At 36.6% G+C, this 67,804-nt stretch overlaps 3 protein-coding genes across 5 annotated transcripts in view; 2 read left to right on the top strand and 1 right to left on the bottom strand.

Annotated features, from left to right (window-relative positions):
- Positions 1 to 7,170: 7,170 nt before the first annotated feature.
- LOC142346086 (uncharacterized) lies at positions 7,171 to 31,741 on the top strand. The gene is made up of 2 exons (XM_075398591.1): positions 7,171 to 7,495; positions 31,139 to 31,741. Exons 1-2 carry the CDS (start codon positions 7,267 to 7,269, stop codon positions 31,660 to 31,662), a joined length of 753 nt encoding a protein of 250 aa, XP_075254706.1. The 5' UTR covers positions 7,171 to 7,266; the 3' UTR covers positions 31,663 to 31,741.
- A 14,590-nt stretch (positions 31,742 to 46,331) lies between these two features.
- Positions 46,332 to 48,633, bottom strand: LOC142346077 (uncharacterized). The gene is made up of 2 exons (XM_075398579.1): positions 46,965 to 48,633; positions 46,332 to 46,548 (listed from the first exon to the last, which is right to left on the bottom strand). Exons 1-2 carry the CDS (start codon positions 48,350 to 48,352, stop codon positions 46,377 to 46,379), a joined length of 1,560 nt encoding a protein of 519 aa, XP_075254694.1. The 5' UTR covers positions 48,353 to 48,633; the 3' UTR covers positions 46,332 to 46,376.
- A 6,978-nt stretch (positions 48,634 to 55,611) lies between these two features.
- LOC142346057 (uncharacterized) overlaps positions 55,612 to 67,804 on the top strand; it is an 18,432-nt gene continuing 6,239 nt past the window's right edge. For 2 of the 3 annotated variants that reach the window (XM_075398559.1, XM_075398553.1), the window contains exons 1-2: positions 55,612 to 55,975; positions 58,725 to 59,356. In XM_075398559.1, coding sequence (XP_075254674.1) covers positions 55,797 to 55,975; positions 58,725 to 59,356 — 811 coding nt within the window. In that variant the 5' untranslated portion in view covers positions 55,612 to 55,796. The remainder of the gene's footprint in view (positions 55,976 to 58,724; positions 59,357 to 67,804) is intronic. The other variant, XM_075398568.1, reaches the window with a different exon arrangement.

The following is a 67,804-nucleotide window of genomic DNA, read 5'->3' as shown; positions in this document are numbered from 1 at the left end:
CTTTGAAAGCTGGTCCAAAACCTCCATCTTCAATTCCGTGTTAGTGATGTTTGGCTGTAAAAAACTGAAGTCTAAACAAAAAATAGATGAATTGCTGAAAACGAATAATTGTCCCAATTCAGCGCTAGTGCGTGTTTTTTTATCAATGTTATATCTTTCAGTAAGTCTAGCTTTTATCAGTCTCTTTTTTTGAAAAACCTTCTGATACTTAGGTCAAATCAATTTCACGTGCCCGTGACTAGCCAGTCTACACTGAATTGTAGTTACTTGCTTTTTCTCCACTGATAATAAAACCGAAACAATTTTAGAAACAAAATAAGACATGATTTCAATATTTTGATACCCAGGTCAAATCAATTCCTCAGTTCTTTAATTTGCCCTTCAGTTTCATAATGAAATTGTTCTAAGACTGAATGTTAACTTCGTTCATTTCTGTTTCCCTTAGTTGTCCATATTTGCTGTTTCAGAAAGTGTTCGTTAATCATTTCAAAAGTTTATTCGTTTTTGTTAAATCAGTAACTACTGTAGAAGTCGCACCTTTATTTGTTCAGCTGATCTTAAAGTTGTTTACACTTTTATTCATCTTCCTTGTCAACTGATTTCATTTCGTTTCTTCTGAATTAATTCATTTTCATTCTGTTCATTTTAAATCAAAATTAAGTAATCACAAATTTTTTTCAATTCAGCTATGCAAAACTTAGGTCAATTCAAACTGAACAAACTCAATTGTCAGTAAATTGATAGTCAATCTACAGCTAATTTTTGTTATTTGATTTCGCTCCACCAATTCGCAATAAAATTAGAAATAAATTCAGATACAAAATAACACGTGATTTCGTGCCTCAAAATAAGTGAAATAAAATAAACAGCAAATCCAGAATTTCGCCGAGCGAAATCAAAATTCAATACATCTGCCATGCTGTTAATGAAATCGCACAGTTCGCACACAGAGAGTCACAGAAAACACCTTTCTATCAAAGTTTTCTGGGAGCAACCGAGCTCAGAGTCCCCAATAAGATGAGAGAAATGAAAATTCTAGCTCTTATGGCTCAACCTAGTCGTCAAAAACCTTGCACTTGTCACCCTCCTTGGAGTGAAAACAAACAAGTTAATCTACCAAAAGAGTGTTAATGAGAAGCAAATCAAAAACCCCGGTGATGAATCCGAGCGGGACCACCAAACTAGAAATGGTCAACTCAAATCTCAGTGGGAGATGAAATGTCAAAAAATGAAAGAGCTTTCTATTTTGTGATCGACATTTAATGATGTGTGACCAGATAAGTGTTTCACTCCTATATTTGAGTATAGGAACCGAGGGCAGACAAATAGTGACATAAAATATTCACTTTAGGAAATTTACGACCTCACAACCAGACGATTGTGGGGATTAACCGGATACTCTTTTATTCGTCCCGGAATATCACTTTCGACAGGATCATTTTTTTCACGAAATCAGAAAAAGAGCGAAACGAAAGAGAATTTCTATACAATTCCAAAATAATTGCGGATAAATGTAACTTCAAATGTGAAAACGATGTAATCAGAGATGATTTCATCATGAAAATGTCCGATATTCATAAATAATACAAGATGTTCAGAGATACAGTGGAGCCCAAATGAGCCAAAAGTACTGTAATAAACATGAAAATGGGTCAGATACACAGACAACGCACTGCGGCAAACAATTCGCTGAGCAAAAACGTGATACAATAATAGCAATATGGCTTTGTGAAAACAGCACAAAATCAACGCAGACGGAAGACGAATAACTGCGGAGAAAACAAACGCAAGAATAGTAGCGGCTTCAACAGATGCAGCAAATGTCTACAAAAACTGACTTCTACTCACAGACAGAATCACTCCGCATTTGATAAGAAATGCAAACATTGTAGTTTGTAGAATTTTTTCGCCATGGTTATTCGCAAACGTCCGGTTGAACTCAAAACAAATGCACCCAATAGAGAATTATAAAATATCAAAAATGAGAATCAAACAGAACAAACAAAAAGTAACATCAAAAATTACAATGAAAATTATACATTGCAATACTATTTCTCCGAGGATAATTATGTTGGTATTGCTTCCAATGAAAAGACAAACGTGATTACCTCTATCAATTTGATTTTGATCATCGGAAACTCTGAGTGCTCCCTTCTTTCAAATTGCGGCAGATCTTGTTCAATTTTTCTTTTGGTCATTTAGCAAAACAATTGCTCCGGGAGAAAGATCAAAGTATTAAAAAAGTTTCAAATGAAATATTTGATCGGCTCGGAATCTTGAAGACCGCAGTTAATTATAATGAATGGACCAATGAAGAAGCAAAGTTGATCGAAGTAGCAGAGGGCCATCGTGCCATTTTTGGAAGAGACCTTTTTCATAAGCTTGTAGTTTGCCTCAAACAACATTCATTATCAAAAAGTAATGTTAAGTGCGGTAAAAAATAATTTTCAATTTTAAAAAATAACAGAAAATTTTCCAGGTCTCATACATTGCATAAAAAATCACCTAGTCAAATCAAAAGTCCAAACAACTATAGATCAGATCAACAAAAAGAAGAAAAAAACCAATTCATCTCCAGCCTACTGTCAAAGTTGAGCTAGAAAAAGTATTAGCAGAAACACATATAGAAAAACGTTCAAGTTGTTTGGACCAAAATTTTTATACCATCAATCGTCTTCATTGCTAAAAAAGATTAACCGTTAAAATTGGATCTTGATTCGAAAATTCCTTAAACATCGATCCGCAAAAAGAAATATCAAATATCCAACATTGAATCGTTATTGCAGACAATCTCTCAGAGTGTTAGCACGAATGCCCCCAATGAGACGGCTTATTTTACATCGATAGATTTGCAGTACGCATACCGTCCTCTATTGCAACTCCAATATAGTTAGCAGAGATATGAAAGGCACATACCGCTTTAAAGCAGGCTTTTACGGATCAAAATATATACCTGTGTGAGTTTGAAAAAGCTTTTGATTTTTCCCAAAATAGAAGAGATAATACCTGCTTTCTGGAAGATATCTTTATAGTTAGCAAAGGAAGCTTTGATAACCATATTACATTAGTGGAGGCAATAAAATAACTTGTGGGGGCTATACACTCAAATGAATTAAAGGCTTTGAAGTCGCGAATGCCAACAATGCCGGAACAACCAAAACCCCTTCGCAAAGGAAACCACAGATGAGACGACTGAGAATGCACCGCAATCAGTTTCAAAACCACCAAAAAAGCCGAAACGTAAACGGAAGGACGTTTCAGGTAATCAATCAAAAAAACATCTATAAATAACATCACTTACACAGTCTAATGATGAATTAACTGAATCGATTCAAGCACGTTCCCAATTGTAACACCATCTAAATCATTATCAAAAACACCATCTCGGTATAAACGGAGATGAGTTATCAAACAAAATAGCGTTTAACAAAGCAGAAGGCGAATAAGATTTTTGTAGAAAGCATAAAAACAACTGCGACGCAAAAGCCCCCAACTGCAGATAACGAACTAGCCATTGGAGTTCTCTCCCAACAGCCCTATCTGGTTGCACGTTGTGTCTTGCCCCGTTATGAGGAAATTGAAATGCGCTTTCGCGAAGCGGAAAACGCATCAGATTTGGCAGCTTGCAATGAAAGTTTAAAAAAAGAATTTTGATTTTATTATTTAATACTAAACTAATAGATATGATAACCAGGAAGTTTCTGTGGCATTTTTCTGATATCATTCTTGTCAACAAACCTGAAAATTGGTTCTGTTAACCAGGGAGATTGTGATACTCAGGTCGAACCACTTCTCCATTTCATAAATTTGCCAACCATTTTCATTTTAAATCTGTACATAATGTGAATGTTGACATCCTTCACTTGCGCTTCCTTTAATTGTTCATATCTGGTGTTTCAAAAAGTTTTCTTAAAATCATTTCAAATGTTTCGTAAGCTTTGTTGAGTCGTTGTCTACCGGAGAAGTCGCACCCTAATTTGTTCACTTAATCTTAAATTTGTTTTTATTTTGTTCGCCTTCATAATGATTTGATTTCATTTCATTTTTTCTGATTTAATCCATTTTTATCCTGATAACTTTCAGTTCGAAATTAACAAAGAAAACAAATTATCAAATTCTTTTCAAATCCGCAAAACAAAACTTAGCTCATATCATGCTAAACAAATTCAAATGTCAGTAAATGACTAGTCAGTCTACACTGAATTGTAGTTACTTGCTTTCTCACCACTGATGATAAAATTGAAACAAATTTAGAAACAAAATAAGACATGAATTCAACATTTTGATACCCAGGTCAAAACAATTCTTCAGTTCATTAATTTGCCCTTCAGTTTCATTATGGAATTGTTCTAAGTTTGGATGTTAACTTCGTTCATCTGTGTTTTCCATAGTTGTCAATATTTGCTGTTTCAGAATGTTTTCTTAAAATCTTTTCATGTTTATCCATTTTTGTTAGGTCAATTACTACTGCGGAAGTCGCACCTTGATTTGTTCAGCTGATCTTAAAATTGTTTATACTTTTTTTCATCTTCCTTGTGAACTCATTTTAATCCATTTCTTCCGAACTAACCCATTTTCATTCCGTTCACTTTTTTTTCAAAAATAAGTAATCACAAATTCTCTTCAATTCAGCTGGGCAAAAGTTAGGTCAATCCAAACTAAAAAGGCTTAAATGTAAGTTAATTAATGGCCAATCTACAGCTAATTGTAGTTACTTGATTTCGCTCCACCAATTCGCAGTAAAAAGAAATTAAATTCAGATACAAAATAAGACGTGATTCCGCGCGCCAAAATCAATCGACTAAAAATAACAGCAAATCCAGAATTTCGTCAGGCGAATTTAGATTTGAAAACATCTGCCTTGATGGTAATGACAAACCTCCACTTTAAAAATTTTAACAGATGAGTCAAGAAATTAGCAGTTGATCTACATAATTTGGAGTTTTAAATAGTTATTTGCATTTGCATCACTGACGTCGTTTCTATAAAACCACAGATTGACGTTGTCTGTTTTTCGCGATTGATGAAAGAATTTTTGAAATCAGTTATTTTTATTCTATTCAATACGTAACTTTCCAGCTCATGTTCTCTTGTGCCAATTAGCGACAATCTTGTGCTTACCGTTTTCTTCAATTGATTTAAAGAAGTGGTTGGTAGTTCGGTCCGCAATTTATAACACATTTTTGTTGCATGCGTACTCACCTGACCAAAACATTCTCTAAAAGTAGAGTTGATGAAACATATAGGCAAAACGTCTTCTCAAACGCAATGTGTACCCAAAATGGTGATCATCGTGTCATTAAAGTGATCAAAAGGGCCGAATTACTACGCCTTTAAGTTTTCTATAATTTTGCCAAGCTTTCTTCATAGATTAAACTGTATTCTGTGTCACATAGCTTTTAAACTAGGTTGAGTTTTGAGAAGAATTGAGCGGATAGATTTGCAATAAATGAATTAAATACTCAACAAAATTTATATGTCCGAGTCTCACCGAACGCTTTCAGCACATTTTTATTGCATTTTATTAAAGAATCGTCCCAAATATGCTGATTGATTTGTTGCTGATTGTTCTCAGAAGAAATTGTTTCAACGCTTGTCAAGGCGTTCCCCGGTTCACCAATCAAACATTTTTCGTCGACTTCGTACATTTCGTCATACATGATTTGTATATCTTGGTAAACATACAACGATCAAACAAAAATTAGAACCTGATTTCAAAAGACTCCGTTTGTTATGCTCTACAATACTGGTTCAAAAAAAAACAATCAAAGATGCCAAATGGGTTGACACAAAAAAACTTTTTGTGCTCATACTAGATCATATATGAATTGTATGAATTTTTAGTTATCATACAGGGGTCACGCAAAAAACAGAAAAGGACTCAATGGAAAAAATCAATTAGAGAGTTTCAGGAGAAAAAAATAAAGCCATAATTGGCACTTCCAATGTTGAAAAAGCAAATTAAAAAATAAAATTTTATGGTTATGTGGATTTTTAGTAGTCATACAAGAATCGTATAGACTTGACAAAATTAATTAACATAGCCAGTTTTGTCTTCTTCGAACTCTTGTTTACACAAAAAAAACATAAACAATCACAATTTAAGCTGATCAACATCATCAGTGAAAATCTACATTATGTTTGTTGTAGTTAGAGTAGCTTAATGGAACAGAATTGTCCGCTGAAAAGATCATCCTGCTATTTACCAGTTTTGGTCGACTTGAGGATTTACACAGGTTGCACAACTTTAAGATAAAGAGAAAAGTTTCGTAGTGCAAAACAATTTTTCAAAGATGCTTCTTCGGTATCCTTCGGAAACCGCTCGACTTCAATTACGTTTCCTATGCGGATCATATATAACTTCTTTGATTTCATACTAGGCTCATAAATGGTTTCATTAATTTCGTCCGAGGATCATACACTTGCTTTAAATTGAACTGTAACATTTCATGATGGGATCATGTATGAGTTCTTTGTTTTTTAAAAAGATCATACCAAGAAATCTATTAAGGAGTCATATATGATTCCTTATTTGAAATCCAAGAAACTTCAACCGGTATCCCTCATAAATTCATCACAGTTTTCAGCGCTTTTCTTTCATTTTTCTCTGTGAAAAAATCTCACACTAAACAAATTACAACTTTTTTCGACGCAAGATCTCGTCATTTGCAAGGCAAGCGTCATTGGCAGGAGTCTTGCAAGATCTTTCAAGATAAGCGTCGGAGTTCGTCTAGTTCATGTATTTTACGACTCGAAGAGGAGTTTTGGAGGCGTATCTACTCTTGTCAACGCGTTTTTTGGTATTTTTTTAAGTATATACAATTAGGTACTAAAGAACGTTACGAAGAAAGCTAAGGTAACTTTACCTTTACAAAGTTAAGGGATATTTTAGCTTTAACTCAAGTTAAAGTAAAGTTAAGGTAAAAGTTGTCTCGAATTTACCTTAACAACGGTGTACTTTAACATTTTAATGGTAAATTTACCTTAATATTATTTAGTATGCTCTACAGGGGTTGTCCATTCATAGATATATGTACAAAATGATTTCAAAAGTTCTATGGCAGTTTCAATCGGGTGATCATTTTGAAAATTAGTTTATTCAAGCTACATTTGAGGTTGAACCCGAAAGTTTCAGCAAATAAATCAAGTTCAATGAATGTCAATATAAAACATAGTATTCTATTGTTGCAAACTAGCAAACATTTTTTATAAAGGAAACTGACGTGACTTAGTTTATTTTCTGTGCTCTTTCGAAAACTTTTCTTCATGTCTGTGACATTTAAATCGTGTCTTTTAGCTTTTCTTGTTTTCCATTCGTATTTTGCAAAAGTGTGGCAATTTTCTTATAGCTGTCCTAATTTGGTGTCGACATTCTATGACCATTGGAGTCTGGATGGTTATTGGTACGAGAGTAGAATACAGTCTGAACTCGATTCAACTGACTGCACCTTTTCATCTGGTGGGCAGTTCAAGTTTTACACTGACAGCCAATCAGGTAACAGCTTTTAAGTAAAATAAGTTTATAAATGATCATTACATAAATGACTATTATACTCGTTGTACTGAATTTGAAGGCCTCGTTTCGATCCATTGGTAATTCGGCACATCGAAAAACAATAACAAAATATTGATAACAAGTTTCAAAAACAGAATACCCCAAAATTTTTTTAAGCACGCTGCGTTTTCAGAACAATGGTTCATAATGGGTCATAAAAATGAACCATTATGAACTATATATGGTTCATAAAAAGGGTTCAAAAAAGCATATTTTTTCGTTTCATGGTTTTGATATGGTTCGTAAGTTTCCATATATGGTTCGTTTTATGATAAATAAGTTTCCATCAAATTTATTTTTCTTTAAGGCGAAATCGGTTTTTTATGGAAACATTTATGGTACGTTCTATGGTTACTAAGGTACCGTAAATGACCCGTTTCATGGTACGTAAAGTACCATATAGGGCTCGTCTTATGAGTTTTAATGTACCATAAGAATTTCTTCAGTGCAGTTAAAATTTAGTTCTGGAGATCTTTCAGTATTGTTTTATGTGGTTTTCCTCCTCTTTTTTATTACGGACTTGACACCGGCAGTGGTGGAGATGATAAAATATTATAAGAGCACTGTAGCACGGCCAAAAACCGTGCAGGTATAATTGTTCAAAATGAACAAAATAAGACAAGAAACCAAGAAAACAGGACAGAACAAAGAACATAATTATGAAACGGCAAAAATTTGTCGAAAAAATTTCTCAAGCCATTCTAAAAATCTTTCGAGATTTTTCAGAGCGATATTTGTGGAATTTCTTTCTTCTTTTTTCTTTCGAGGTTTCAGACCGATAGTATTGGAGTATTAAAAATAAATTATAGAAAACAGATATAGCACGGTAAAAAAAACTTCATTTACAGTGCCAATATAACTAGTTTTTCTGTTGCTAGATTATCAACTCAATGGCTGTTTTCCTTTTATTTATTTCCGCAAAGTTATGGAATAATTTTGGACAAATGTTACATTTCTTCATATGTATGAAAATTTTGTAGTCATAGATCGGATTATGAAAAACAAAGCATCTCAAAAATGAAGTATGGAATTTCAAACTTTCATTCAAAGGGACGGTTTCTGAAAACTGCAAACTGCCTTTTGTTTTGTTTGTCACGTAAAATTAAATTTTTTGTATGATACTTGTTTGTTTAGTATATATATATATATATATATATATATATATATATATATATATATATTATATATATATATATATATATATATATATATATATATAATGTTACGTTCCATGAAACACATATAAAGAAGTTTAATCAACCCGGCTTTTCTTTTCTGTTCAGTTTGAAAACAAGCTTAATAATCATAATAATAAAAAAAATAATATTAATATTAATAATGAGAATAAAAATTTTAATAATAGTTATATAATAATAATAACAATAATAATATTAATAATAGTAATAATAATAATAATAATAATAATAATAAAAATAATAATAATATTAATATTTATAATAGTAATAATAATCATAATAATAATAATAATAATAATAATAATAATAATAATAATAATAATAATAATAATAATAATGATAATAATAATAACAATAATAATAATAATAATAATAATAATAATAATAATAATAATAATATATGTGATGAAGAACCTTTTGATTCTCCGTGTGGAGTGTAGTGAGTCTAGTATGGATGCGACTATTGTCTGTTGTGGGTTGGTCCGATTGGACTATAGCCGGACGTTCTGCTCTAAGTCTCGGGCTTCGCTCGGGGGTGAAAGTAGGTCTCACTCTATATGACAGTTCAATTTTGTCGGATAAAAGAACAACGTTTAAAGTTGAATTAAGGCCACGTTTCACTAACTGTTTTTCAGCTTGCTTATTTTACGTCTGCAAGTTTGCAGCTCTTGTCAGACGAACCAGCTAAGTACCGGTCTAGTCAACCAGAACTATAGCGTTTACATAACTCAAAGTGAACTTATTTACAGGAGGTTATTATATAACATATGAAGTTTAAAGTGTTTATACATAATACTTGAAATACTTGGTTACGACTCCACATGGAGTATCACATACCCCCCGCTGGGGCAAACGAGGTGCTATTTTTAGCAGTTCGTTTGTGAGTTTCTAAGTTTACATATCAGAAGTTCAACTGTCTGATATCTCTCTTTTGTAGGGTGACATGGGGGGAGTAGCATAAACACTTGACGTTCCACTTGGAGGATCGCACGATGTTGAGATTGCCTGGTTCTCCTTGTTTTCGAGTTCATTTGTCGAATGGGGTAACTGGTTGTGGTTGTTATTTGTTCCTTCTGGATCTCCATTAGGAGAATCGAGGAAGATCACCGATGGTGGTTTGAGTTGTTCTTTCACTGTTGTGCTCTCGTTCACTGTTGTTTCCGATGATATAAATTGACGATCTTGGCTGTTTGTGAAGGCAGGGTGAGAGAAAACGCTGGGATTTGATGATGTTACTATTCGGAATGGTGTATGTACGTCTGCATCCTGTTGTATGTTGTAGATTACCGTTTCTGGGTTGTCGTTTGTGTTGTCGGTAAATTGTACTACTTTGTTACTCAACGGATGTTTTTTCTTCGGTGACTCTGATTCGTAGTTTAGTGCTGCTTGTTGTGCTCTCATGTTGAATGTGGCTTGTGCTGGTGATTTCGATGCGGATAATTTTCTTTTGTTTGTTTTGGGCGTGCGTGGAGGTGCTGGCTTCGTTGCTGCTTTTCTTTTTGGTGTTCTTTGTTGTTGTTGTTGGTTGGTCTGCGCCAATTTCTTGACTTTTTCCTTGGTCCAGATGAATTCGGCTGATGGTCCTTGGTTCTGTTGTTGGTTCCTTGATGTGTTGTTGCGTGCTTCTTCTAAACAGAATTTTCTTATTTTTTCTTGGTTGCGTTTATATTCACCTACAGTTTTGCAAGCTACCATGTGTATTAGTCGTGGTTTAGTTTCTGTTGCGATAGCAATGTCACTTTTTCTAATTACTGTGTTTTTTCTTAAGGGCGTGTCAACTGTGATTGTGTGTGGTGTGTAATTTGTTATTGTTCCATCTGGAATTATGTTCCATTGCGGTGCGAGTGTTGGTCTTGGTTCTTTTGTTTTTCGTGTGATTGTTTTCTTTGCTACATTGCGTTTGTTTGCTACTAGTTTTGTTGTTTTGTCACCTATGGTGAAGTGAGTTTCATATGGTGTTATCTTACGTGGGGAGCGAGGGCGGAGTGGCATGTTGTCGGACTCGTCGCTGTCAATGCTGATGGGGGTTGGGTTTTCTGGTTCCTTGTAAGCTATGTCCAGATTGTCTTCCGATAGTCCGTCGTAGCGCCACATCTCTTCGTTGGTGAGTACGTCATAATTCAGGATTTTCTTGTCTAAACAATTCGAACGTAATTTTTTGTATGTTAAGTTTTTGTGTGACGGTTTGGTGACTATGTTAGAAATTTCTGTGTTAGGTTTGCGTCCGAAGTGTGCCTCAAATGGGCTTGTTTTGGTGGTGGCGTTAGGGATTAGTCTGATGTTTTCAATTATATTTGCTACTCTCTGGCTTAATGTTGTTTGTGTCCATTTGGAATCGATGTCTAAAACCGCGAGCCTACGCTTTATTGTTTGTATTAGCCTTTCTACCATTCCGGTTCCCCTGTGGTCTCCAGCTGGAGCGAGAATTAGTTTAATATTTTTATTTTTGCAGTATATTTCGAATTCTCGGGCTTTGAAAGCTTGTGCTTGATCACACCGTATTGACCTAGGGATTCCATGTACTTTGCAGTAGCTATCGAGATACTCAATTGCGGTTTTTGAATCACAGTTATTGAAAACTTCTGCGTGCGGGTATCTAGATAACCTATCTACTGTTACTAATATGTAATTGGAGAGGGCGTTGTCCTTAAAAGGTATTGGGCCCGCGAAGTCCATTTGGACTTCTTCGTTAGGTTCGGAGAGTGGTGGTAAGTTTCCCACTTGTGTTTTGGGGATTAATGGTTATAGGTTTTTACCTTTTTCGGTGCAGTGGCGGCATGCTTGGGCTTGGGCAACAATGTCTGAATGGATATGCGGATACCAAATAAGTTGGGCTAGGGCAAGCATACCAGCTTGTCCCGGGTGTTTGTTGTGGATTGTTTCAAGTACCATCCCATTCAGCTTGATGGGGATTACAAGTTTGTTGTCATAAATTAAACATCCAGAAGGGGACACCGAAAGGTCTCTTCGGATACGATAATAAGTAGAATTAATTGCTTAAGTTTTTCCCATTCGGAGTTTTTTACGAATTCAATAATGGGGCTTAATTCTTTTTTTGAGGCTTGAGCGATAAATTCTTCGTTGAATACGCGATTAAGATTTTCCCGATAAAGTGGGGTGGGGGTTTGGTCGTAAACAGTGAATAGGGCTTCATGTCTTGTCGGGTCTAGGGGGTCTAAACCTCTACCTTTATTTGATGTAGAGTCTGTTTGAGTGGACACGGAGATTAGATTAGGTGGATGTTGCTCCATATGGATTTTGCTTTTGTTGGGGGCTCTGAATCTTCTTTGAATGGGGACTTTAAATGTTTCTTTTGTGGGGTTAGCACGTGTTGTAATTGCTACTAGGTTTTGAATACTTTTTGTGTGTTTAATTTGAGCGTTGTAATTTAATTTGCGTAAAGGAGATAGCGACTGTTTTATGTGAGGTAATTGGCAAAAAGCGGTTGTTTTATTTGAGTGTGCGTGTTTAGTACTTGTGACGTCATATGATTGTTTTTGTTCTGTATTCTTATTGGTCGCTCCATTTGGAGCAATATTCGCTCGCAGTAACGCGTGTTTTATTTCTTCGATAGTGTTAATGACAAAGTTTTTGTCTCTGTCTGAGGGGGAAGGTGCGTCGGATGATGGGTTTCTGCTTAGATAATCCGCAAATCCCATATTTTTTCCTGGTATATGTTCTACTGAAAAATGGAAAGGTAGTAATCTATCTACCCATCTTGTAAGGCGACTTTGATATGTTTTGTTGCCTCTGTTTTCTTTTAGTGCGCTTAACAATGCTTGGTGGTCCGTTTGAAGTGTGAACTGTGAGCCGTAGAGGTAATATTTGAAATGTTCTAGAGCCCAGACGACTGCTAGTAATTCTAGTTCGTTAGTGCTATATCGTTGTTCCAAATTGTTTAGAAACCTGCTCGCGTATGCGATTGGGTACCATGTTGAGTTTACGAATTGTTCTAAGTATGCCCCAAGGCCTTTTTTACTTGCGTCACATCTGACTCTGGTTGGGCATTTAACGTTGAATAGTCTGTTTTCTGTTATTGATTTTATTGCTTCTTTTATTTTATTGAATGCCTCCGTATGGAGCGTTTTCCAGTCCAATTTATTTTGCAATTTTAAGTTGCTTTTTGAGAGTAATGGACGGAGCGGCTCACTGAGGGCTGCGAGGTTTGGTGTGAACTTAATGAGGTGATGTATGCACCCCATGAACGAGCGTAGTTGCTTGAGTGTTTTCGGTGTATCTAATTTAACTATTGATTCGCATTTTTTGTTAGTTGGGATTATTCCATTTGGATGTATTTTGAATCCCAGCCAAACTAAGTTTGTCTTTGCGAATTCGCATTTTTGTAGCTTTATTGCAAGGTTTTCCTTGTCTAGGAGGTTAAGAACTTTGTCTATTTCGTTCTCATGATTATTTAGGGAGCCTTTAGTGATGATCAGTATATCGTCCAAAAATGCAAATTTCGAATGTATGCCCTCCAGTGTTTTGTCGATCGTTTTTTGGAATGTTGCGGGCATGTCTGTTAGGCCGTAAAAGCCGTTTATGAACCGGTAGGTTCCTGTTGCTTTCCCCCCTAGGAGACTGAAGTTGCAATGTTTTTGGATGTTTGGGTCAAGTGGGATTTGGCTATACGCATATTTCAGATCGATTTTGCTGAAGTAGAATTGACCTGGGTTTTGTTTCCTTTCGGAGATGTAATTTGCTACTTCGTCTATTAGGTGATCGATGCTTTGCATTTGATATTTGTTTTTATGTATTGCATCGTTGAACTTCTTTGAGTCTAATGCGATTTTTACGCTTTTTTCGTGTTTCACTGTTATTACTACCGGACTTATGAAATGTTCGTCCGAGCATTTGTCTAGTCTGATTATTTGTTTATCCTGTATTAGTTTTTCAAGTTCGGCCTCTACTTCATCAAGGAGATGGAGGGGTACTCTGCGTGCTTTTTGCTGTATAGGTTTAAATTTTTCTTTCATGGTTGGTTTTGCAATGTGGTTCTTTGATTTTCCTAATCGTGTACATAGTTTGGGGTATTTTTTAAGTATCCATTTTATTATATTTGATTCTATTGTTGTGGCGGAGATCTGGAGTACTTTCTTACCTGTATTTTTGCTGGCCGTGAGGGTTATTCCGAGTTTTCGTAAGATGTCTCTACCCATTATGTTGTTCGTTTTGTTTTCGACCAGTAGGATTTGACAGTCCGGCGCGTTCCAAGATCCTGATTTGAGATCCAACTGGAGTACTCCTTTGATTTTGATTTGTTTATTGTTGAAGCATTTAAATTTTTCTTGTTCTATGTAGGGAACAATTCTGGCTTTTGAAATGTGGAGAAGTAGTTCGTTCGCTGTTTCTTTGTTCATAAACGTTCTAGGGGAGCCTGTGTCAGCCAACCATACAATGCGTTTGTTGTTGGTTGTCGTTGCTACCCAGAATTCTCCTGTGCCCTCGTTGTTTATGACTGAGTTCTTCTCCGCGTGGAACTTTGTTGGTCTTATCAGGTTCACGTTAGCCCAGTCTTCTGTGAGCTCTTTTATATACAGAGCGGCTTCCGCGTCTTCATCGTCAAGTTCATCTGGCTCACCTTCATAGTTTTGTGTCTCCGTTTGATCGGTGTTGTCTTTTATATGTCGTACTCTCCTGGTTTGGTTGTTTCCGGAGCGGGGTGTGTAGGTGTTTTGATATCTTGATTGTGGGCTTGACGTGCTTTGTAGTGGTGGTCTTCTTCTTTCCGGCATAGGCGCTTTGCACATGGACGAGAAGTGTCCTTGTTTTTTGCAGATTTTGCATGTTGTGTTTCTGGCCGGGCAGTTTTGTAGGTGATTGGGGGTGAATGGATTACCGCATTTCCAGCATGGCACAATTTTTCCGGATTGGGGTGTAGAAAGTATAGCTTGCGGTCTTCTATTTTGTCTTATATACGTGACTTGGTTCCATGTGGAGGTGCTGTTTGCTCTAAGTATTTCTTGCTGGTTGGCCTGTCCACGTTCTCGGTTTATTGCATAATTTAATACCTGTTGCGGGGTTCTCACTTCTGACAATAAGTCCATCTGGATCGCGGTGTTGTTCATGTTGCTTATGAACAGGTCTTTTATGATATCTTCTTCTAAGTGTTCAAATCTGCAGTGTGAGCCTGCTTCTCTTAGTCTACTGTAGAAAGTCTCTAGACTTTCATTTGGTTGTTGTTGTGCTTTGAAAAGTTGAAACCTGTCGAATGTAGTGTTTCTGGGTCTTGTAAATGTAAGTGTCAATTCATGCACTAGTTCGTTTGTCGTGCATCTGTCAATTCTTGTGTGTGGGTTTCTCTGGTGAAATGTACGACAGGCCTCTGCTCCAAGGGACAAGTAAATTAAGCTCTTGACTTTCATGTCCGCTTCGTCCCAGGGGATTCTGTCGACGGTTGGACCTTTTGTCTCTATTATTTTGCATTCTTTTTCCCAGTCCACACGTCTTTTCTCGTTACGCTGTTCTCTTTGTCTGGATTCTTCACGGGTTTCATTATCAAGTTCTTCCTCTAATGTTGGCATCGTTGGATAAAATAATTCTGTCCGCGCTGGCTTTAGCTGTAGGAGCTTTTCAACTTCTATATTGTGTTGGGCCATTACGGCCATCTTGAATGTGGCTAACCACGGTTGCCATTCAACTGGTGGGTTTGCTCCCCTTTCCCAGAATAAGTTAACTCCAATTGGAGATCTGCTTGACTGCTCCATGTGATGAAGAACCTTTTGATTCTCCGTGTGGAGTGTAGTGGGTCTAGTATGGATGCGACTATTGTCTGTTGTGGGTTGGTCCGATTGGACTATAGCCGGACGTTCTGCTCTAAGTCTCGGGCTTCGCTCGGGGGTGAGAGTAGGTCTCACTCTATATGACAGTTCAATTTTGGCGGATAAAAGAACAACGTTTAAAGTTGAATTAAGGCCACGTTTCACTAACTGTTTTTCAGCTTGCTTATTTTACGTCTGCAAGTTTGCAGCTCTTGTCAGACGAACCAGCTAAGTACCGGTCTAGTCAACCAGAACTATAGCGTTTACATAACTCAAAGTGAACTTATTTACAGGAGGTTATTATATAACATATGAAGTTTAAAGTGTTTATACATAATACTTGAAATACTTGGTTACGACTCCACATGGAGTATCACAATATAAATAATAATAATATTAATAACGATAATAATACTGATAATAAAATAATAAAAATAATAATAGTAATAATAATAATAATAATAATAATAATAATAATAATAATATTAAAAATAATGATAATTGTGGTGATGCGCTTTTATCGGTTTATCTATTCTCTCTAAAGTAAACTCAGAGGCCTGAAGGTCAAAAAGATAAAGGCTGAAACACTTTTTTATGCTGCTGCTTTATACTCGCGTTAGACGCTGTGTGCGCCTTTTCTCTCGGTTCCGTTTGGAACTAACAACTAAAGTGGCTGATATGGCCGGCCGTGTTACATCTTTTTATTTACGTATTTACAGAAGTTGATAGATAGATATAATAGACAAAATGAGTTAATAGCAGTGTTTATAATAATACGTTTAAAGTCTTTGTTACTAGAGTGGAGGCACGTCCTCGCCACATTCCCCCCGGGGAAATAAAATTCGGGTGTTAAACTTGTAATTTTATTCTTTGTTGTCTAACTCGTGTTCCATGCTGCTCTCTTGGTCCGGTTGGGCCTTTGGTTCTTGTTCTGGGTGTACGATTGAGGGTGCTACTGTATGAAAGCTCATTACCGAATCCTGAGAGTCGGAAGACAATATAATGCAGGACTGACCGAAGTCAGTTGAGGGTGGCTGGATCGATATTTCCGGGCGGGTTGGGTTGTCGGAGGATTCGATCAGGTCAACGATTTCGGGCTCGTCGTTGGTTGGTGTTATGGGCAAATTGGTTAACATGTTTTCCACGTGTAGCTTTCGTACCTGGTCTGCTGAACATTTTCTGGGATTAGGGCTATTTGGGCTCTTGCTTATGGTGATGATGGTGGGGTTACTTTGAGTAGTGGGCGAGTTCATGAATTCCGTGGGAAACGACGAAGTTACGATAATGTGGTCTTTTTTGTAGGGTGCTTTTGCTTTTACTTTGAATTTCCTCACTTTGGGGCTCTTGATTTGGCTGAGATTCAAATTTGTTCGTTGCTTAGTTGCGAATACTTGGGACTGCCTTAGGGCGGCTAGTTTCGCTTTAGTCAACTTCTTTTGTGCTGTGGCTTGCTTGGTTTGTTTTGGTTGCTTTCTGGAGCTGTTCTTTGTTGCAGTTTTCTTTGGAGTCCGGGGTAGCAATTTCTTTGGCAGTTGTTTGATGGGTGAAATCGTGTGCTTGGATGGGGCCCGAGAGGGTCCGGGGTTGTCTATTGGTGTTGACTGTGCTGTGGGGGCTCGTGATGGTCCGGGCATGGTAGACATTTGCACTGTTGATGTAGGTGCCGGGTATTTGTGTCCGGGATCCTTCGTCATTTCGTCTGCCTTCCGTTTACGTTTTTCCTCTAAACAGAATTTTTCAATTTTCTTTTTGTTTCGGTTATACTCTCCTACCGTTTTACAGGCAACGAAGTTAATTAGTCGTAATTTGGGTTCTTCTGGTTTTTCTACTATGTTTGTTTTATGTGTTATGTTGGCTGTTTCCTTTGATATTGCTATATCACTATTTCTTATTACTGTATTTTTCCTATTATGACTGTCTATGGTTATAGTGTGGGGGGTGTAGTTCGTAATTGTACCGTCGGGGATTATTGACCAAAGTGGTTTAAGTGTACCCCGGGGTTCTGGTACTCGTCTTCTAATCGTTTTACGAGCTAGGTTTTTTCTAGTTTGATCAATGGTTGTTGTTTCGTCACCCAGTTGGAATGTAAATTTAGAAGGTATGATCGTACCTCTTTGTGCAAGATTCCCCAGTGGGGTGTTGTCTGATCCCGTCTCTGACCCAGATTCGGCTCCAGAGGGTTCTTGTCTCTCTTGGTATTGAATGTTTAAATTCGCTTGGCTATTGGCATCGTGGTCCCAGATGTCGCTCGGCGTCAGTGCGGCGTGTTGGAGTAACTTCTTGTCTAGATAAAAAGATTTAATTTTGTTGTATGTTAGATTATTTTTGTTTGGTTTAGTTACTAAGTTAGATATTTCGGTGTTTGGGGGACGACCGAAATGCGCTTCGAATGGTGTTATTTTTGTGACCCGATTGGGTATTAGTTTAATCGATTCGATTACAGCCGATATTTTTTCTGCTATGGTTGTGTTAGACCATATTGGGTCTGATATCATCGAGGCCAGTCTGCGTTTCAGAGTTTGTATTAATCTTTCAACCATGCCTGTGGCTCTATGTTCGTGGGTCGGGGAGAATATTAGTTTGATGTTTTTATTCTTACAGTAGACGTCGAATGATTTAGACTTAAATGCTAGCGCTTGGTCGCAGCGTATACTGCGTGGGATGCCGTGAAATTCGCAATATTTTTGTAAGAAATCTATAGCGGTTGACGCGTCGCAATTGGGGTGAACTACGGCTGATGGGTAGCGGGAGAAGCGATCGATTGCTACTAGTATGTATGTTTCATTGTTAGACTCATTTGGTATTGGTCCTGCGAAGTCTAATTGTATTTCTTGGTTGAGTTCGAGTAGTTTGGGGAGTTTACCTAAATCAGATTTTGGGATTATGGGTTTAAGGTTTTTACCTTGGTCTGTACATTGTTTGAAATTCTCCGCACGGAGTTTGATTGTGCGGTGGATGTGGGGGAAACAGATTAAGTTGGCAAGTCTGATCATTCCTACTTGTCCCGGGTGGGTCCTATGTACTGTGTTGATGATGGTGTTTTTTAGCTGGTACGGGATTACAAGTTTTCCGTCGTACAAGAGGCATCTAGAAGGGGAGATTACTAAGTCGCGTCTGATGTTGTAGTAGTACTTGCTCACTTGTTTGAGCTCGTCCCAGTCTTGCTTCTCCACGATTCGTATTATGTTTAGTAAGTTTTTGTCTTTTGCGGTTGTTTCTGCTAGGAAAGCTTCTCCCAATACTTGTCGTAGCTTGTGGCGGTATTCTGAGGTCGGCTGTTTGGTGAATTGGAACAGTGTTTGGTGCTTCTCTTCTAGGATTGGCGCTCTTCCTCTTCCGATGTTGAAGGCTTCTTGATTATCTGTTTGTGTGCTTTTTGAATTCATGTCTGTTGTGTCCATTTTGTTTTTGTTTGGAGCTCTGTGTCTTCTTTGGATTGTTATATCTGATGTATTCCGGTTGGGGTTTTGTCTGGTGATTGCGTTTATGTATCGTTTGTTTGTTTGAATGTTTTTTCTGATGGTATATAAACTAGGAGAATTAATTTTTGGAGAATGGATTTGGCTTAAAGTTGGAATTGTTTCACTTGAGCGATTTGAATTAGAAATTGAGTGTGTAAGAGGTAAGTGAATGCTGTTAGAATTAAGGCAAAATGCGCTTTGTTTAGTGCGTGAGTTTTGAGCGTGGTTAATTGCGTCATCAGGTTGGAATGATTTTTGAGTTGCGTTGTTATTGGCCGAAAGTGCATGGCGGCGAAATTCGTCGTTTAAAGTAAAGTTGAATTCATTTATGCGGTTAACTCTGAAAAGTTCATCATCTTTACTTATTTTAGAGGCGGGGGAATGGGGATGACGGCTCAGGTAGTCGGTGAAACCCATTTGGGTACCGGGGATATGTTTGATTTTGAATGTGAACGATAGTAGGCGGTCGACCCATCTGGTTAGGCGGCTGAAATTAGACTTATTGCCTCGATTCGATTTTAGGGCGGAAAGTAGAGCTTGCTGGTCCGTGACGGTTGTGAATTCAGAGCCGCAAAGGTAGTAGCGAAAGTGTTCTGTAGCCCATACAACCGCTAGGAGTTCGAGTTCGTTGGTACTGTTTTTTTGTTCCGCTGTGTTTAAAAATCGGCTGGCGTATGCTATAGGGAACCATCCGTTGTGATCCCATTGCTCTAATGTTGCGCCTAAGCCTTTATGGCTGGCGTCGCATTTGACCAGGGTGGGCTTTTCTTTATCAAAGTGTTTTTGTTCGGTGATTTCGGATATTTTGTTTTTTATGTTGTTTAGCGCATCTGTGTGTTCGTTTGACCATTTTATCTTGTTGTTGATAATATTTTCTTTTTTTAGTAGTGGTCTGATTGGGTCGAGGAGGCTTGCCAGGTTAAGTATAAATTTTATCAGTTGATGGATTGATCCCATTAGGGATCTTAGTTGTTTTAATGTCTTTGGGGGTTCTAGGCTTTTTATTGAGTCTGTTTTCTTGTCGTTAGGAGAAATGCCCGATTGTGTAATATTATATCCGAGCCATGTTATATTTAGTTTTGCGAATTCGCATTTCTCTAGTTTAATTGCTAGATTTTCTTCGTCTAAACGTTTAAGTATTAGCTTAATGTCTGATATATGGTCTGCTATGGTGCCTTTTGTTATTATTAAGATATCTTCGAGGAAGTTGAATTTGTTTGGTATGTTTTCGAGAGTTTTGTCAATTGTTTTTTGGAAAGTCGCGGGCATGTCTGATAGACCATAGAAGCCGTTTATGAATCTGTATGTGCCTGTAGATTTACCCCCGAGGATGTTAAAGTTACAATGTTTTTGAATGGTGGGGTGGAGTGGTATTTGGCTGTAGGCGTATTTTAGGTCTATTTTGCTGAAAAAGAATTCCCTAAGGATTTGTTTACTGTCGGATAAGTATTTTGCTACCGCGTCCATTAGATTGTGTATGGATTGCATTTGGTATTTGTTTTTGTTAATTGCATCGTTTAGGAGTTGGGAGTCGAGCGCTAGCTTTATGGATTTGTCGTGTTTTACTGTTATTACGATTGGACTGATGAATACGTCGTCTGAACATTTGTCGAGCTTGATTATTTGGTTCGTGTCCAATAGGTGTTTAATTTCTTTATCTACTTTATCGGTCAGGTGAAGTGGGACGCGTCTGCCTTTGTGTTGGGTGGGGACGATGTTATCTTTAATATCTGATTTAGCTATATGGTTCTTTGATTTTCCTATTCGTGTGCATAGGTGGGGGAATTGTTCCAATATTTTTTTTTGAACGAAAGTTCTGTACTAATGTGATTTATTTGTTTACCTTTTTTCTGTGTTAATGAGAATCCGAGCTTGGACAGTACATCCCTTCCAAGTAGGTTCACTGTTTGGGTTTGAACGATGAGGATTTTGTTGTCTCTTGAGGTCCAATCGCCTGATGTGAGGTCCAGTTGGAGTATTCCAGTAGTAGGATTGAAGCATCTTTTTTTCTGGGTCTTGGTTGTATGGGAGTCTTATTGCTTTGTTACATTTCTGGAGTATGGTGTTTGCTGTTACTTCGTTTATGAAGCTTTTTGGGCTTCCTGTGTCGGCAATCCACTCTATGTCGATGTTGTTTGATCTTGTTTTTATCCAGATCTCGTTATTAGGGATGCGTCGATTCCCGAGGGATTCCTCTTCATAAAAGCGATTGGTTTCACGTGATTAACTTGGTTCCAGCTGTCTATGATTTCTTGGATATAGTATGTACTTTCGGGGTCCAAGGTTTCTTGGGCTTGCTCTATGGTAGTGTTGTGTTCTCCTGTGATCGATGATGTCGATTCTTGTTGTCTAATGTTCCGTATACGTCTTGCTGGCGGGTTGTTTAGTACGGGTTGCTGTTGGTTAATGTTCCAAGTGGGTCTAGTGGAACGGCAGACTTTTGCAAAATGGCCTACTCGTTTGCAATTGTTGCACTGAGCCTTTTTGGCGGGGCAGATCTGAAGGTGTTCGAGTGAGAATGGGGCTCCGCATCGTCGGCATGGATTGGGTTGTCCTTGGTTTCTTTGTTGTTGTGGGCGTCTTTGTTGATTTGTTGTGTTACGTATATTTTGAGGCTGTGTGCGTCGTTGTTGCGGATATTGGTTAGGGCCAATATGAGCAATTTGGTTGTCCATGATGTTTGTTGCTCTTAATCTGCCTGCTATTGCCCGCTGATTTTCTTGGCCTCTTTCTTTATTCAGGGCGTATTGTAACACTTGGGCGGTTGTCCTTGTCTCCGTGAGGAGTTCACTTTGGATCTCCGTGTTGTTCATGAAGGCTATGAAAAGATCCTTGATTAAATCGTCTGCTGCGGTGCCGAACCGGCATTGAGCTCCTAGGGCTTTCAGCCTGCAGTGGAATATTTCTAGTTTCTCATTCTTTTGTTGTTTGCAAGTGAATAGGAGGAATCGGTCATATGTTGTGTTCCTCGGGCGGGTGAAGGATAGTGACAGTTCATGAAAGAGTTCGAATGCGGATATTGTGTTAATATTGGAGTGGGGGAAACGTTGATGGTATATGCGTTGTCCTTCCGTTCCAATACACAAGTAAATAAGGCTTTTGACTTTTGCGTCAGCTTCATCCCATGGGATGCCATCTACAAGGGGTCCTTTGAATTCTATTGCCTTGCACTCGTTCTCCCAGTCTACTTTTCTCTTTACATTGCGTTGGTCTATCTCTCTCTTTTGAACTTGGGTTTCGTTCTAAACGGGGGGTTCGTAAGTTGGTTCCGCTGGGTAGAACAGGTCTTTTGGTTCTGGTTTGTAGAGGAGTAGGGTGTCGACGTTTAAAGACTCTTTAGCGATTATTGCTATTTTGAGAGTCGCTGCCCATGTGGGCCAATCTGTTGGCGGGTCGATACCTCTTTCCCAGTAGAATGGTATTCCTACAGGGGTTCGTTGCAGGTTAGCTGACTGCGCCATGTGGTGATGCGCTTTTATCGGTTTATCTATTCTCTCTAAAGTAAGCTCAGAGGCCTGAAGGTCAAAAAGATAAAGGCTGAAACACTTTTTTATGCTGCTGCTTTATACTCGCGTTAGACACTGTGTGCGCCTTTTCTCTCGGTTCCGTTTGGAACTAACAACTAAAGTGGCTGGTATGGCCGGCCGTGTTACATCTTTTTAATTCGTATTTACAGGAGTTGATAGATAGATATAATAGAAATAATGAGTTAATAGCAGTGTTTATAATAATACGTTTAAAGTCTTTGTTACTAGGAAGGAGGCACGTCCTCACCACAATAATAATAATAATAGTAATAATAATAACAATAATAATAATAATAATAATAATAATAATAATAATAATAATAATAATAATAAAAATATAAATAATAATAATAATAATAATAATAATAATAATAAACATATCAATAAGAGTTATTATAACAATAACAATAACAATAATAATAATATTAATATTAATAATAATAATAATAATATTAATAACAATAATAAAAATAATAATAATAATAATAAAAATGTAAATAATACTAATAATAAAAATATTAATAAGAGTTATTATAACAATAACAATAATAATAATAATAATAATAATAATAATAATAATAATAATAATAATAATAATAATAACAATAATAATAATAATAATAATAATAATAATAATAATAATAATAATAATAATGATAATAATAATAATAATAATAATAATAATAATAATAATAATGTAAATAATATTAATAATAATAATAATAATAATAATAATAATAATAATAATAATAATAATAATAATAATAATAATAATAATAATAATAATAATAATAATAATAATAATAATGATAATAATAAGATTAATAATAATAATAATAATGATTGTGGTTCCTGCGTAATCGCAGCCGAACAGCATTAGGCCACAGCGGCCTGTTCTCAGCTGTCCTTTCTCTTATTATTCCCTACATTTTAGACTGATCTTTTTTTGAGCAGAACTGCTCTTTTTTGGTAAGTATACTCACTTTTTTGTTGCGTCTGAAACTTTCACTTGGTACCATTATCGCAGCCAAAATTGGTCAGGCTATGGCCAACTTGAAGCTATTGTTAAGTAAGAGCTCATCCTCACACATACAGCTTCACGAAGGCAGGGGATTGAACTCTCTATCATCGGCGTGTGAACCACACACCTTACCTCTCGGCTATCTGTCCATCCTCAAATGGAAGATTCAAATGATTAAATAGAACCATTTATTGATAGATTCCAATTGGTCAGAACATTTGTCATTTTGAACGAGATTTTTGATCTTTGAAGTTACAAAAATTGCATTCCCTCAGGTTGTTCATTATTGTTTTAAATGTAATGAACCGTATAACTGAGGGGTTGTATCCACAATTTTTGACTATTAGTCATTTTTGTTATTCAGTTAGATCTTATCTATGTAGAATACATGCTTTATTAAATCTGAGCTGAGAGCATTCAAAAATACATGGCAGTTCTTACCTGTGAGAATAAAAGATCCACATCCAAAAAACAAAAAAAAATCTTAATATTGTGCCTCTAAATGAACATATAGCCATATAGCAGTTAATATCAAACACAAACACACACACACAATCCCACAGAGAAAATCAAACCAATAAGACAAAAACAATTGTCGTAAAGTCAAAAAGCTGTGGTAAAGCAAGATCTTCCTTCCCAATTTACAAAAAATTTGTTTGTTTGATCCATGACACCTTGGTGTTTTCTGCCTCATGTCGAGTCAAAAAATTTTTGAACCCATGTTGAAATACAGTTACATGAATGGAATATAGAATTAGAGAGAAAAAAGGTAAAATTTTCCTCACAAGAAGAAACACGTGCACATTTTAAGATAAATCTTATAGCAAAAAATTCACTCCTCCTTCAATAACTCGATGCTACTTCAAACAAGAACCTTAACTTGAAAAAATGTATATTTTAAGCTTTTTTAATAGTACCTACTTTCTCACTGAAAAAAAATGACTTTATGTCTGATAGTATGCATTTAAAAACTTGATATAATTCACTCAAAATGCACTCATTGAGAATGTACTCAAAACACACATCGAGAATTGTGCCTATCAGAAAACAATGAATGGTCAAATGCTTGAATAAAAGCCATCAAAAGTCTCGTAAAGGCCATCAATAACTTTAGCTCGACTCAATTGGACTCAAGAATTCCGCTCCAACCAATTTCTGATACGCTAAATTTTTCATTCTCATAAAAATCAGAATGTGACTCCAAGTCTTCTTCCTCTAGGTTCCAGGTCTCAAACAGACAATTAAAACAGAAATTAATTCCATCCAAACCGACACGCTAAACATCGCTCAACAAGAACATTAGTGGAATATTAGAATTTCGTACTAGCACGGCCAGATCATAAATCAATAAAATATTACTACGTGTTTTGCTTCCGAAATTTTATGAGCACTTTGCTGATGGTTAATTGCCGATTTCCATAACGTAGGCAGTGCGTATGTTCATTATCAGAACATCAAGCAGCAACTTTGACTCATCCCTAATAAAACAATTAATTCTATAGAAAAAGTCAACTTACTGATCTTACTCTTTTGAAAAATAATAATTCATTTCAAATCTTAAATTGTAACGTTCTAACAAATATTGTGTGAATTGCTACAGCAGGTTTTCCAAATCTAAAATGCCGCTTTCTGAAATCGCTCTTTATTCGTGCCTTAATGCGTGTCTTTATGCCTATGAATAAAAACTTAGCTTGATTTGGAAAAAACATACAAGAAAATATTTTTAGTGATAAGACATTCTTTTTCGTGTTGATTGGCAATATTTAAATGAGTTTGCTTATAAGAAGACGTATTACTATACCAATCAAAAGACTTTAGCTCGGATTTACTGAAAACTCCAAATGATTAAACAGCTGCAATTATCGATAGATTCCAGTTGATCAGAATTTTCGTCATTTTGAACAAGATTTTTGAACTTTGAGATTAAAAAATATCAATCACTCAGGTTGTTCATTATTATTTCAAATGTAATGAACCAGATAACTGAGGGGTTGTTTTCACAACTGGTAACAACTAGTCATTTTTGTTGTTCAATTAAATCACATCCATGTGGAATAATTGATTTAGGAATTTTGATCTGAGAGCATCCAGAGAGAGACATGGCAGTTCTTATCTGCGAGAAAAAAAGATTCGCAAGTTCAAAACTCTAGATGATGAACATACAGCAATCTATCAAATAATCACAAACACAAACACACACACACAAACACACACGCACACGCACGCACACACACACAGGCGCGCAAACACAATTGCGCATAGAAAATCAAACGACTAACATTAAAAAAACGTTGTGTTACAGCCAAAAAGCTGTGGTAAAGCAAGATCTTCCTTCCCAATTTACAACAAATTTGTTTGTTTGATCCATGACACCTTGGTGTTTTCTTCCTCATGTCGAGTCAAAAAATTTTTGAACCCATGTTGAAATACAGTTACATGAATAGAATATAGAATTAGAGAGAAAAAAGGTAAAATTTTCCTCACAAGAAGAAACACGTGCACATTTTAAGATAAATCTTATAGCAAAAAATACACTCCTCCTTCAATAACTCGATGCTACTTCAAACAAGAAACTTAACTTGAAAAAATGTATATTTTAAGCTTTTTCAATAGTACCTACTTTCCCACTGAACAAAATGAGTTTATGCCTGATAGTACGCTTTTATAAATTTTATGCAATAAACGTAGATCAATTGTTTTTATTGATGACAAATTTCATCTTCAATTGGCGTCAATAAATTTTTGTATTTTTATTTGGGTGCCCCCTCCCATGGTTTAAGTGCGCAAGCAACACAAAACCGCCGGTCATTAGTCTCCAGACCTTCCAGATTGGCAAAGATCGAGAAGGAAGACTCCCGCTAGGAGCCTCAATGTGGAGCCCCTCCATACGGGTTCGAGGTACTTCGGGCCATAGGGCCTCTAGTCCCTTTTTCACCAATCGGGCAGTTCTTGGTGTACGACCATCTGTGTTTGGTCGAGCAGTGGTTCTGAACACTTTTGATGAGCGTATATGTCCTAGGACATAGCGGGCACTGAAATTCCACCTCATCTTCTTGTTGTCTCAATTGTTCCCACTCAGTTCAGTACTCTGTGGTTCTGCTGTTAATTCTTCAGTGACATTATCACTTTCAACTATTGTACACTGAGGGTGCGCCTTTTCCATGTGGTCATGCCACCATCTGATTTGCTTGTATGTCATTTTGCAGCCCGTAGCTGGACATACCATTGGCACATTTGTGGGTTTATTTGCTTGGAAAGGAGTCATATCCAATCTTTCGCCACTCTCAGAGTGGTCGTTTCTCAGATGTCTACGCATCTCTTTTTTTGTTGCAAAGTGCCTTGCACAGTTTCCAATCTCGTATGCTGCAATTTGTTCTCTCGTGCCCACTAATTTTACTTGAGTATTTACGTTCAACGAATACTCTACTTTTGATGGATTTCTTATCCATTCTTCAATATCTCTTACACATAGTCTCTCTAGATCAAATTTGAGTGCACGCATCCAATCTTTGGAGTACATCTTCCTCCTTCGCGTTAAGAACTTATCATCTTGCAGCTTCTTGAGACTCAGCCAAAGCTTCGCTCTTCTTACTGCGAGTTCTATCTTGATATCTCTCAGAGGGTATTTCAGTGCAAGGACTACAGATGTGTAAGTTTTCCTGCTGCGTGTCTTAAAGACCATGCAACGGGCTTTGTTGAGAACAGCGCCCATTTTGTCGATGTCCTTCTCTCGCGTCAAGGCTGTTTCCAGCCCATACAATAGTACTGGCTTAACACACATTTCAATTAGCCGACATTTAATTCTCATTGTGAGAGTAGAGCGGACTAGCGCAGGTCTCATTTCTACGATAGCTATTCTAGCTTTAGCGCAGTTACTCTTCACAGCGGCCTCAATATCAGATTGGCCATTTAGTATCGAACCCAGATACTTAAACTCAGTGACATTTTTCACTCTTTTGCCCTGGAGGATGACATTACATGCTTTTCCCATGTTTAATGTCATTACTTCTGTCTTTGGAAATGAAATTTCCATGCCGGCTTTCTCCACCTCCAGGCTGAGTTTATTCATTTTGCTCTGCGCTTGCTGCTCTTTTTTGCAAGTATCACTAAGTCATCTGCATACGCAAGATGATCTTTTTGGGCTAGACTCCTTTTGCAGACATTATCAAATATTAAACTAAATATTTGTGGACCGACGACACATCCTTGTCTGACCCCTCTTTCTAATTTGAATTTGGTCTTTGAGTCTAGTTCCCCGTGACCATTTTCATGTATTTGCCATATTAGGCTTCTGAGGGGTTTTCAACTTCGAAAGCTTTCAGAGAATTAATTGGGTAAATTGTTAGACACCGGAGTCGAGCCATAGTGTAAATTTTTTGATAAATCTTGATAACATTCACTCAAAATTCATTCTACTTTGAGAAATCTGCCTATCAAAAACAATACTTGGTCAACAAAGAAAATGGATTATTAGATTTTTGTACTAGCACGGCCAGATCATAAATAAAAAAAATAATATTACGGGTTTTGCTTCAGAAATTTTATGAGCACATTGCTGGTGTTTATTTGCTGATTTTCATAACGTAGGCAGTGCATATGTTCATGATGAGATTATCGGGTAGCAACTTTGACTCACCCCTAATAAAACAAATAATTCTATAGTAAAATCCCTACTACGCTCATGGCTGAGGAGGTGATGACAGTTACATACAATATGTCCCATTGTTTCCTTCAATGAAGTATTAGGGCTATTTACAAGAACAACTCTGATCTTGCTCTTTTGAAAAACAATAATTCTCTTTATATCTTTAAATCTTGGATTGTCATGTTCGAACGAATATTGTGTGAACAGCTCCAGCAGGTTATCGGCACCAAAATTTTCCAAACATAAAAGGTCGAATTCAAGGCCCTTTCTTGTCCCATGTAGATTTTATGTGTGACCAAAATTGCGTGGCCTATTAACAAAAATTTAGCTTGACTTGGGAAAATATCATATACCTGAAAATAATTTCTTATATGAAAAGAATTTTTTTTCTTGTTGATAGGCAATATTTAATTCAGGTGCCTATAAGAAGACGTTTTACTATATCAATCAAAAGATTTTAACTCGAATTTATTGAAATCCCTCTAATTGGAATTTTGTTGGTCTTTTCACAATTGATTGTGGTACGGCTGGATAATGAAAGCAATTCCTTCCCGGGTCGAGGTTTTAAGGTAAATTTTCGTAAGAAATGCGGTGAATGCGGTGAATTTTCGTAAGAAATGCGGTGATTGCGGTGAATGCGGTGAAAAATAATTCACCGCTTTTCACCGCATTTCTTACAAAAATTCACCGCATAGACTATTATGCCAAATTAATGTAAGAAATGCGGTGAATGCGGTGAATGCGGTGAAAAAAAATAATTCACCGCTATTCGACCCCAGGCCTAGGTGTAAACGCTAAAAAGCGTTAAATTATTTGAGATTTTGTTGTGGGCTGAAGTATCCATGTTGTTTTCAGAAAATCAGTTGGATGCAGATGAAATCGAAGTGGTTGTATTTATGTTTTTTTAGTTCGAATTTATATGTTCGTTGAAGAATCTTGCAAAACTTATCTAAATTTTTGCATGATCTGCATTCTTGAGAGCTTTTAGTTGCTCTACATTAACAGCATGGATATCAAAAACGGTCCTTTTGACAATTTGGGTTTGGTGTCCACTTCTCTCCACCATTTTTTGACAACTAATCCACTGAAAGGCAATGGTAGTTCACCAGTGTTACAGTACCATTTCATAGTGGACATAGAAACTTCGACAGTGTAAATTCTCCGGGACACTAGTAGGATACTACCCGGGCCGCGGAACTTTGCCAAAATTAAGTAAGATCAGCGGTTACTAGCGTTGACAAGTCGGAAAAATCATGGCAAGTTTCCTACATAATTTTGCGTTGAATGCGTTGAATTTAGCGTAGATCTTACATAATTTGCGTTGAATTTAGCGTAGATATTACATATTTTGCGTTGAATTTAGCGTAGATCTTACATATTTTGCGTTGAATTTAGCGTTGATCTTACATGTTTTGCGTTGAATTTAGCGTTGATTTTACAAAAAAATTCAACGCTGAAAACTCTGGGTAGGGGACAGGAACCACTGACCTGCTCCTTACTTGTCGCCTCTTCTACCACTGTGCCACAGAACCTTACTTTTATTAGGATCCGCACTCTTTACAAATAAGACTGTAACATTACGTTTCAATTAATTTTGGCGTTTCTAAGCGTAGATCTTGCAAATTTTTGCGTTGAATTCAGCTTAAATCTTATTCAATTTTTGTTCAATTTTTGCTCTAATTTTTAGTCTGTTCAACTCTTTCATGTTTTTCTTGCAGGCAACCGGTTTCTGATTTTTTGAAAAAAATCGCGAAAATTTGCCCCCCCCTCACCACACGTACCCCCACACGTACCCCAACCCCCATCGCCACACGTACCCCCCCCCCTCACCTCGTACCCCCCCACCTCATCCCCCTCGTACCCCCTCCCGCACGTACTCCCCTAGACTGCGCCCCCCATCCAGACATACCCCCACTTCTCCCCCCTCCCCCACGTACCACCCCCCATCCCCCCCCCCACAAAAAATCAAAAAGCAAAATTATATAGTGTCAACGCTAAATTCAACGCAAAATATGTAAGGTCTACGTTAAATTCAACGCAAAATATGTAAGATCTACGCTAAATTCAACACTAAATATGTAAGATCGACGCTTAATTCAACGCAAAATAGGTAAGATCTACGCAAAAATCAACGCAAATTATGTAAGATTGGCGTTGAATGCGTTGAAAATATGTGAGATCTGAGCTTGATTCATCACAAAATATGTAAGATCTACGCTAAATACAACCCAAAATATGTAAGATTGGCGTTGAATGCGTTGAATTTAGGTAAAATCTACGCTAAATTTAACGCAATTTATGTAAGATCTACGCTAAATTCAACGCAAAATATGTAAGATCTACGCCATGTTCAACGCAAAATATGTAAGATCTACGCTAAATTCAACACTAAATATGTAAGATCGACGCTTAATTCAACGCAAAATAGGTAAGATCTACGCAAAAATCAACGCAAATTGTGTAAGATTGGCGTTGAATGCGTTGAAAATATGTGAGATCTGAGCTTGATTCATCGCAAAATATGTAAGATCTACGCTAAATACAACCCAAAATATGTAAGATTGGCGTTGAATGCGTTGAATTTAGGTAAGATCTACGCTAAATTTAACGCAATTTATGTAAGATCTACGCTAAATTCAAAGCAAAATATGTAAGATCTACGCTATGTTCAACGCAAAATATGTAAGATCTACGCTAAATTCAACGCAAAATATGTAAGGTTGGCGTTGAATGCGTTGAATTTATGAAAGATCTACGCTCAAGCGTTGATCTTACATAAATTCAACGCTTTCAACACCAATCTTACATAATTTCCCGTTTTTTAGCGTTGACACCTCGGCCCGGGTAGTTGCACACTAGTGGGACGTTAGTGGGATACTAATGGTACCCTAGTGGCGTCCATGAGTACTTTTAATAAGAGTTTTGAGTATACCCACATGTACAAAGTTTTTTCGAAACAGGGTTTTCTGTTCTAGTGTTGCGATTGATGTACGTTGGCAGTTTTCACAGAAACCACTTCTCGGAATTTGTCAAGGCGTCCGTCCTCCCATTCTTAGCTGGATTTGGAGGGGGACTAAAGTTTGGCTCGCTAACTAAAAACAATACCTATTTTATCCTGTACAACGACCAAAATGTAGCCATCATTTACTACTGCCGTCTTTTCGGCTCCAAAAAAGTTAGTCGAAATTGGATTCTAACACGTGAACCTAGTGTGGATAAAACGAATGTTCAGCTATTGTTGTGGAAACTGAAACAACGTGGGATTAAGTTGGAGTTGGAACATTTTCGTCATCAAACATGTGTGACGAATCAGGACAACCAGCAGCAGAGATCGCAAATTTATTCGCAAATTGGAATGAAGATGTTGAATTTGATGCCGAAAGTAGACACGAACATGCATAATTTGAGATTTATGGCCTGTTTGATCAACAGCTACTCGTTTCGGAAAGTCTTAGATTGTATAAATCTTGAAAAGAAGTTACCTCAACGAAACGATTGAAACTCTACATATAATTATTTAAAATGTTTAAAGAATAGTTTCGACATTTTAAGCCAGATTTAAATACTAAACTTTTGATAATTCAGTTCCGTCGGTTTTGGAATATTACACTTCCGAGAGGCAGAAAAAAGCTACGCAAAAGAACTATTTTAGGGATTAATAACCGGAGAACAGCAACTAGTTAGAGGTGAGAGAAAAACTGCAAAAAGAAAAAAGTGCAGTCACACTTTTAAATAGGTACAACGTAGTCACGCGTTGTGATTCTCTTTCGACAGAATTCGCATTTTACCGAGAAAACCAGTTCTGACAGATCGTGTACTCAAGTCTTGGAAAAGAAAAAGCAACTAAAACATATAACAAAAGTAACCATGAAACAAAAAAGGGGTTTCTCGGTTATATCTCTTATATCTGTACAAAATTCAAGTATAAAACGCATAATCAAAACCAAGACAAATTTCCGCGAATCCTTTGAAAAACTTGAAGATAGAAGGTTCTAGAAAATTTTTATGCCAATTAATCCATAAAATTTAATTAGACCCACAGTTGATCTGCAACAACCCACAGTTGATCATGTCATGTCAATTGGCTCTGATACTCATTTGAGGAAGCTAACTCGATTTTGATTTTTTTTTGCTGCAGAAAATAATCGGGGCTTTGTAGTATCCAGCTTAAGAAACTTAAGAAAGATCTCAATCAGAAAAATTTAGAGATGACCAGAGTATGAATCAGAGTCGGGACACTCTTCTGATAAACACTGATATTTCACTACCAGCTTTACAGCTGTCGTAATACTTTTAGCTGAAGTAGAAAGTTTTTTGAAGTAAGAGTTCGTCACTATAATCATGGTAATTTATCGCTCCCATTTTTGGCATTCCAGGCTGAGTATGAAATAATCTAACGACAAACAGTTTGTCGGCTAACAAAGACAAATGGGATCAGTTTGGAAATAGCAATTTTTTCAAACCAAACTTGTGAGAAAAATCAAGACAACGAGCAACTCACATCAAAAGTTGCGATACTGAGCAAGTTGTTAATAGTAGGTGCAAGTAATAAAAGTTAGGATTGTTGGCTGGCTTGATGTTGGCTGGCATAAAGATGCATTGAGTAGTTGTTGATCAAGCCAGCCAACAATCCTAAACTTTGCTTACTTGCACCTACTTTTAGCAACTTGCTCAGTATCGCAACTTTTGATCTTAGTTGCTCGTTGTCTTGATTTTTCACACAAGTTTGGTTTGGAAAATTGACAGTTCCAACATACTCCCAGAGAGAACTGACACAAATTAGTTAAAAATAATTTAATCAACTGGATAATTAATTTAATTATTTCAGGATAAATAACACAATTTTAAGCAAAAATAAGTGATCATTTCGGCTGGTCAGTTATACAATCTCAAGTAAACAACTTCATATACTTATCAAATCTCTAAATCAGAACAGGAGTCATGTTATAATCAGGGTATACTTTTAGGTCAGGTTGAAATAGTCAGGTTCAAATTTTGATTTTGCAGTTGGAATTTGTCAGTACAGTCATTCTATTTTTTCTCTCGTCCTTTTTATTCCCGGCCTAGGAAAAAGGGATTTTGTTCCGTTTGTGTCCTTAGTACTTTTTCCCCAGTACTCAGTAAATCAAAAAAATTAAATACAGCAGGTACGTCAGGGGGGATGTAAATAATATGCACCCAATATGGGGGAGGGGGACAAACGGAAGAAATCCGCACAAGGAATGGAGGAGTTACTAATATAACGCTTGAGAGCGCTGATATATTGCGGTAATAATAATAAATCGGACAAGTACAATTCTTGAAAACAAACAAAGCAGCTACAAAATTTTATTACAAACCGGAAAAAAAAGACAATTTTATTGGCAAAGACCAACTGAATGGAAAACTTATTGCAACATTAATGTTTGAGAAGCATAACAAAAGACCTGATTTTATTTTTTTTAAAAATCAAATTTGCCAGTTGATACTTTTCAGGCCATAAGAATTTGCCAAATCAATGACAAACAGTGGCATATCTAGTCCAATTTCGTTTGTCAGTTTGAGAGCAGCGCGTCCAGTGAAATTTTCAAATTTATTATGGTTTCTGTCGTGGTCGATAACACGGGTCAAAGAAATCAATAAGTTGAATTTTAAATTAAATTCTGAACTGAAAATATACAAAAATTAGCTTGTATTTATAGTGGATATCTATGCGAAAATATACAGAGAAAATTTAGATTAGCTAAACATATTTTACATGATTGGCATGTGAATAGATCTTAACTCCGAATCCCGGAGGTGATATTCTATTTTCATCAACATTTCATGAGAATCATATATGGCTTGGGTACAATCGAGTTCATTAGTTGGAGGTCGGTGGATGTTAGAATCAGGTTTCTGTTGGTGGGAGAATTTACTTCTGACATATGATTGATAGGTCAACAAGATAATGATAGCGCCAAAACAAAATTAGAATTGAGTTTAGTTTTGTAGCCATTACTTATCGACACAGCAATAAAGTTCGTCAGGTAAGTTCTTCTTTCGTTCTTTGAAACTTTAATAAAACTTCTAAGTTTCTTGATGTTTCATTGAAACCATCACATCCTCCCTCCTTTTTTAAGCAAGTTTGTGGTTATAGGTTCTCCAAATCTGTCAGGTTGTTTTCTGTTCCTGGTTGATGTTCGTGAAGGCTCTGAGGTTTCGGGTTGTTGATGCTCTGCAGATGATGTGGCTGCAGAAGCTTCATCTTGATGTGAAGGTCCCACATCTGTGTTCTGAGGTTGTAGTTCTGATTGAGATATGGTCTCCTCCACTGCTGGTTCAGTTTTCACATTGTCCTCGTCTAGTCTCGCAATTTGGTTGTCGCTCACTAGAATAGTCCGTGCTGAGTTTTCGGGCTGTATGAAAGATGTGTTCAAGCCCTTCCTGATGATGAAGGTAGCAGGAACTGTCTTTGTGTTTTCGCTGGCCTTGAATAGCATGGGTTCGCACAAGTCGAAATCTGCTATTGCGGGTAGTCCCACTCTGCGTCCCAACAAGAGTTCAACTGCAGTTTTGCTCCTCGTCTTTGAAGTGTTGCGATGTGTCATCAGTGCCCTTTGCAGGAATGCTCCAAATGACACATTAAGGTTGGGATTCCACGCTTGAAGTGCCCGCTTCACTGTCTGAACTGCTCTTTCAGCTAGTCCATTAGCTCTTGGATGATAGACGGGTGATTCTATTTTCTTAATTCCCAGTGATTCACACCACTGTTTAAGGTCACCACTTACAAATTCAGGACCATTATCAGAAACTAAAGTTTTTGGTATTCCGAATCTTGCAAAGATTTGACTAAGATATATTTTAACTGTTTCTGATGTTCTATTTCCCGCGGGGAAGGCTTCTATCCAACCAGAACCCGCGTCAACAATTACTAATATATTGCCTTGGTCCTTAACATAATCCCAGTCCATGTGGAGCCGTTCCCAAACGTCGGCTTCTGGCCACGTAGAGACTGTTTACCAGGCTAGGCCTGTTCAATTGACAATTCTTACATTTACTAACAAAGTGTTGAACGTCTTGGGTAATGCCAGGCCACCAAGCTATCATTCTGACTGATGCCTCAGTTGCATTTTTTCCGGGATGTGTCTCATGCGCTTTTGCCAAAAACAAGTGTCGTAGTTTGGGTGGAATGAAAGGAACAACACCTCTGAATATGATTCCATTGTGTAAAGTAAGTGCATCTTTCTGTTGTTCGAATCCTTTTTCCGCTTCTGAACATTGTTTCCAATCGCCGCTTTTGATTCGTTTCATTATGTCCTGGAAGAGTCTGTTTGTTCCAAGTTCAGTTTTGATTTCTGCTTGGGTCACCAAATCACTCTGAGCGAAGTAGATGTTATTGATTGCGAAGCACACGCGATCGATGTCGGATTCGTCTTCGTCAAATTTCATTCTGCTCAAAGCATCTGCATGGGGTATCTGTTCCCCTGGTGTGTACTTCAACTCATAGTCGAAGCCCATTAGAGCTATTTCCCATCTTGTGATTCTCGCTGATGCTGTCTTCGGGATCTCCTCGTCTGGTGCAAAGAGATATTTGAGTGGTTTGTGGTCAGTCTGTAGGGTAAATCGCCTTCCAAGAAGGAATTGCTTCAATCTTGTGACCACAAAGACAATTGCCAGTGCTTCCCGCTCTATGTTCGAGTAGTTTTGCTCCGCTGGAGTCAATTTTCTCGATACATATATGACTGGATGTCCTTCTTGCGAAAGAACCCCGCCAATAACTTTTTCAGAGGCGTCAGTAGTAACTGTTGCTTCTTTTTGTATACTATATGGCTGTACTAGTGGGCTAGCACATAATTCATTTTTTATGTCTTCAAAGGCTTTTTGTTGCATTTTGCCCCATGAGAAATGGCTATTTCTCATGTTATTTAAGGGTAGCATTTTTGTTGCAAAGTCAGGAATCATTCTTCCGTAAAAAGTAGCTAGCCCAACAAACGATTCGAGTTGTTTATTGTTAGTTGGTGTTTTTGCATTTTTTATTTTTTCAACATGTTTGGGATCTGGTGCTATTCCCTCCTTTGAAATGGAGTATTCCAAAAAGCTAACGCTATCGACTGGTTTTGAGTTAGTTTTTTTCTCATTAATAGTAAAGTTTTTCTCACATAGTCGACTCTTGACTGCAAGCATTCTCTTGTCGAACTGCTCCTTGGTAGTTCCATACACCAATACATCGTCTTGAAAGATCACAACACCATTGATTCCTTTGAGTGTTGATTCTATGCAATTCTGGAAGATTGAAGAAGAGTTTTTCAATCCCTGAGGTAGTCGGCACATCTTGAACAGTCCCTGAGATGTGTTGATTGTGCATATATCTTTTGCTTCTTCGTCAAGTTCAATTTGATAGTAGGCATCTGAGAGGTCAATTTTGCCAAAGTATGAGGCCCCATGTAGGTTATGGAAGATCGTCTCCATGTCTGGTATTGGGTAGTCCTCATCCATGACCTTTCGATTGATGTGCACTTTCAAGTCCACGCAAAGTCTCAGTTCTCCACTCTTCTTTCTCTGCCACACCACCGGAGATGCATTAGTGACTCCTCCTGGCTGTACCGGTTCAAAGATGCCTTGTCTGACCATTTGTTCCAGCTTCTCTGTGACCTTGTCTTGAAGATGTAGAGGTATTTTTTTGGCTTTGCAGAACATTGGCTGTGTTCCTGATATCAACTTCACATGAGCTTTGTAACCCTTCACAGCAGGTAGGTGCTCGGCTGTTATGTTGTTCACTCCGTGCTTGGGTGGAAGGTCTCTACCAAGTAGTCCAAATTCTTTATCAGACTGCACAACTGCAAGTTGTTTTTGAGTGAGCCTGCTTCGGTTCCACTCAACGTCACAAGTAAGTGATCTTACCATCCAACTGAGGTTTACCAAGCTCAGTCCATATTTTTGATGATATCACTGTGCTATCTGCACCTGTGTGTACCTGCATTTTTACTTTGCAGTTATTTATTGAGATGTATTCCCATGTCACAGACATGCTAAAGATTTGTTCTTTAGTATAAAACATTCCCATCTCCGATGCTGGAGATGCTTGCTCTGAAGAAACATTTTCTTCTTCGCAAAAGTTATTCTGTTTATTGTAGTTACCTGAATTTGGTTGGGGTTTGCTTCTACACATTTTTGAGAAGTGTCCCACCTTTTCTCAGGTGTTGCATTTCTTAGTTAGCGCTGGACAAAGTCTACTAGAGTGTGGCTTATCTCCACACCTAGTGCACATGTTGCTGTTTCTATTAGCCGTAATTTTTTAAATTGGTTTTTGAAAGGTCTTTTTGAAGTTGAACCCAACTTCTTCTTTCACCGTAAAGGGCTTATTACCTGATGAAGAACTTGCAAAAGCCATTGCTTGACTTCTGAACTGTAAACTCTCGGTCATTTCAGTAGCCGACATTGCTGGTTTTGCTTTAATACCGTCTAGTAGTCTAAGTTTTGCTTCAGGGTCCCTCAAACCTGAGATAAACTTTATTTTTACCAACTCCTCTTCGGGGTTGGCCGCTGTTTTCAATTTTTCGAAGTCACAATGAAGTGCTTCTTCTCTAAGACGTGCTAGGAAGTCGTCGTCTGACTCCCCTACACCTTGTATAACGGACAGAAATTTAGCCCTTTCTGCCGTGACTACTCTCTCTTTAGGAGAAATATAGTTTTGAATCGCCAATCTGATGTCTTTATACGGAGTGTCTATTAAATTCCTAGGACTCATTAAGCTCCTAAGTTTAATAATTGCATCTTGCCCGCACATACTAAGAAAGAGATTGATTACCTGTAGGTCCTGTACAGTACCATCGGTGTTGACCTTGTACTCTTTCTTCTCTGCGCGACATTTCGCCACAAAAGACATAATCCACGCAGTAGCTGATTCTGCATTCTGTAGATCCAAAATTTGTCTGTATGTAGCTGGTCCGGACACCATTGTCGTGGTCGATAACACGGGTCAAAGAATTCAATAAGTTCAATTTTAAATTAAATTTTGAACTGAAAATATACAAAAATTAGCTTGTATTTATAGTGGTTATCTATGCGAAAATATACAGAGAAAATTTAGATTAGCTAAAAATATTTTACATGATTGGCATGTGAATAGATCTTAACTCCGAATCCCGGAGGTGATATTCTATTTTCATCAACATTTCATGAGAATCATATATGGCTTGGGTACAATCGAGTTCATTAGTTGGAGGTCGGTGGATGTTAGAATCAGGTTTCTGTTGGTGGGAGAATTTACTTCTGACATATGATTGATAGGTCAACAAGATAATGATAGCGCCAAAACAAAATTAGAATTGAGTTTAGTTTAGTAGCCATTATTTATCGACACAGCAATAAAGTTCGTCAGGTAAGTTCTTCTTTCGTTCTTTGAAACTTTAATAAAACTTCTAAGTTTCTGGATGTTTCAACTTAGCTTCGCAATCATACATTTTTTTTCATGTGCAATCTACGGTGTCACAATGCGCAGGAATAAACAACAAAATAAAAAAGATTATGTCTCACTTTAAAAGACATTGCAGAAGATTTAAGAAAACATGGTTTACATTGTTTCTTTTATTTTAAGATTATAGCATGGTTAGTTTTTCTGTTTGAGTTTATCGGCACTTCTTCGAAAAAAGAAAAGTGTTTAGTTCAGCTGCCTTCTTATCATTGCTATCAAGCAAGAGTTTATTTTTTCTGTTTGTTCATTAATATCACTAGGCTTGTAGCAGCTACTATGAGCTCAACGGCGTTAAAGTTACATTTAATTTCTTGGAAACCGAAGATTCTTTCTGCGGAAACCGAAGAGCTCTTCATTCAAGTCCTTTAACATTGAACATTGGAAAACAAAAATTGTTGAAAACCGCAGGTTTTCCAATAAAATATTCATTTATTCACTGGAACATTGCAATCAGAAGTGAATTTTTCCGTATAACCGCAAGTTTATAATGTTTCACCAGCTCATACTGCCTAGCAATCACAAGATTTTTCTCAAGAGCAGTCTTTAGTGTCATAACGCAAAAATGTGAGCAGCAATAGTTTCCTAGCAAACATAGGCAATTCAATTTAATTGGTTATACGACTGCAAAAGATATTGAGCAAGATTTAAGATAGCTCAGTTTTATGCTGCTTCTTAAATTATGTTTAAGTTTAGTTTTTGTCTTCCAGTTTATCGCCAGATTTGCAAAGAATACTACTTCAGGAGACATTCCGCCTTCTTTATTTACAGTACATTCATTGCTTTCAAGCTAGAGCAAAGTTTTAATATACTAATTATTTGTTTTCGTGACGGGTGGAATAAGATTGGATGGCTTTTTATTGGAATTTGTGTTTGTTTTGTGGTCACTTTTTTTACTCTGTCTCATTCTACTTCTGCAATGGTGTCATTGGTTTCCGTACTAAACCCCAGAGCCTATCAGGCATGATTCAGAGATTTTTATCTTCCAGATGCCAAGTCTTGGCAGAGAGATGGCAGAGCAGAGCACAAGACTTGGTTTCTCTGAGCAGATTTAAGCTTGCCATCATGAAAATAGGATTTGTCAGTTAAAAAGGGCAACGCTTTGACAATTTTTGCACCCGGTTATAAGGTTTCTGTCACAAAATCATATGCCATGGCAATATTTGGATTTGACTCCCAAGACCGGGGGCCTCTCTGGGCAGAGAAAATCCACATCTTATGTTTCTCTGCCAAGACTAATAATTGGTTTCTGCTCTAAACGTTCTTAGATTTATCATATATCCTCGTAAGAGAACAAGAGATATCAAAATTGAGTGTCAATTTTCGTCAACTAAACTTTTACGCATTTTTACACCTTACCAAAAGCCACTAACTTACTTCTGATGGCTTTCATGATCCTAACTGATGCATTTGTTAAAAGTGCTCCTGAAGCTCGAAAAACCACCTTCTAACCCTCTGTCCAGAAATAATCAAGTCTTGGATCCTATCTTCCAAGAGAAATCTCAAGTCCTGAGTCTTTTCTGCCCAGAGTTTAACAGGTCTTGGGTGTATTCTTCTTTCTTGGAAGAGAGACCCAAAACTTAGGATAGCCCAGTTTTCATCTATTGTCAGATAACCCAACTAGATTTTTTGAATGCCAAAACAAGACCCATGAAACAATTTTTCCTCAGAGCATGAATTTTGGTCAAATTACAGTCGAGCATCAAATTGGGTTCGAATTGTAGCAAAACATCAAAGATCGATCAAGCTAAATTTTGAAGGCCCGCTTTCTAATGGAAACACTGTGTTTGTGTTCCCCTTTGGCGCTAATAAGTTGTCCATCTTGTGTAAATTTGAAAACGCGAAATCTATAGCTTTGTTGTTTGGAGCAATTCCAGGTTTACTCGTTCAAAATAAAACTCTTGGCCTTCTGCTACCAATACATTTTGGGACGAGATTGTAAGCTCAATGTCGGCGGATATGGTGATTTCAAGATTTAAGAGAACAGGAATTGTTCCAGAGTGGGATTCACTTCTCAATTGCTTTTACTCGTAAAAATAGGGACTAGATTGAATAAATAATTTGCTAATTGCTATAATTTGTCTTTTATTAACAAAACATATCTTTTTTCTATTGAAAGTTATTAGCCAACATTTCGCACATCGAAATTGAGGTGAAATGATTGAGGTATAATGATGTATCAAACCTTCATTCATGTAACCTCGGTTTTTTCTCTGTTAAATGGAATCATTACAAATCATTTAGTCTTTTTTATCCTTACTTATGAGAATAATAAAATTGGGGAGAACCAATGCAGGCATTAATTTATTGCGATGTTAAATTGGTTAAAAAATCGGGGTTAAGGGGATTCAAAGAAAAGGGGTGAAGAAAACACGACACTCGTTAGACACAAATCGCTCAGAACATTTCTGTTTGTCGAATAACTCGCTGACCATGTGGTTTTTTAAAAAATTAATAATTTTTTTAAAATGATTTTCTTAAGTTTATCAAAAAGTTTAAAATCTTAAGTATTTTAAGTTTAAAATCATTTGAAGATGGTACTTTGTTTAAAAATGGCCAAAATGGTGCATAGAAAACACCAATCCCGTATCAGAGCTCAATTTTTCTTACAAACTTTTTGGAGGCAATAAAATGAAAAAGAAAAAATGAAGAACAACTTCAGTTAAAGTCACATTCAAAATTAATAAATGCATTAAAACATCTACAAAACTAAACAGCAGAAATTTTTGATGATGTATTATCTGAATACAAAACCTCTGAATATAAACGAAAAATTTAAATGAAACACACTAAACTTCATGCCGGAACGGACAAAACACTGTGCAACAAACAGAGCAGCAAATACGTTAAGCTTATTAATCTGGTTACCTTGATTTCTCAAGAGCGTCTCAAAGAAACTGCTGTGATGAAAAATTAATTAAACAGAGACCGCGACAAAACTCTCAAGAAATTGTTCAAAGTTGCCATCTCGCATGCTCTATTTTACTACCAATTAAACGGGAAACTCTAAATCAGGCTAATTTTAATTAACAGCCTCTACTCTTTCAATATATAACAAAACTCCTGACAAACTCGAAAACTTAGATTTCATTGCAAGATTTCAAAAAGTAAACTCGCAAGTCTCAACATCTTTTTCTATAATATTATTTAATTGTTGAACAACGCCTGTGTTAAGAAAATTTAACTTCGAAAGATGAGTGCTGATTTATTATGCGCACCTGCTCACAAACAACAATTTCTTAAAACGAAATATTGAAGAATAAAATTGAAGCAAAAATAGGCGAGAAAATGGCTAAATTTTGTTGAAGATGTGTAGCAAAACGTGTAGAAAAAACTGTCCAGGCCAAAAACTCAACGGAGTGCATTAACAGAGAGACATCTTTTCTCATTTAGCTAAAAATTAGTTCACCAAATACGCGGCTTTTTTCTAGATTTGCTTTTCACGTCGAAATGCCACGTGATCAATATTGTCCTGAAAGAAAAAAAACAAAGGGCAGGAAATCAATACTTTTTTGAGTGACACCGCAATGTAACTGCTCTCAGCTTACAAGTTCGGCGTAGCTATAAAAACAAATTGTTCTTGAATTTTTCTTTTATCGGTTTCAGATTACGTTCATTTTTGACTGCTCGCTGTAGATTGTACAATACTGCTTTCACTATTACTGTCTGATCCATGATTTCTTGTATTTACAACTTCGTTATTCAAGTTTTCATTTTTTCCGATTGAAATATTGCTGGCATCACCATTTTGATCAAAACTTCGACTTTGACTCGATAGCTTGCTCTCTGCAATTTGCAACTGAATTGGTGCGTCAATTTTCTCTTGAGACCATTCGCTTCTAGTAATTGGCTCGTCTTTTCGGCAACATACGCAAGTTTCTTTGCTCTTTATTGCGCAGAAGAACAGGGTCAAGCAAAGACCAAATGATACACTATGAAGTACAAAGGCTGCCCATAACAGCCCAGGGTAAACTATACTTATATAAAATTGATCATCTAATTCGCAAACCAATGATAAGATTAGAACAGCAGCCGTCAACCAACATAGCTCAGTTATGAAACTAACAATCAGGTTAGCTTTGTTCGGACATAATTGTTTCTGATAGTGTTTCCCACACGCCAAACCCAAAATCACGATCAAACCCAAAACTGTCAAAATACAACCTATTATATGGAAAGCCATTGATGCTTTTGACATGGATCCGTAGGAATCCAAGTGTTGTATGTCGGCTGAGTACACGTAAACTTCTCCATAAGATCCGAAAGCTGAGAGGGCGAGAATGAGAGTTGCAACTGAGAATATAATAGCGACAATACAAAACACATGTCCTTTAGTGCATTCGGGACAACTTGGCATGGTAACATGACTTTAGAACGACTTCAAAGCGTCAAGTTTCAACCATCCACAGCTTTTCATTTATAGCACCACAAGATTGTTACCGAGACGAAGCCGAGTTGTTGATTAACTCCCAGAGGGCGACAACAACCGTGTGATAATTTTCCGATTAAAAAATTGCATATTTTACGCCACTATGTAGCCGATTAGACTACTTTTTCTGTTATTGCTCATGCAGCAACCGAGGCGACAAAATATGGCGGAAAACTGCAAGAGTTGTTTGAAGTATTCATCGGACGCTAGCGAGATATTTCATCAACAACTTTTCGAGCTACACGTATTTGGTATTTAAGAACAAATTGATACCTTACCCGATACTAAAATGTGCTCAAGTTCTCGATAGTAAGACCATTATAAATGTTAATAAAGTATAGCAGAATACAGAATACGTGAGCATGGAAAGAAACGCTGGATTTTTTCCGTTTGTGCCCCCCCCCCCCCCCAGAACGTTATGCACCCCCCCCCCCCCCCCCCGCAGTACGTTATTCACCCCCCAGTTACAGAGCACGTGCCACTACATTGTAAATCATTATGTTAAAATATGGCACGTGCGTTAGGGGGTGCAAATAAAATGCACCCACTAAGCTGGGGGGCACAAACGTAAAAGATCAGAAACGCTAGTCCCATCCATGGGCTCCACTGTCCGATTTTGCCCCCTGTCCCGAGTAGTTTCACCTCAATTTACAATCCCCACCCCCCGAGAACGAGTCGAGGTCTCAGACAGAAAAAAAACAAGGCGGCTCGCACGAGTCTGTGGGTAGCACAGAATGCTCCAACATACCTCTTGAAGTCGCAAAAACTACTTTTTAAATTGCGCCAAGGAAACCGTTGGGAGTATCCGAAAGCAATTTATATGCTTTGGAGAAAACTACTTGAACTGTTCGAACCAAAAAAAATTTTGCCGTCTTTCCACAGAACAAATTTTAGTAATAATATAAGTTTAGTACAATCTGAAAGACAAAGAAAAGCGATACAATAACAAACAAAACACACATTACACAAACAAAAACGAACACACAAATACAAAGCCCATCACCAAAAGAAACATTTTTCTTTTAACATTGATTTTGTCAATTGGTCACTATTGAAGGTTCGTCAGTGTTTACTTAGGTCTTCTTTGTTTTTTTAAAAACAACATAGGGACTTTTTGAGGCAATTGTATCGGTAACTGTAACTTCGACACTAAACTTTTGAAACGTAACTTTTTAAAGATATTAGAATTTTTTCTGGAATTTTTATATTTCATGAGCGCAGCCGTGGAATTAAAATTTTAAAATCTTGCAGAAACGTTATCAAAGAGATTTTAAAACAGAGTTTGAGGTTTTGGAAAGCTTTGAAGCCAGAACTTTTTACAAATATAAAGTTTTTTGGTCTTTCTTTCTTTCTTTCCGACAATTTTTGCACTCTGCCTCTAATTGTGTATAACATTTGAAAGAACTGTTTCTCGCACACTAAAGCCTCTTCTCCTTCTCACAAACACACGTGCTGCAAACATGAAAACTTCTAGACAAGCGCACACACTCCATAAATGCAAGACCCAAAAGCATTAATGTTTAGCATAAATGCAAACCTCAAACACAAAAAATTATAAAATCTTCTTTTTTGGCATCTAATCATGGCTCAAAATTCGTCACCGATTAATTACGCTTGGCGATTTCCTATAGAAAACTAGGTATACACATTTTTAGGATAATTTATCGGTAATTAAAATATTGATAATCAAATTTTGAACAAAATTTTGAAGGTTTTCGAACCTTTTGTCATTTTTGATGTTTCAAAAAATTGCAGACATAATATCAGCAAGGTTTCCAAATGCACACCTGTGGCATGGGACATATTTAAATCTGCAGTTTGTAGCAAATTTTAAGTTATTTTCAATTTTTACAGCCAGTTTTTGCTCTTTGCCTCTATTTGTGTCTAACATTTTAAGGAACCATTTCTATGACACTAATCGGTCTCTCGCTCTCTCTCTCTCTCTCTCTCTCTCTCTCTCTCTCTCTCTCCTACACATGCCAGTCACACAGAAAATAGTTGCCCCATACAAACACCCACATAGGACGCACGCACATACAAAGACTCACAGGCACACAAAAACAATTTTGTCTTGACTGTTTTCCTTGAAAAACAAACAAAGCTAGGAGTGGACTTCTTGATTCATTTGAATCGTTATTCATGAAATTGAAATTGAAATCAAACTGATTTTCTGAGTTTTTTCGTATTATTTTTTTTGTTCTTAATGTTTTATAAGCAAAATCGGCCCATTCATTTTCTTTTAAAAAAATACCCAGACGTGTTAAAATAGAAGTGAAAAAAATTATGAACAAGTCAAAAAAATTTCAACCTCATAATTTATAAAATCTCCAACATTGAATTTCACATGTATTTTTGATCTACTAGAGAAAATAAGTTTGAAATACCTGCTGTGATATCATAATGAATACAAAAAAAAGAGATAAAAAAAGATTTCCTTCATTTTAACACTAATTAATTGGTAATTTTGGTGTTCATTTCATATTTCTGTTTGTTATTTTTAAACTTTTTTTGTAAGAACAACTATAGAATAGAGGGTAGGAAACATTTTTCCGTTTTTATATCAATATTTTCGGAGTTGACTTTTGATGTTTTGAGAGCTCTTAAACACATAAAGACTTCAATTACACAGAATTCTTTTTGATACATTTTCAGTCATTTAGTGCAATTTGTTAATTATGAGTCGTGAAAGCTGGCTTTTTTGTCAAATTTTCACTTTTTGTTTACACCTTTTACAGGCAAAAGGACGACACTTTTTTGTTGTCCTCAAGATCTAGTATTCATTTTTATCGAGAAGTTGAATACTGAAAGGGAACACACAAACCGTGCGAGCGATCGTTCTGTTTTTGAATTTTTAATCGAAAATTTTAGAGTTACCTTTTTTCAGGTTTCTGCTAATTTTTTAATTAAAATGAAAACTACATCCTGCGGGTTATAAAATGGTGTTGTCTTTTTTTCTCTACGATGCGTAAACAAAAAGTGAAATTGTTAAGCTATATAACAATTTGAGTATTTTAAAAACATTGCAAAAGTAAAAAAAAACAAACAGTATCATGAAACGAACAGCAAAATACCCAAATTCGTTATTGAAAACAGGAAGCCATTATTTATGACAGTTTGGAGGACTTCGCTTTTAATTTATCGCAAAGTTGTTGCAATATTTGCCATCTAATGCAAGATAATCGGACTTGCAACCTTGTAACGTGTACTCCCAGAGGCTTTGGTATTTTACTCCCAAGCACAATCCAGACTAGTTAGAATATTTGGTTTCGGTAACGTAGTGAAAAACAAAAAATTTAGCCGCAACTTTCAACTGGACCTTGGTGTATCTTGGTTTGTAGATGATACCCTGTGGCTACTGTTCTTTGTTTGCTGAGCCTGGCTCGCTTCCAATAACTGGCTGTGTGTTATGTTCATTGCTGCTTTTCCTTCCATCAACCGTGCTTCGTTTCACTTTCATTCTGCTTTTTCTCTTTTCTGTTGTACCATCATTTGTTGTCTTTTGAGTATACACTACTGAACCTTTCCTAAATTATGATCAAAAGATGAATAATTGCCCAATTTTAATTTTAAAAAGGAACAGATAAGCGTTTTTAAGATTCCTCCGTTAAAAATAATTCTTGCATAACTCGGATGAATATATTCACAGCCGGACATTGCCGATTACGTACTGATTTAGATCACGTCGATCACGCCATGTTTTAATATGCAAATTATTTGTATCTTAAGAGAATAGATAACCGACCAAATAGAACATTCTTCAAAATCAAAGTAACTCTAAAGTGACTACTCGGGTTCTCATGGAAGAGAAGGAAAGTTTTTCTGTAATCATAAAAGAGAACTATTAGACCAGAATAAAGATGCCCAAATAAAATAGATGTGTTGTTTCGCTAAATGCTGAGCTGAAGACTGTTTATCAATACATAAAATAGCAAAATCTCACGATTTTTTCTGATCTATGTCATCCAATGGATCATTCAGCTCTGCAGGTGGTGGTGGTGTCACGGGGCCATAAAGTCCACTCCCCCCACTGTCAAGGGTATTTCTCTTCGTGTCAAGTCTTGACTCCTTTCGAGCCTCCTTGTCGTCTCTGGTCTCTTTCTCATCAGACTTAGAAGGAACTCTGTACAGCTTTGGGTTCTGCGAAGCTCTTGTCTGGTCAATAGAGCTTTCTTCTTCAGATTGCGACTGACCTGGAATCACTCCTTGTGGGTTTGCATTTTGGGACTGGTTTTGAGGATACTGATTCGGATACGCGTGATGTTCCTGCCCCGGATATTGTTGATGTTGTTGTGGATAAGGTGCAGGGTAGTACCCTTGCTGCCCTGGCTCTGGTCCATAATTGTATCCCTGGCCTGGAGGAGGCATGCTAGGATGTGGTTGTTGTGTCGGGTAAGGCACTTGCTGGTTTTGTTCTTGAGATGAACGACTCTTCCGAGATTGACCTTTGACACAGATGGCCAAAACTAGTGATATCGCAAGGGCAACGACGAGCAGAATGACCCCACACCACATCAACGCAGGGTAAACTTCATTCAAGAATTTAATTGTCTTCTCATCCAAATCATTTCGCGCTATCTGTCGGCTGACAATTCTGCGTCTTCTTTGAAAATGATCTGGGAAGTCAGGAAAATTAGGAAAATCAGGGATATCAGGGAAATCAGGAATACTCGGGAAGTGATTATCATCATCATCATCATCATCGTCAAAGTTATTATCGATCCAATCTGGAAGAGACGGAGGGGAAGGAGGACCAGAAGGGTCAGGCGGAGGAGCTGGAAGAGGTGGAGGGCGGAAGCCGTTTCCACCGTAATCGTCATCATCGTCGTCAATCCAATTCGGAGGTGGGTGATTGTAGCTGCCTGCCGGATTATCATCTGAGTACAATGACCCGTCCATCTTCACTTGATGTTTCACGAAGAGATACGTCATAATACTTGCTGCAATACCGAATGTCAAAAACCCAACTATACTTAAGATCACAATCACAATTTTGACTAATTTAATCGCTGGTCCATTTATACACATGAAGACACACCAAAACACTAAACACACAGTAACGATAATGCAGGATATGATGTGCATAGCAAGCATAGCTTGGTATAATGAGGCGCTGAAAAAGTGAACAGAACCCCCATCTACAATATTGGTCCCAATTTTCAGTACTAAATTGTTGTAAGGGTAAAGGGGTGACTCCAATGTACTGAAATTGCCGAATGAAGGAAGCATGAAGCCGACTAGAGCAATTGAACACACAACCAGCCCAACAATTGCGAGCGCACAGCCGGGTTTTCCACAGCATTTAGTGTCTTTCTTATTCTGCTCTTCCATGTTTATTTGAACAAATTAATCTGCTACTATATATCTCATCGTATTAATGCGTTGATTTTCCTCGTTTGATTTGCATCTCTTCGGAAGTTGTAAATTTGTCAGGTTTTTCAGCACATCTTAATCGGTGACAAATTCGCATCATTCGAACGCTCTTCAGCTCAATTTTTGGCTTCAAAATAAGAGATGGAAGCTTTGTTATTTCCCGAACAGAAATGGTTGCGTACAATCAAGTTTCTCTCAACTAGCAGTTAACAATACACTGATTGTCGAAAAGGCGTGCAGAGCTTAAGTGTTTCTGCTCTAATGGCTCAGGGTTCTAAATGTCATTCTCTGCCCAACTTATGAATCGAAAAAGGGGTCTTTAAAGTCATCAACAAGAACAGCGTCAACAAGATCCAAGTCCGATTGACTTCCTTTTCAGCAATGAATTTTGGTTCCGATATCTCTTCTCAGATAAATGGTTTTGAATGCTATTTTACGTTCATGTCTTAAACAAAATTCTGCAGTTCACAACCTCGATCCTCAGGTGAACAGACGAAACAGTCCCAGACAAAAAAGTCCCTGACAAAACAGTCCTGAATAGCAAAATGTTCCCAGAAAATCACAGCTGGTGAACCGCTGCATTTAACTTAGGTCATGAACGTAAAATAGCCTTCAAAACAATTTATCTAAGAGATATCCGAACCAAAATAAATTTGTCGGTGAAACAGATGTCAATCGCTTGGACCTTGCTGGCCCTGGTCTTGTTGATGACTTTAAAGGCCGCTTTTTCTATTCATAGGTTGGATAGAATGTGACATTTAAATCCCTGAGCCAACAAAGTATTGATCTGTCGCGTTTTACCCTCAACTTCTGCTGAGGAGCGTTCTGAAAATAAATGAATTTGTTGCTGATCAAGGTCGGGTGAAAAAACGTGACAAATTTATTACAATTTCGGAAGAGATACGAACCAGACGAAGAATATCAACGCATCAATATGATGAAATATCCAGGCATAGATTAAATTGCTCAAATAAACAGGGAAGAGCAGAATAAGAAAGACAATAGTTGCTGTAGGTAAACCCGGCTGTGCGCTCGCAATTGTTGGGCTGATTGTGTGTTCAATATTTGAGAGAAATAATTTAAGCAAGGAGCTTCGATAGGGCTATAATCATTGGTCTAATTCCAATATGAGTTCTCACTAATTTATTCAGCACTTTGCGCGACCAACTTATCAGATAACGAACGATACAATTAGCTTAAGGCAAAATGGCAAACTTATAATTATTAAGCAGCATTTATTCAAACGAGAAAATCTGAATAGAATTAACCAGGGCGAGGTGGCCAGACCGAAGTGACCTCTGATCAGACCACCTTCGAGGGCACACATGTTCTCGGTGCGCCCGAATTACATGGTCTGGAGAAGACTTCGGGCGCACATTTGTCTGGACAATGGTCTGGAACTTGTCTGATCAGAAGTCACTTCGGTCTGGGACGGTCTGACCAGAGGCAGTTTTGAGCGCACACAAGGCTGATCAGAGGTCGATTTGAAGAACATTTTTTCAAGTTTTTTTACTGACAGAGATTAACTCTCCCAAGAGTCATAGCAATAAAGCAGCGTTCTGATCAGAGACTCATTGAGAGTCTGATGGGTTGATCAGAAACAGGAGGTCCAGCTGATAGCATCTGCCGGTTCCCTTATGAAAAACTTTGGAATAACTGTAGATCAAGACGTTAATATGCAAAGCTGTCTAAGTTCAAACGAAAACATGAATTAATGGCATACTCAACAATATTTTGTTTTCGGCACTTAGGATTTTTTTTTCATTAGCAATATTTTTAGAGTTGGCTTTTCCTTAATTCAATATATTTCTGAAAACATCAATTTTCTTGAAATGAATATGTTATATCAATATTGAGATATTTTTTCATGTTCAAATCCATTGTCTGATTAGACTTTTTTGAACGCACTTTTGTCTGATCAGAGGCAATTTTGAACGCACATTAGTCTGATCATAGGCAATTTCGAGCGCACTTCAGTCTGATCAGAGGCGCATTCGAGCGCAATTCAGTCTGATTAGAGGCGTATCCGAGTGCACACTAGTCTGATCAGGGGGTGACATTCGAGCGCACAATAGTCTAATGAGAGGAAGATTTCGAGCGCACTTTAGGCGCTCACGGAGCTTCGAGCGCACTATAGCTTGATCAGAGGACAAATCAGTCTGGGTCGGTCTGGTCAGAGGTCACTTTCGTCTGGGATGGTCTGATCAGAGACCATTTTGGTCTGGACCTCAACCTGGGTAATATCTTATAAAAATTGATGTAAAAATATAAAATAATTTTGACCATAGCCCATAATGTTCACCTACTAAACTTCTTCTGTACGGTCAAGTATAGTTGTGTCAGCAGTAATTTAAAAATGATCCTGTATAAAAAAAACATTTGTAAAGTAAGACGTTGAGCAGCCTGCATTACATGATCAAATATGGTAATACGGTAGCCATTGGTCAATTTTCCTGCTACCGTGAATTGGAGAAAGCCAAAACAAGAAGACCACCTGAATAGTTCTGTATTTTTTGGCCCCTGCGGTATTGTTTTCAGCTAACAGTTTAATTAATTGTTCTTCAAAGAATAACTTTGCTATGTGATATTTCCTTGGGTAGAAAACTTTAATGCGTTGCTTTTAGCTAAAGTTTCTGTGGAGCTAGGCCTTAGTGGTCTTGATGTGACACAAGATTTCGAGGTCATTTAAAATTCAGTAATTTGGTCAATTGTTCGAGTATGCTGCTCAACCTGAAATGAAGATTTTCTCCATTCAGCCAATTACTTGACAAAGAAATTTCTTTTGCGCTGTTTTTAGATAGAGCTCCATGAGAGCTTGCCCTTAGTTACTTTAACGTGCCCAAAAATCTTTGAGTTCAATAATAATTTAGTAACCTGCTCAATTGCTTGAGTACTGTGCTCAAACTGATCAAAGAAACTTTCTAATTAGGCCAACAAATATTGAAAAAGAAGCACTCAAAAATTCGAAAAGTACTACCCCTAAAAAACACCAAAACTGAAACCATAAAAAGCAGAACTGAACTATCCGAAAAATTAGAAAATTACTACACCCAAATTTAGTAAACACGTATGCCTTCTAAGGGACCCATAAAATTAAGTTTATACAAAAAAGATAGTGAATTGCGGATAAGTTTCAGGTTCTATAAAATCTCAGCCACTTTCAATTTTTAATCTCTGAAGCTCAGAGAGTTCACTCTTTGTCTTGCACGCCTATGTAACATGCGAGAGATGCTGCGCCTAAAACCTACATATAAGGATCTCAAAATTTCTTATGCTGAATCTGTAATACGGTTTCCCAAAAACAACCTTGTGCCGTATCTAGAAATTTTTAGTGACATCCTTTCATGTTTTTTTAATCAAACCGGCAAAGTTTGAAACTAAATGAGCGACTAAATGCATCAAAAGCACGAATGATTAATTATGGATCCTACGTGACACTTTCGAATTGGTGATTTTTGCATGTTTTAAGAAAACAGGAAGCCACAAACTCCAATGGCACATATACCGTCACTTTTCTGGAACCATGGCTGCACGACTTGAGGCGCACGACAAATGTCTGCTCTCCTGAGACAAACTTGAATTTTGCATTGGGGTGTCAGACAGAACATCTAGATTGAAATTGTCTCCAATCAGACCCACTTCTGTTCGCGTAGCGTGCTAGGCGTAATCATCTCGCAAAGAGGGATTATCAGACCAACTTGGGTTGCCGTTTGGTGGTGTTCAGACTACAAATTCAATCGCTGAAGAAGCATTGACAATTGTAAATTTTTTTTACAAAGTATAATCTTTATATTATTATATTATTTATAAGAAAGAGTTATTCCCGTAAAAGTTTTTTACTCCGACGACACAAAACAATACCTGGCTTTAGCGTAGTTTTAAAATTTTTCAACAAACAATTGACAATGTTTCTGAAAAAGCAGTCTCCTCAGGCACTACCCGGGCCAAAGATTTTCCCCAAAAAACGGGGAAGTGAGTTTAAAGAGTGTAAAAACAAGAAAAATATTTTACCCATATTTCTCCGCTCAATTGGGGATGGAAGAGTGTAATTGTAAGCGTGAATTTTCAAAAACTAAGAGTAGAATTATTATTTTGCACACTTAGTAATACACGGTAGGTTTTTCTCACAATCATATTAATAGATTACAGTATAAATTTTTTAACTTGCACTCTCAATTTTTAAATAATACTCTCGTAATTACTCTCTTCCAACCCTAATAAAGCGGGGAAAATAGGGGTGCATTTATTTCACACTCTTTCACCTTTTAAAAACAACGGTATAAAAGTAAAAAAGTTCTTATCGTTACACCCTTTTCTTTGATAAAAGCGGTGAATTAAGCAGTTAATCACCTATTCGAAAAGTCTCAGTCTAGTTAAAAAACATCTTAATGAGATTTTCATATATGATCTGTTTTTTAACCTCCTCCCCTCCCCCCTCCACTTTGGACTGGCAGTGGCGGAATTACTATAGAAGAAAAGAGCTGAGAAAAAGTTTCAAGACAAAAATCAAAAAGCTATCTCGAAAACAAATTTAAACAAATCAAAACAAATCAAAAGAAAAAAAAGCTGGGTCAATTTCAATGTTTCGCTCCCCAATCCTGGTCGATAAGTCAAACAATTTAGTCTTAACGAAACGTGCGTGTTGTTGTTCTTGAAACCTTTAAAAATATTAAAAAACTAAATAAAAATATCTGATAACTTTTTAGAGGAAGCAATTCAAAATTAAATTTAAACGAAAACAAACCTTACGGTTTATTTTCAATTTTGTGGTCAGTCTGGTCAACCTTGTCTACAATAACATTAGTCTCCTAGTTGTTCTTGTTGGCCTATATTTGGGGTCTTTTGTCCACTCTTATAGAAAAAAAAACAAGGGAGAAAGAGTGTAAAAAATGTTACTAAGCTTACTGGTAGAAAAAGAGTACCTTTTCTCAGTCCACCCTATTTTAAAATTTTCGCAACTCATTTTCACAATAAATTTGAGTCGAAAACGTACTACATCCTATTCCCTTCTAAATAGGTGTGGATTAAGTGTGAACCCTCAGCCAGGTTAACTGATTCTTTTTTTGGTGCACAATCAGTTTCTTTGAGGCTGGACCCTTAGTTCTGATTAAACTACAAAAACACTTGGAAAGTTTCATATCAATGATCATGCCACAAAGGCGCTTGAAAGAACTCTGATCCGTTTATCCAGACAACTTCTGCAGACTCTATGATGGTGTCAGACCACAACATCTAGACTGAAGTTGTCTCCAACAGGACAAACCTGTGTTCGCCAAGCGTGCCCGGCCAAGCAGGGATTTATCAGAAAATTTTGGGTTGCCTTTTGATGATGTTCAGATTAAAAATTTAATCGCTGAACAAGTACTGACAATTGTATAAATTCTTTTTTTTTTTTAAATTATATTTTTTATATGATTCATAAGAAAGAATATTTCCCGAAAAACAACAGTTTTTTACTACAACGACAGAAAACCTGGCCCTAGCGTAGCTTTCAACTTTTTCAACAGCAAATTTGCAAATTGTTTCAAAAAGCAGTCTCCTCAGGGCCTACTCGGGTCTAAAAAATTGCCCAAAAACAACGCGGAAAAGAATTTAGAGGATGTTAAAAAACTACAGATGTATTTTTTTTCCCAATTAGAAGAGTCTCATTGTAAGAGAAAAATTTAAAATAATAAGAACGAAAGGTGTAAAAAATATTAGTTTTGCTTCCATACGAAAAACACGGAAAATTTTCATTACAGTCTTATTTATAAATTACATTATAACCGTTTTTCCATTCTTTCGTTCTCTATTTTTAAATTACATTCACATGATTGCACTCTCCCCCACCCCCCCCCCAATAAAGAGGAAAAATAGGAGTGCAAATTTTTAATTTTCACTTTCTTTTAGCGTTTTAAAACAGTTGATTAACAGTAGAAGCGTTCTTTTTCTTTACACTTGTTTCACTGATAAAAAACGGTGAAAGAAGAATTTAATCATCAAATGGAAAAATTTCGAAGTCTAGTTGAAAATTTCCGTAAGATCTTCGATTACCATCTGTTTTTTAACCTTCTTCTTTTTTAATCCCCAATAGAGAACTAATTTAAAACGGCTCAAAAAGCTATCTCGAAAACAAAAAAAAAACATAAACAAACAAATAAAAACAAAATAAGTCAATTTTAATGTTAAGCGACTCAATCCGGACTGACTGCTGATAAGTGAAACAATCTATTCTTAAAGAAACGTAACCTTTCTTTAAAAAATGATTTTTTATAAACTCTTAAGAAGCGTCTTTTAACATTTTTCAGCGGAAGGAGTTTAAATAAATTGAAACGAAAACAAGCCTTGTGATCTAATTTCCAATTTGTGGTCAACCTTGTCAGCCTTGTCTAGAAAAATACATTAGTCGCTTAGTTGTTCTTGTTGGCCTATTGTTGGCGTCAGTCTTCTTTCTTTTGTACACTTTTATAGGACAAAACAAGGGCAAAAGTCTGCACAAATGGTTACTAGTTTAATGGTGGAAAAAAGAGTACTTCTTTTTCATTCCGCCTTAAATTACAGTTTTTGCAAAGATTGTAAAACAGTGGAGAAAAGAGTGAAAACACAATCTATTTTTTTAAAAAATTACACTTACACTCTTTTCCCCGATAAATAGGATTGGAATACTCATTACACCCTAATCCCTGCTGATTGGGGGTTGATTAACTGTGAAACCTCCGCTCATTTAAAAGATACTTCTTTTCCAGAGGACAATCTGTTGCTTCGTGACTGGACCTCTTTGTTATGATTAGACTATCCAAATCATCGAGCATGCTATACAGGCTTTTGAAAGAATTCTGATCAGATTATCCAGACTATATCTACAGAATCTAGACTACTGACTCGATTAGACTTTCCAGGCTCAGGTCAGTAACCTTATCAGACCGTGCAGAGTCTGGCTGCGGCCGTAATCTGACTTTCCAAACCGTAAACTTACTGTCAGACTCTGTCGCGTGGTTGCTTTTTACCCATCCCCCTCCCTTTGCGCTAGGCAAGGTGGTCTGGTTAAACTGGGCTATACAAGCTCTCCAAAACACCTGCACTGTAACTGTGATTAAAGCGCTAGTGAAACAGTTCAATTTGGTTCAAATTAATTTGAACAATCATACAAGCAAATTTTAGGCCGTGACTTTTTATTGCCTTAGGTTCTTAAACCATTTTTAACTATACTCTAAAATATATTAAAATAATGAAACGCTCGTAAAAATTTAGAGGTCATTAAAGCTCCGATGCTATGAAATTCAACGCTGATTTTTAACTTCTCAAAGCAATGCCCTTGGATTATGCAGCGACAATTTACCACGCATTAAATGCGTTATCTATGATTTAAGGCCCAATGTGGCAAATTTACTAAATCTTATCAGTATAAAAATGAAAGACAAGAATGAACGAGAATGATATTGAAAACGATATTGATAAAGATGACGCCGGGAATCGGCACTTATATCCTGACAACCGAGAACCAAATTCAAATTATGCTAATTCGGTTTCATTTACTGCAGACGGTGATTTCTATACAGCATCGGGTGGGTGGGACTTGAACAATTTCAACTATGACATCAAGTAAGATAACATGACAGCTAGGTAGCCGTGATTTGTTTTCTTTGTCTTTTTGTTTTGTTTTTTTTTGTAGACAACGTACACAATTGAGAAAACCGGTAACTAAATTGCTCAAAGTTCTGAGGAAAACTACACTGACCAATTTTTCCAAGATCCGATCTGACTTTTGATTTAAATGTTTTTAAACTACCTCTTAATTGTGGATATCCTATATAAGGCAACTTATAGATACTACATATCACTTCGCTATACGTACATCATATATCGCTGTGATTTCTTTTGCATAAAACAAACTAAAAATTTTCTCAGTTTCAGCTTAGAATTATTCAATTTTGCATCTAACTCTGATTCACTAGGGTCATGATAAAGTAACAGCCCACTACTAAAAATAAGAAAAAGGGTGGTGCGAAAGTGTTGTGATTAAAAAACTTCAGAATTATTTATTCCGATTTTTTCCGCTAGCGCCCTCCCCCCTGTAAATTAGGCACGCCCCTCTGTATATGTTTAAAAGGTATGTACACATTTGAGTTATTTCATATGCATACGTGTGAATAGGCACTTAGAAAATACTGGTAGAGCGTAGCTTTGAAAGAAATATTTGTATAGCAATAAAAAGCTGCATATAAGGTAAACATTAACCAAAAACTTGTACGTATTATATTTTACGTGCTTTATAAAGGGGTCTACTATAATGATTTTTCTCAAAAGATGGGATCTTTTCCGCTAGCGCCCCCCCAGTCCTATATAGCCGAAACTTAGGCACCCCCCCCCAAACATTAATGTTTTGCGACCTTCTGGAAAGGTTACTTGTGTTTATGATTACCTACCTAGTATAATACATCAACAACCACATATGCAACATTTTTCAGGAAAATCAAAGTAGTAGACCCTTTTACAAAAAACGCAAATCTAAATAAGGCAATAGGAACAAGTTTTTGGTTGATATTTACATTATATGCAGCTCATTATTATTATTATGCACGTATTAATTTCAAACTACCGCTCTGTTAATATTTTCTAAATGCGCATTCACGCGTATTCACAAGTAATAATTCATATGCACACATAATGTTAAAACATACACAAATGTGGGGTGCCTAATTTATTGGGGGGCGCTAGCGGAAAAGGTCCAAAAAATGGCGCAAATGTGGTTGTTGATGTATTGTAACAGGCACGTAATTATGAAATGAATTGACCTTTTCAGTAGGGAGCAAAGCATTGTAACTTGGGGGGTGTCTAAGCCTCCGCTGTATAGGACTGGGGGGGGGGCGCTAGCGGGAAAGATCCATTTATTCTTGTGAAATTATGCCTCTCTCAAAGGATGTTTCAGTACCAAAGAAGTTTCACTAAACCAGACTATGCTCCGATAGTTTGGCAATTGTGGTTAGCGTTATGCTTTTTCTTGTTATTTAAATGCTCTCTCTAAAACTTGAAGTTCCATTCTGAATTTTGGAAAAAAAATACAAAATAAGAACTTGCACTACCTCTGAGATGTAATAAATTGCCTTTTGGAGTTTTCTGAGAGGTTTTTCTCAGAAATATACGCTGATGACAACCCAGAACGGCATAGTGTCTAAACAGAAAAACAACTATCAGAACGATTATTCAGCTTACACTCTTTTTACTTCGATTTAATTTTCAACGCCCATGATCAGCACTACCTTCTTTATCCCAACTTTACATGCAATTATCTCCAATTATCTCCAGAAAACATCATTTTATTGCCCGATTATGAAAAAAAAGTTTTTATGATCCTTGGTTCCACTTCATTTCTATTTTAAGTATCACAAATAAATTTTAATGCTAAACAGTTTTGTTAACACTATTAGAATTTTATTGATTAACTTTCTGTTGCGCAGCCAAATGTCACAAAGATTTTTTCGGGCAAACTGGATACAATAAAAAAAATTAAGACTACATAATGGATAATTTTTTATCTGTACAGGAGTTTCCGCTGGATTCTCTTAAAGTTATACGAAAAAATTATCGTGAAGCAAATTTTGGCGCAAAAGGGACATATAGTGAGTAATAGCTATTACGTATCACGGAATTTTATGAGTTTTATTACCTGTGACACGGAGTTTTTCTTAATTGTTATTGCGTATTTACTGTATAACTGAAATGCTGCAAAAAACTTCAGTGGCTTCCAAAGAATCTTCTTATGGCAAATTAGTATCTTTCACTGCTGAAGAACTCGTTCTTTGCATTGGTTTTCGAATGATTGTACTATAGCAATTACATACGTTATGTCGGTATTTTTTATGCTATTTTTTGTAACACGAACTTTTCGCCTGATTTTTGATTTAACTCAAAATTCTCAATTCAATAGTTGAATCACAATTTAGGCAATTTTTGTTGTGTTGAGGAGATGTACGGGCAAAACTGACTTCCATATTTGTAAAAATCAATATTTTGTTACTGATTTCTTTGTGGGATTTTAATGGCTTCAAAACTCAAGATTTTTTTATCATTAGACCCGCAGTCGCACAATCGTTTTAGCATGTATTTGAAAACGTTTCGTTTCGTAATCAGCAAAGTTTTATCAATAATTTTTTTCAAAGGCATTAGAAATGCGCTGAAAAACATTTGATTGTCACCCATTTGACAACTCAAATAATCGTGGTCTCTTTTATAAATCAAAATCTAAAAATAATTTAATTATTGAATTTGAGCTGTTTAATATAGTTGTTGAATTGATAATTTAAAAAAAATTAAAAATAATTTAATTTAAAGCCTACAGTTGTGTGTTTAGAAGTCGAGCCGGAGGTGACAATTTTCAGAAGGCAGTAGTTTCATTACAAAACTATGGCACCATTGGCCAATTAGCAAACAAAACCAACCATTGTCATCAAGAGTCGAATCAAAAGTCATCACTGGTCATTGACAAACCCGGAAAATGGAACAAAGCGGTAGGAGACAACAGACACGGGACAAATCCAGAGGAAAGGGGAGAAAGTAAGCCTGGAAGAGATAGCAAGAGACCTCCGTACAGGAGTACCTTTGTTACTGCCAGAACACATCCATACACAGATACAAAAGGCAGCACTATCACGAAAGGCAATGTTAAGTCTTCACCCAAAACTGACAAAGAATCGAACCCTGGAGACAAGAAAGGAACCGAAGCGATTGACGAAGAAAATGAGAATCCTTCAGAACAACAAAAGCAATCAAAAGAAGGTACACAAGATGACAAAAACGAAACAAAACAGAAATGTAAAGAGAAATGCAAAGAAAGATGCGACAAAAAGTGCGGCTATTTGACATTTGTCATTTTCTCAACCTGTGTCCAGTCTGTTGTGCTGATATGCGTTTCATGCTCAAACGGTGATGAGTTAGCAATAACCAAAGACAACAATGAGAAAATTGGGCTATGGAAAAATCAAAGTTAGACTTATAACCCGACTAAAAATCATGCTCTACCAAAATGTTGAATTGCAAAGAATTTTGCTTGATCCAATATTGCTTGAACACACTAGAAAATTTTAATTAAGGACTTTTAATAACTTAAGGTGTAAACCTGGGTAGTAAAACGGATCACAAAAAATGCTTTAACCGGAGTGAATGCAGTAGAAGGACATCGATCTCAATAGCATTCCAGATATTACATTCCACTTTTACCAAGTTTCAGAGTAAATTCATTCACTTTTATAGCTGATTTCCACTTATGCGCTTTAATATGTTGTAAAAGTGGACTATAATTACTCATATTTATTACTTTTAATTTCGGTAAGTTCCAGCAACTTTCTTTAAATGTAAGTTTAACTCGGTACCGGTAGAAACTTTCACTGAGACGTCAGCAATTTTTTTTAAAAACGTTTGTTGCCATTAGCACTGCTCTCAAGTTGAGTTTGTAGCAATTAAAATGGTCCTGTTGGTATTTTTTACAACAATTTCTTGAATTTCCGATATTTTTTTCAGACTGTTTCTCGGTTGAACATTTTTTTAAAATTGTTCTTAAACGAATTTTATTGTAATTATATTAGTCATGTGGGCTTTTCATGCAATTTTTTTCTTGAACGAATTTTTGTCTCAACCTTTTAAATGGGATAAAAAATGGGATAAACAGTTAAAACCCAGAGGGCATTAGGCGGCTCTCTTAGAACCTTACGCCTTATTAGTCTCGGTTCCTAATCTTGAGCACTTCAACCTTCCTCCTCACTAACCCCCCCCCCCTCTGTCACACCTCAAACAAATCCACATCTACCCTCTTCCACTTGCAGGTATGGACCCTCTCTCTTCCAGCTCTCACAACCGTACCCTCTGCCCCCATGCTTGATCCACCACCCTCCACTCCGCTCAACCACTAACGCTACCATCCATAACCCCAGCTGACTTCTGCTCAAAGCAACGGCTCGCTGGTCGTTTCACCGGACGTTGGTCGTTGCAGAGCGATTCACGGTCTTTACGTTGTTTATGTTTAACTTTCTATCTTGAGAACTTCTTTAAATCTCTCAGTATTCGATTGGCCGAGACTGTTCAAAATTAATTTCGTGGCGAGATTAGCATTTTTTGTGACTTCTGGACAACCCCCCCCCACACACACACACACACACACACACACACACACACACACACACACACACACACACACAGAAGCACCTTCATTCACCTTCACCAGGTACAAATAGGCTGCATAAGCCAAAGCTTGAGACTTTGTCATTGTACCACAATACAGTCACGTCATTCATGTGAGAAAAATCTGTGTTGTGAACAAATTTGATCTCTTTAATTGCTCTTGAACGACGTTTAAAGAAAATTTGTAAACTTGGTCTTTTTACGCAAAAATTTGGCTGGACCATATTTGCTTGCGCATTTTTTCAGGTAATTCTCAAGTGAATTTTTCACGCTTCACTTCTTCCTTTTGAACGATTTCAATTGCTCTCATTCTGAATTGAAGTTTGCTGCTCTCATAGAAAAGTTTGTTAGCGCTTGAGCAACACAGCAGATGTGGCAAAGAGATTAAGATGTCTGACTGCATTCCAGGACGTCGCAGGGTTGAACCCCTATCAGATCCAACATTTTGCACCCAAAAATATCTAATGTACACCTGAAACTAAATTGCCCCTCTCCTGTTGTTCGAGAGCACTTCATCCGACGTTAGTCAGTTATTTTCATTTGGGTGGACTCTTTTCGGATTAACAAGCAACTGATTCCAGTGAAAAAATCTAACAACCAACTACTGTCTTTTTCGGACGTGTTATTTGCTTACTACTCAGATAGGATAAGTATATCATTTTCCGATTGCTGCTTAACGACAGCCATGAATCGGTAACCTTAAGAATAATGATAACTTCTCAAAAATGGAGCGCCGTTGATGACAAATTTTCATATGATCTCCTGTTTTATGAGAGAGACTTAACATTTTTGTGGGTCATTTCTTGCTGATTGATAAAGTTTTTTAAAGACAAAGGTGGAAACAACCAAAACGGTGCGTTAATAGTTTTTTTTTGCAATTTTTTCCATTACCTCTTTGTATATGATAAAAGGGACGAGATGTCATGTGATGAAATTAATCTTGGTGAAAAAAAATAAAATAAGTAGAGCTGATTTAAACGAATGAATCTTTTAGCGTTTGTAATTCTCATTTTTCGTGGCACAATTTTGTTTCAAGACGTAGAATCTGTATACGAAGTTCATTTTATAGTAAAGTTACTGCGGCATTGATAAAAGTGGAAGAATTTCAAATTTTCTGAGACGCAAAGAAAAAAAATTATACTAAAAAATCTTGGTAATTTGAACAGTGTAAAAAAATTTATTCTACTGCTTCATAGTTTGTCAACTAACATTTGTCTCACAGTTAGCATTAAGTTCGAATGTTTTTTTAAACCATATGCTTTCCCCAATTTTTTGATTTACGTCAATAGAACAGCTATTCAGTTTTTCCGCTTTCAGTAATTGCATACTACAAATTTACTAACGCATTACAATTTGTTGAAAGTCTATTACAGAGTTAAAGATTTTTCTGGTTAGAAATTTTAAAATCAAGGGAACTTTATAAGTTTAAAAAATTTTACTGACGTTACTAAATTGATTTCTTAATCTTTGCCTACGGCAAAAAGAAAGACGCTTGTTATAATAATAATAAATTCGTTGTTCATTTTCATTTCTCAAAAATTCAGAATCTTGACATCAGTTATTAATAGCATTAGTAGAATAACTTTTGAAAGTTGCAGGTTCTTATAAGATCCATAAAACACAGCGGTTGGTCAATGCCCAGGGCTTAATTGGATTTTAATAAAACATTTTTATATATCGCTGTTGTGGCCTCACAGAATGTAGCTATTGGGTTTCAATTTTTAAATTTGCTACTTAATCAATCAGTTCCTGGACAAATAGGGACAAAGCATTCTCCTAGAACAATCTGTTGCCATAGCTAAACGTTATTAGAAGTTTTTGCGACTTCTTTAGTCTAAAATTTCAATTGTCGTTTTTTAGATACTTTGTTGCTATTTCGCGGTAACTCAACTCAATCAACTAGTTTGCAATAAATCTTAAAAAGGCACGTGGAAAACAGGTGCTCAGTATAATCATAGTCCCGAAGACCGAACAAATTCGACGAAAAAATGTTGTGGTTGTTTGGTTTTCTTTGCCACGTGAGAAATGCTTGGCATGTTCGTTTTGTTCGGTATGTTCGGCTTCAAACGCAAATTTTTGGTATGTTTTGTCTCTAAGGTTTGGCATTTTTGTTTTATCAGATTCGGTTTTGGTTTGAAACGTGAAAAATTGTCGGTTTTTTCCTCGAAATTTTTTTTTATAATGTGCTCAATTTTTGTGGTAACCTAATCGCAGAAGTTCCAATCGTACCTCGTTGAGACATTTTCATTTAAAAAGTGAAAATAGTGTGGCTTTCCTCTTTAGCGCATTTAGAAAACTGATTGAACAAATATGAAGTTTTTGTTTGTTTTTTAAGTTAAAATTAACTGACTTGTTGAACAGGGATTGAGTTCATTGAAAACACACTCACTGAACCTGGATTTGATCACGAGAAATTTACCATGCCAGCGGTATTACATATAAAACTGAACATGTCGAGTTTTTGTCGTTTTTGTCCAAAACCGAACGATATACCTTCTAATACCGACTATATTTTTTATTTAAAAACAACGTCGTCTGGACTAAGGTTTGATTAGGACCCGTTAACCCGTACAGAAATATTGGATATGTCATTTACCCGAGCTCACTTTTTACTGGTTTTTTTAAAAAACCAGTTTTAGATAGACAGTTTTCAGAGTCTCTAAGACTGCTTTTTAAATGCATTTTCGCCGTGCCTTGATTTCTTACTTTTTTCTCAACCTAATGGCCCAGTATGGCTTGTTATACTTAAGAGACGGTCAATGTTTTTTGCACATGTAATTCTTTCATAACCAGCCGGTCGTAGTTTACTAGTCAAAATTAATATTTACAATTTATATTCCTTGTAAACAACATTGATAGTCAACAATTTAAATTTGTTGTCTTTATTTCTCAAACTAAACTGAGCCTTCGCTCAACACGAATGCTAAAGAATTTTTCTTTGAAGTCTTTAACTTCCCATTCTACTGTTACAGGTCCTCACCTTCCGAATCTAATTGGTGGCACTATACTGATGGTTGGGGCTTTTGGTATAGGGGTTATTCTTCTTATTTGCCTCATACTCTGTTTGGCCAAGAAGATTACATTTATAACTGTAATCTTCTGGGCGGTATTACAGTTAAAACTGAAGATGTCGAATCTAATAAAACCAAACACACCGAATTGATTAAACCAAACATACCAATGATTCCTTACGTTTAAAAACACGACCGAAACTATACCCAAGAAACCAAAAACCAAACAAATTTTGTCGTTTTTGTCTAAAACCGAACGATATACCTACTAATACCGACTATGTTTTTACATTTAAAAACTTAAAAACAAAGTCGCCAGGACTTAGGTTTTAATAGGACTCGTTTATCCGTACAGAAATATTGGATTTCGATATGTTATTTACCCTAGCTCACTTTTAACTGAATTTTATATATAAACCAGTTTTAGATAGATGGTTTTCAGAGTTTCTAAGACTGCTTTTTAAGTGCAATTTTTCTTTTCGCCGTGCCTTGATTTCTTACTATTTTCTTGTCCTAATGGCCCGGTTTGGCTTGTTATACATAAGAGAGACGGTCAATGTTTTTTGCACAAGTAATTACTTTCATAACCAGCCGGTCGTAGTTTGCTAGTCAAAACTAATATTTACATTTAACATTCCTTGTAAACAATACTGATAGTCAAAAATTTTAATTTGTTATCTTTATTTCTCAAACTAAACTGCTCCTTCACTCAACACGAATGCTAAAAAAATTATCTTTGAAGTCATTAACTTCCCATTCTACTGTTACAGGTCCTCACAATCCAAATCTAGTTGGTGGCACTATACTGATGATTGGAGCATTTGGTATAGGGCTTATTCTTCTTATCTGCCTCATACACTGTTTGGCCAAGAAGATTACATTCAAAACTGTAATCTTCTCGGCGGCATTACATTTAAAACTGAACATGTCAAGTCTAATAAAACCAAACACACCGAATTGATTAAACAAAACATACCAATGATTCCTTACGTTTAGAAAGCATGACCAAAATCATGCCCACGAAACCAAAAACAAAAAAGTTTATGTCGTTTTTGTCTAAAACCGAACGATATACCTACTAATACCGACTATATTTTTACATTTAAAATTTTAAAAACAACGTCGTCTGGACTAAGGTTTGAATGGGACCCGTTCACCCGTGCAGAAATATTGGATATGTTATTTACCCGAGCTCACTTTTAACTGAATTTTATATAAAAACCAGTTTTACATAGATAGTTTTCAGACACTCTAAGACTGCTTTTTAAATGCAATTTTACTTGTCGCCGTGCCTTGATTTCTTACTTTTTTCTTCTCCTAATGGCCCGGTTTGGCTTGTTATACATAAGAAAAACGGTCAATTTTTTTGCGCAAGTAATTACTTTCATAACCAGCCGGTCGTAGTTTGCTAGTCAAAACTAATATTCACATTTTATATTCCTTGTAAACAATACTGATAGTCAACAATTTTAATTTGTTGTCTTTATTTCTCAAACTAAACTGCACCTTCACTCAACACGACTGCTAAAAAATTTATCTTTGAAGTCTTTAACTTCCCATTTTAATGTTACAGGTCCTCACAATCCAAATCTAGTTGGTGGCACTATACTGATGATTGGGGCATTTGGTATAGGGATTATTCTTCTTATCTGTCTGATACTCTGTTTGGCCAAGAAGATTACATTTAGAACTGTAATCTTCTGGGCGGTATTACAGTTAAAACTGAAGATGTCGAATCTAATAAAACCAAACACACCGAATTGATTAAACCAAACATACCAATGATTCCTTACGTTTAAAAACACGACCGAAACCATACCCACGAAACCAAAAACCAAAGAAATTTTGTCGTTTTTGTCTAAAAACGAACGATATACCTACTAATACCGACTATGTTTTTACAATTAAAAACTTAAAAACAACGTCGTCAGGACTTAGGTTTGAATAGGACTCGTTCATCCGTACAGAAATATTGGATTTGGATATGTTATTTACCCTGGCTCACTTTTAACTGAATTTTTTATATAAACCAGTTTTAGATAGATTGTTTTCAGAGTTTCTAAGACTGCTTTTTAAGTGCAATTTTTCTTTTCGACGTGCCTTGATTTCTTACTATTTTTTTGTCCTAATGGCCCGGTTTGGCTTGTTATACATAAGAGAGACGGTCAATGTTCTTTGCACAAGTAATTACTTTCATAATCAGCCGGTCGTAGTTTGCTAGTCAAAACTAATATTTACATTTTACATTCCTTGTAAACAATACTGATAGTCAAAAATTTTAATTTGTTATCTTTATTTCTCAAACTAAACTGCTCCTTCACTCAACACGAATGCTAATATAATTATTTTTGAAGTCTTTAACTTCCCTTTCTACTGTTACAGGTCCTCACAATCCAAATCTAGTTGGTGGCACTATACTGATGATTGGAGCATTTGGTTTAGGGCTTATTCTTCTTATCTGCCTCATACACTGTTTGGCCAAGAATATTACATTCAAAACTGTAATCTTCTCGGCGGTATTACATTTAAAACTGAACATGTCAAATCTAATAAAATCAAACACACCGAAATTGAATAAACAAAACATACCAATGATTCCTTACGTTTAAAAAGCATGACCAAAATCATGCCTACGAAACCAAAAACAAAAAAATTTTTCTCGTTTTTGTCTAAAACCGAACGATATACCTACTAATACCGACTAAATTTTTACATTTAAAATTTTAAAAACAACGTCGTTTGGACTAAGGTTTGAATGGGACCCGTTCAACCGTACAGAAATATTGGATATGTTATTTATCCGAGCTCACTTTTAACTGAATTTTATATAAAAACCAGTTTTAGATAGATAGTTTTCAGACACTCTAAGACTGCTTTTTAAATGCAGTTTTACTTTTCGCCTTGCCTTGATTTCTTACTTTTTTTTGTCCTAATGGCCCGGTTTGGCTTGTTATACATAAGAAAAACGGTCAATTTTTTTGCACAAGTAATTACTTTCATAACCAACCGGTCGTAGTTTGCTAGTCAAAACTAATATTCACATTTTATATTCCTTGTAAACAATACTGATAGTCAACAATTTTAATTTGTTGTCTTTATTTCTCAAACTAAACTGCACCTTCACTCAACACGACTGCTAAAGAATTTACCTTTGAAGTCTTTAACTTCCCTTTCTAATGTTACAGGTCCTCACAATCCAAATCTAGTTGGTGGCACTATACTGATTATTGGGGCATTTGTTATAGGGGTTATTCTTCTTATCTGCCTGATACTCTGTTTGGCCAAGAAGATTACATTTAAAACTGTAATCTTCTCGGCGGTATTACATTTAAAACTGAACGCGTCATATCTAAAAAAACCAAACACACCGAATTAATTAAACCAAACATACCAACGATTCCTTCCGTTTAAAAAGCATGCCAACGAAACCAAAAACAAACGAATGAATCTTTGTCGTTTTTGTCTAAAATCGAACGATATACCTGCTAATACCGACTATATTTTTACATTTAAAAATTTTAAAGACAACATCGTGTGGTCTAAGGTTTGAATAGGACCCGTTCACCCGTACAGAAATATTGGATACGTTATTTACCCGAGCTCACTTTTAACTGAGTTTTATATAAAAACCAGTTTTAGATAGATAGTTTTCAGAGTCTATAAGACTGCTTTTTAAATGCAATTTTACTTTTCGCTGTGCCTTGATTTCTTACTTTTTTCTTGTCCTAATGGCCCTGTTTTGCTTGTTATACATAAGAGACGGTTAATGTTTTTTGAACAAGTGATTACTTTCATAACCAGCCGGTCGTAGTTTGCTAGTCAAAATAAATGCTTTTATTTTATTTTCCTTGTAAACAATATTGATAGTGAACAATTTTAATTTGTTGTCTTTATTTCTCAAATTAACCTGCGCCTTCACTCAACACGAATGCTAAAGAATTTATCTTTGAAGTCTTTAACTTCCCATTCTGCTGTTACAGGTCCTCACAATCCAAATTTAGTTGGTGGCACTATTTTGATTATTGGGGTATTTGGTGTAGGGGTTAGTCTTCTTATCTGCCTCATACTCTGTTTGGCCAAGAAGATTTCATTTAAAACTGTAATCTTCTTGGCCGTATTACATTTGAAACTGAACATGTCGAATCTAATAAAACGAAACACACCGAATTGACTAAACCAAACATACCAAAGATTCCTTACATTTAAAAAGCACGACCGAAGCCATGCCCATGAAACCAAAAACGAA

The sequence above is a fragment of the Convolutriloba macropyga genome, chromosome 1, assembly GCF_964194025.1.
Source record: "Convolutriloba macropyga chromosome 1, txConMacr16.3, whole genome shotgun sequence".
Taxonomy (NCBI): Eukaryota; Metazoa; Xenacoelomorpha; order Acoela; family Convolutidae; genus Convolutriloba; species Convolutriloba macropyga.
The sequence above is the reverse complement of the archived record's forward strand: the minus strand, read 5'-3'. Positions and strand labels throughout refer to the sequence as shown.

What these genes read in the sequence shown, in the direction of transcription:
- LOC142346086 (XM_075398591.1), top strand. Translation starts at nt 7,267, where the DNA reads ATGTCTGTGACATTTAAATCGTGTCTTTTAGCTTTTCTTGTTTTCCAT. An exon ending in TTACACTGACAGCCAATCAG is followed by an intron (nt 7,496 to 31,138) that starts GTAACAGCTTTT and finishes TTTCTGTTCTAG; the next exon opens with TGTTGCGATTGATGTACGTT.
- LOC142346077 (XM_075398579.1), bottom strand. Translation starts at nt 48,352, where the DNA reads ATGGAAGAGCAGAATAAGAAAGACACTAAATGCTGTGGAAAACCCGGC. An exon ending in GACATAGATCAGAAAAAATC is followed by an intron (nt 46,549 to 46,964) that starts GTGAGATTTTGC and finishes ATCATAATTTAG; the next exon opens with GAAAGGTTCAGTAGTGTATA.